Here is a 72089-nt window from a genome sequence, read left to right as displayed (position 1 = left end):
GCCGGTAGGAGAATATTACAAGAGCTCGGCTACCCACCATCTGCAGAGGCACCAAGAAAATGCCAGTTACCACGGGACATACAAGATTTCATCTCCGTATCGCCGATACCAAGAAATGTACATCCTGAATATAACAAGGATAGAAGGAAAGCAAGAGCTTCCACCATACTCAAACAGATCCAGGCAGAGGGGCGTAGAGCCTGCTTTGTTGACGCGGCTGCATATTGGAAGGGGTGCTCCTTTTCTGCGGTAGTGGTGGATTCCAAACAGCGACTCACGAACTGTGCATCTGTACGAACCGGAGATCCGGCGATAGCCAAGCAGGTGGCCATTGCCTTGGCGATGCTTGATGACAGCAGCGACGTCATCTACAGTGACTCACGGTTGGCCATTAGGGCATTTCAATGTGGAGTGATCTCAGAACAGGCCTTTGGGCTGCTTCGTAAGGCAGGTCCGGATAGAATCAAGCATCACTTGCTTACTTGGTTCCCAGCCCACGTTGGGCACATGGTGGGTGTCCCCACGAACCTCAATGAGACGGCCCACGCTGCCGCGCGCGCACTGACTGACCGCGCTGGCGCTGTAACGGCCGAGGAGAGAGTTACGGATGGTAGGGACGCGCCCGCCACTTATAATGAACTTATTAAACACTTCTATCTTTCGCGGCGACAATACCCTCCTCCTCACCCCAAGCTCACCAGGCCTCAGGCACTGACATTCAGACTTTTGCAGACAGAGACCTATCCTAATCTGTTCACGTTACATGCGATATATCCGGAGATTCACACTGATAATGCGTGCCCTGCTTGCGGGAATAGATCAACACTTTCGCACATGCTCTGGGGATGTATCTTCATAGCAAGCCCTGACCTCAGCTCAGCTAGGTGGGAGGCGGCTTTCCGCAGCCCACTCCTGGCTGAGCAACGTTGGGCTGTCCAGCAGGCCCACGATGCGGCCGGCAGGCTAGGCCTGTCGGTCCCGACGTGGGAGCGGCCCGCGACGTGCTAATACGCGTTCTGCAGGACTGAAACAATAAAAGTTATTCAATCAATCAATCCAAGCAATGGCAAACAACATTACCTTCGTTCTGTCCAGCTACGTGGCATTTGCGTATTTTTAAATGTTGGTGCATGATAGTTGGGGACACCCTGCATACAGGATGTGCTGGCCCTTTGTCGCAAAGCGGAAGATGTCATGACGAAGTCGGACAAAGTGGGACGTCATTTAAAAGGGATAGCAGATGATGCATTCAACCTGGTCGTTTGCAAGAACTGCAATACGGTCGACTCCATCATACGGTAGTGCAAGCGTTTTGAGAATGCCAAAAGCCGGCACATCGCCCATCAGTTCGTGCCTGCCCAACACGACAACGACATCGTAGTGTGAAGACGTACCTGCACCACATGCAGGTGCCGCTACCGCGGAGCACATGACAAAGATTATCCGACGCGAAAATGAGGCCATGTCTCCTGCTTCCACGTGCTCCCGCGCTTTTGAGTCTACGTCCTCGATGATACCACTTGTCCAAACCATCATTCGTCAGGATCTGTCCAGTGTTGGCCTGAACTCTGTGTATCCCATCGCTTCCTTACGCCCGACTGACCGTCTCCAAGTCTCCTACATATGCTCGAGGCCCGAGGTCTCCGCTACGTCGTCGCAATTCGGCCAAATGGAGAACTGCCGATAACCGGCCTATTTGCGTTAGCTGCCATCGTATAGGTCACGTCGCCCGCTAATGCAACAGCCGTTGGTCCTGGCCTCCTCATGCGCCATATGCCTATAACCGTCGCCATGAGAGCAATCCTGACTATTTTGAACTTCACTTCGCACAATCGCATGCCACCAGCAAAGACGCTTCCACCATGTCATATCGACGCTCACCATCTCCGCGTGGACACCAGTCCCGTTCGTCGCTCTCTAGTCCGTCATCTCGCTCGCCGCAATTCCGCCGCCCGTCGTCGCCGATAGGACGTCTGCCTTCGGAAACTAGACGATGCAACACCCAGAGCTGACGCTGCATTGACGACCTGTCCGCAGAATCATCTGACCACACTGCCGACTAGGTGTAACCTAATAGACAAAGTGGACGGTGTACGCGTCGCTGCTCTCGTTGACACGGGCGCACAGATATCTGTGATGTGTTCAGAGCTTCGGCATTGCTTGAAGAAGGTCCTCACACCGCCCACGTTATCAACCATCCGCGTCGCCGATGGTGGAAAACTTCCTGTCCTTGGGATGTGCTCCGTACGCATAAGTGTCGCCGAGCACTCCACGACTGTAATACTTGCTGTGCTCAAGCAGTGCTCCCATGAACTCGTCTTTGGCATGGACTTCCTATCAGCACATTCCGTCCTATTTGATTGTGGAAGTGGTGTGCTCCAGCTCGACGTGCCTTTTCACTCTGACACTCCGCCTAACGTTGTTGCGAAGTCCGAGGCTCCGAGCGGCCACGAAGGTTCCATGAATGGTGCCGAGCCAGGTACCGGGAGAAGGAGAGGTCCAGAGACATCAGAAAAGGGATTTTTATATACAACTGTACATGGTATTTTACACAAAGGGCTCCATGATTCTTCGAGCCATCTACATGCTAACGTCTTCGCACGTCCTAGCGTTTGCATCTCCGAGCATTCCACAACTCAAGCTGCGCTTTTTATCAGTTCATTTCCCCCTTTCACTTGTCGAGGGATTTCACTGTGGTTCTTCTCGGCCATTCACAGTCGTCGACCGTTCGCAATATCCCGCACATCATATGGCGCTGTTCCACCGGGCTACGTCTCCAATGTTGCTCGATCGCCCCCGCATACCAGGCAACGGGTGGCACCTTGGGAACCAAACGTCGAAGCTGTTCCCACGGAAATGCTTGACGTTGGCACCTTGGAAGAATTAGTGACCGCTTAGCCCCGTCATAGTCCGGGCGGGTGCTGGTGCTTCGCGGAAACACACCAAGAGCGACGTTGCCGTTTTAGCGACTCGCAAGGCCTATTTCTTATTGCAGCCTGGGGTCTAATTGCTCGTGCGACGCTCCCTGGCCTCGAGAAACGATGAAGCGTGAGCAGCACTCCACAGCTGCACGCCTGTCGTTGAGGCATCCTTTGTCCCGAAGTACCGCCAGGCACAATGTCAACCGCGTTTGTGCTCCATCGATCACGTTCGCCTGCCACCCAAAGTCATTATTGTACATGAAATTGACGTCCCTGCCTTCCATTTCCGATGGTGATTACTTAATTGCTGACTCCAATATCCAATTTTCCCCACACCCTCGTTACCATCACTAATAACAGTGTCACTGCCCATCTTGAACTTTAGCTGGTGCACACAAATTTAGGTATGGCTCTGGCCACCGTCTCTTTTGTCGATGAGCATGCCATTTCTGCATTCGCTGTTGAAGATTCTTCGTCTTCCGCTATGGCCATCACCTCGTCTAGTTTAACCGATGTCAATTATGACAAAATGATAGCGACTGACCTTGTCCCAGCACAAGCTGCCGATCTCCGGCATCTGTTGATGTCCTATCGCGACATCTTTTACTTTGATGACCGCCCATTGGGCCAGACATCCGTTGTAAATATCGGATTCATATTGGGGACGCCAGCCCCGTCCGACGACGTCCTTATCGCGTGTCCCATGCTGAGCGGCAAGTGGTTCAGCGCGAGGTCGACAAGATGTTCACCAAAAACGTCACTGAACGTTCCAGTAGTCCCTGGAAATCACCTGTCGTCCTAGTAAAGGATGGCAGCTGGCGCTTCTGCGTAGACTACCGTCACTTGAACAAAGTCACACGTAAGGTCGTCTACCCACTGCCGTGGATTGATTGCGCCCTCGACTGTCCTTCACGGGTCTACCTACTTCCCATCCACCGACCTCCGCTCAGTATATTGGCAGATTTCTATCGAAGACGTGGACTGCGAAAAGACCGCATTTGTTATATCCGGCGGTCTTTTCCAATTTAATGTCGTTTGGCTTATGTAATGCCCCCGCCACGTTTCAAAGGCTGATGGACTCTCTGCTACAAATGGTCGACATGTCTTTGTTATCTAGAAGACATGTCTTCAATTACATCTAGAAGATGTAATCGTTTTTTTCACCTAGAGTTACTGTATAGGCTCCCTTTCTTTTAAAGGGAGCCTATGCAGTAACTCTATTTTCACCGACATTTGAGAGCCACCTAACTCGCCTATCGGCAGTGCTTGGCGTTTTCCGACGAGCTGGCCTTCAGTTGAACTCTTCGAAATGCAGCTTCGGCCGTCATGAATTACTAGTCCTAGGCCACCGTGCGAGTTCTCGTGGCGTCCAAACTGATCCCGACAAAATTTGTGTCGTGAAACATTTCCCTGTGCCGCGTTCGGCCAAAGACGTCCCAAGCTTTGTTGGCTTGTGTTATTTCCGACGTTTTGTCAAGAACTTTGCCGACATTGCGCGCTGTTACGATTCACTTTGCGCGGCCATGGACTGAACGAATGCCAAACGCATGGGATACGGCGTGCGGAACTGTCACGCTCGTGAACATGAACAGACAAGTCCGTGGCGTGTGTGCGAGGGGAGTATGCGCGGAATATGCAAAACCAGCTGATCCCCGCTTGGGACGTTCGCCCCGCTGCGGCAGCCCACCCTCACTACTTCGTCTAGTTTGCCCTGACGTGTCCTAACAAGGCCCTCTGCAGTGGGGGCACCAGATAAGAATACCCGGATAGTGGAGGGTATAAGAAAGCCAGCAAGCCGCCACGTGAACACTTTTGCTTTGCCCTCGCGTGCAGGAGCACGCATGCTGAACGTTTCTTGTATGTTTCCTTTGGAGCACACGACTCACCCGTAATTGTAAAAATAAATAACAGAAGTTTAATACGTCGCCTCGTCTTCCTTGCCGGACCCTCTCCGATGGTCAACCTGGGTCGAGCTCCAAGCAGATGCTGTTGAAGGTTCACAAAACCCTACCCGTAACACCATCCGCTAAATCACATTTTTGTAGGGTCCGGAACAAGCCGATGCATTCCGCACGCTCACAAGATTGCTTACTACTCCTTCCATCTTGGCGCATTTTGACCCCACAGCGCCTACAGAAATTCGAACCGACGCTAGTGGACACGCGTACCGCATTACGTATCAACCTGGGCCAGCGTATAACTTGTGCGTTCCCCACAAGGCAGCCCGTTTCGTCACCGTCGCTCAGACGGCGACAGTGCTCGACAGCGACGGTGGCGGGCAGACAAGCATCCCAAATCTGGAGTGGGCATCCTTTGGTATTGCCCCGAGGCAGCCCTCATAAGCGTCGCCCAGACGGCGACAGCGCCCGACACCGGCCATGGCGAGTTGACCGGATTGAGGCGAGAGGCCAACTTCGAGGAATTACTACCATGGGAGTTGACCCCACCGTGGCAGAAAATGCGAGGGCAAGGATGCAACAGTAGAGGCGGAGTTCAGTGAACCATGCAGCCCCTCTGATTGGCCGCACCAAGGTCAGCAGATTCCCCAGTCGAGTCTCCTAGGGAAGACGGGATTAAAAGCGGAGACCGGTGGTGCAGTGGGGGAGGTGTTGACGGGACCCGATACGAACTGAGACGTGGAATATGCTCCTGATGGAGTGGGCTTGCGTACCAGGGGCCAGTGTACATAATGTAAATTAAACCATTTTCCTATTTCCTACTACTGGATGTATTGATCGATGGGCTTGATGGATTCCTGGCCCAAATGCCACCTCGAGCCGCAACACGGCTAAGACCGTGCCATCGCCTATGCCAGTCGTCTCCTCTCCCCTTAAGGGCGCAAGTTCTCGCTGAACTGAACGCGAATGCCTTTCTCTAGTTTGGGCAGTCGCAAAATTTCGTCAGCACTTGTTTGGCCCCACCTTTTCGGTCATCACAGACTACCATGCGCTGTGCTGGCTCTCACCCCTCAAAGACCCGACTGTACTTGATTGCTGGGTGCTAAAGCTTCAATACGGCTTTGATGTCCTTTACAAGTCCGGCGCCATGCACCAGGACGCCGATTGCCTATCACGTCATCCCGTGGACCCTCCCGACGCCACCGCCCATGATTCCGACACGTGTCCTCGCCATCTCCGACTTGAGTGATATAAGCAATCAACAGCTCAGCAGTGCGAACTTGTGGTCCATCATCGAGCGTCTATACTCTAATCACTCCGACCCGTCTCTCCACCTAGACCCCGGGGTATTCTGTAAGGGTCCACCTAATGGACTTTCCATTTCGGCTGTCGGCGACTGGCTCCAGCTACACGAGCAGGGAGACAAACTCCAGCTGCACGATCGAGGAGCCAATCGGCGACAGCCGAAATGGACAGTCCACTAGGTGGACTCTTGCAGAATAACCCCCTCCTGTTTATGCTCCGTGACAATATTCTCTACCGTCGTAATACCAACTCCGACGGTCCCGAGCTTCTGCTCGTAGTACCTACGACCCTCCGTTCTATTCTCCACCAGCTCCACAATGGCCCAACAGCCGGCAACGGCCACCTCGGAGTATCCAATACATACGACCGTGTGCGGCGTCGGTTCTTCTGGCCAGGCCTTTACCGTTCTGTGCACCGGTACGTTGCCGATTGTGAATCCTGCCAACGCAGCAATAAGCGTTCGTCCTTGCAGCCTGCCGGCCCACTTCAGCCTATAGACATTCCATTTTACTGCATCGGCCTTGACCTCGTTGGACCATTTCCGAATTCCCTTTTGGGAAACAAGTGAATCGCCGTAGCTACCGACTACGTGACAAGATACGCCATCACACGGGCACTGCCGACCAGTGAGTGAGTGAGTGAGTGAAAACTTTATTATTCCACCGAGCTGGGGTGCCCGCCTCTTAACCTACACGTAGGTAGGGGGGGGGGGGGGGGGGGAGGACGAAGCAGTCCCCGCGCGTTGAGGACGGTGAGTCTTCACGGCCTCAACGGCCAGGCGGATTGCTCGACTCTGGTCGTCTTCAGCCTCGCTCTGGAGCAAGGCCTCCCAGGCTTCTCTACTGTCAATGTTTTCTTTGGCCCCTGGGGAACCAGCACACTCCCATATTACATGGTCTAACGTACCTTTCTCCTTACAAATTTTGCAGAGGGCGTCGTTATAGTCCCTCGTCTGAGTTAAGTAGATCCAATATGGTGATGTATAATTGTTTCCCTGGAGGCGCCGCCAAATGCGAGCGTCCTCCAGAGAGAGAGACCGATGCGGAGGCGGAAAGATTTTTCTTTCGGCTTTGTAATGATCGACAATTTCCCTGTACGTGATGATGCTATCTTTGATCCCTGGAACTGGCTGCTCTAGAGTTGCCCGGTGGTAGAGTGCTCGGGCGAGCTCGTGAGCGGCTTCGTTACCTGCGACTTCTTCATGGGCCGGAACCCAAACAAAAGTTATGTCCCTACTAGGAGGGTTTTTGAGTAGAATTTTGAGGGCCTCTTCCGAGATTCGCCCTTTGCTAAAATTTCGGATAGCCAATTTGCTATCGCATAATATGACTCCCGCTTTTGTACCCGCACAAGCGAGCGCTACTGCAACCTCCTCGGCTGTACAGGCGTCCCTCGTACACGTGGAGCACGCTATCTTAACGCACCCGTCGCCATCTACCACCGTCGATACCGCAGCCCCGTCTCTGCCGCAAGCGGCGTCCACGTACGCTACTTTATGCGCCGGCGTGTTTTTAAGTTTATTTACTAGAGCTTTAGCCCTGTGAGCTCTCCTCTCTTTGTTGTAGATAGGGTGCATATTTTTAGGTAGGGGGGCAATTCGGAAGCGTTTACGCACGTCCAACGGTATGTCCTTCTTACCAGTCGGGGCACCCCTGGTAAGAAGATTCCTACCCATTCCATGATTTTTCTCCCTGTTTTGGACTGGCCTAATCTTTCCAACTGAGATACTCGTACTGCCTCAATGAGTTCAACTAGCGTGTTGTGAACCCCCATTTTGAGAAGAAGGTCTGTCGAGGTTGAGTCTGGGAGTCCTAGGGCTCTCTTAACGCTCTTCCTAATAATCGCGTCTATTTTGTCTTTTTCTTCTTGTTTAAAAACAAGATACGGTGTGGCGTACGCTATTCGACTAGTAATAAAGGCTTGCATGAGCCTGAGGAGGCTGTTCTCTTTGAGGCCCCTGCCTTTGAGTGCAACTCTCCTAAAGATCCCCGTGACTTGCGCCGCGTATCCTTCTAACTTTTTGATTGTCGTGAGGTTGTATCCATTTCTCTGGATATACATGCCCAGAATTCTGATTTCCTCCACCTTGGGAACCTCCTTTCCGTTTATGAATACATTGATTGGTATGCTGCCCCCAGCGTGTCTCCTTTGATGTTTTGGCTCAATGATTAATAGCTCCGATTTCTGTGGCGAGCACGACAAGCCTCTGCGGGCCGCATACTCTTCCACCATATTTGCCGCTATCTGTAGTTTAAGTTCGATGGCTGCGTCGCTCCCACTGTTAACCCAGATGTTGATATCATCCGCGTACATGCTAAATTTTATCGATTTAATCTTATTGAGTTCCGCTGGGAGACTCCTCATCACTATGTTGAATAGGAAGGGTGATAGCACCGACCCTTGGGGAGTCCCCTTGCTCCCAAGTGTGATGGGAGGGGACTTTACATCCAGAAATTTTATATTCGCCTCCCTCTGTGACAGAAAGTCTTTGACGTATGTATATGCCCTATGACCCACACCTACCTCTTCGAGGCCTGCCAAGATAGCCTCGTGGCTAACGTTGTCAAATGCCTTGGTGAGGTCGAGGCCTAGGATCGCCCTGGTGTCAGTTGAGTCATATCGGTCTAGGATATCATGCTTTAGTCTGAGCATGACATCTTGTGTACTGAGCTCCGGCCTGAATCCAACCATTTCATGTGGCCAGAGATCGTTCTCCTCCATGTACCTGGTCAGTCTCGTCTGAACAACATGCTCCATCAATTTTCCTACACACGAGGTGAGGGAAATTGGTCGCATGTTGTTCAAGCTGGGTACTTTGCCTGGCTTTGGAATAAAGACTACGTCCGCCTGTTTCCATGTCTTTGGGAGTTCTCCTGTCTCCCACACCTGGTTCATGTACTTGGTTAGTGCGATGATAGACTCATCGTCTAGATTCCTGAGAGCTGTGTTCGTTATCCCGTCCGGACCCGGGGCCGATCTCTTTCTGAGGTTATTAATCTCTGCTCTAACCTCTGTCGAGGTGATGGGGGCATCGAGATCTGGGTTGGGAGGTCCCTCGTAGTCCTTAAACACCTCGCTCTCTGTTTTTCCAAGATATGTCTCTTGGAGCTCGCTAATGAGCTCGTCATCTGTACCAACGAAGCCGTGCCTCGCTTTCACCTGGTTTGTACTAGCCTGCATTTTTGATTTACTAGGGTCGATGAGATGTCTGAGAAGGCTCCAGGTTTTGGAGAGACTCATATTGGCTTGCATCTCATCGCACTTGCTGTGCCAATTTTGCTCGTTGAGCTTAATCGCATATGTTTCGATTTCTTTATTGAGTCTGGCTAATTCGCGCCTGATATTCCTGTTCCATCTTTGTGCCTTGAGTCTTTTCTCCAGGTTACTCTTTCTGCTCCACATGTTCAGCAGTTTGCTGTCTAGCGCTGGGGGTGCGTCCTCATCCTCTATAGTTGTAGTCGCTTGCCCTATGTGCGTTTTAAGGAGGTGTGTCCACTCGTCGATATTGTAGATATCGTCCGGCAGTGAGGCCTCCTTTCTTATTTCTCTGAATTTGTCCCACTCCGTTAATTTCGGCTGTTTGATGAGGCGAGTCTTGACGCCTTTTCCTAGCGTGAGCGAAATAATAAAGTGGTCGCTGCCTAGATTTTGTCCTGTGCTTTTCCACGTTACTGTTCCCGCCATATGGGTTATCGTGAGGTCGGGTGCAGTGTCCCTGGTTATACTGTTGCCTGTGCGCGTAGGGACGCATGGGTCAGTATGTAGAGTAAGCCCTAGCGTTTGTAGATCCTCCCAAATTCGTCTACCTTTGGGGTCTCTGTAGGTATATCCCCATTCCTCGTGAGCCGCGTTGAAGTCTCCCATAATGATGAGCGGTCTCCCAGCTGCGGCTTTGAGTGCTTTGCGGAATAAAGTAATGAATTTAATTTTCTTCTGCCTCGGTGTGCTGTACACGTTCAGCAGGAATATACTATCTCTATTTTTCTTTCCTGTGATGATCTCAACGAGAACAGCCTCTGCCTCGCTTGGGGAGACATCATGGACTATGGTTGCAATGTTTCGCTTTACGAAGGTGGTGACTCGGCTTTTATCCCCATTGCCGCTGTCAGAGCTTTGGTAACCCGATAACCTAACAGGGGCCTTACCCGTTTCCTGCAAGACTATGGCTACGGGTGCTTCCTGTTGTACCTCGAGGTATTGTTGCAGCAACGCTCTCTTCCTTTGGTACCCCCTACAATTCCACTGCCAGAATGTGGAGACATTTTTCTTATCCAAACGTTTATCCATTTCTATTAAGAATCGCTTCTATTGCCCCGATTTTCTCGCACAGCCTAGCTATTGTCGTGCCTAAAGTATCCATCGACGCACTCAGGGCGTCTATCTTGCAAGACTGTTGGTTGACTTGTGCCTGTAATAGCGCAATTGCTCCTCCATTCTGTAGCTGTCCTGTTTTCATAGTTTCGTTCTCCTTGTCCATTTTTGTACTGCCGACCAGTTGCACCACTGACGTTGCAGACTTCCTGCTTGACGACGTCATCCTCCACCACGGCGCTCCACGGCTAACAGATCGCAGTCGGTCTTTTCTTTCACAAGTTGTTGACGATATTATCATGTTCCACACATCACAAGCTAACCACCGCCTACCCTCCCACATTCGTCTTCTGCCACAGCTGGCGCCGTTGCCGCTCATCATTCCAGTGTTCACTTCTCCTCTGCCGTCGTAATGGGGGGGCCGCGTTTACAGGGGTACGAGCCATTCATTGTCTTACCCGTGACGAACAGAATTTTGAACCAATTTAATTTCGAAAAATCGCAAGCGGCAAATGGCGGGCGAATGCTGCTAACCACGCCGCCGAGCAAACTCGAGACATCTAACGCAAGCGACAACAGCGACGAGCAGAGAATCGTACAACGCAACGGAAGGAAAAATTGCACGAAAGGGAAGGAAAAGTAGTAGGTCAGGTACACACGAAAAGCTTCGCTTACCCCCATTTTCTCCAGAGGAAGGGCTGGCGATTTTTAACATTCTAACTTTATGTATACATCTCCTTAATCTTTTTCAAGCGAAGCTTGTATACGCTAACCTGCGCCGGCGATGCAACGCTAAAAAACCAGCTGCTCTCGGAGCAGCACAGGTGGCTCGTGCTCGGCACGCGCCACTGCTCCCGCGCTCGTCTGCTTCCACAGCTGCCTGCGTTGCCACTAATCATTCCAGCGTAGAATTTCACTTCTCTTCTGTGGTCGTAATGGGGAGGCCGCGTTTTCGGGGATATGAGCCATTCATTGTCTTACATAACGGACAGATTTAATTTTGAAGAAATTTCGTGGAAATTCATCCAGAATGAACGCGCTCAGGAAAGGGCTCGTCGTCGTGTTGATTCTAGCATGGGAGTTTCCGAAGCCCAGACGAAACATCAGCGAAGAGCCGCGGACCCTGAGCGGAGGAAGCGCGATGTTGAGGCCAAACGTCAGCGAAGAGCCGCCGACCACGAGTTGCGAGAGCGCGATGTTGAGGCCAAACGTGAGCGTCGTCTAGCCCTCCAGGAACCCGACAACGGTGGCGCAAGCCTCGGCAACGCTAGCACCAACTTCCCCGGTGCGACGGCCAGGTTTCAACGCGAGTTTCTCAACCGGAACTTCGGAGCCAGCTACAGTGCGTGTGAGCGGTTGTGGTATGAGCACAAAGTGGTACTCGTCAGTGCAACTCGTTCGGAGGAACACCGAAGAAACACACAAGCTCCGCTTGTACAGCCGCCGCACGGCTGTATCCCGAGAGCCATTTACGGCGGTCGCTTCAGCACGGTTCAACACCCAGCTGCTGTACAGCAGCTGTGCCACACCACCAATAAGCCGTTTATTTCATGCCGTGAGGAAAGCTACCCCTTTTAAAGCGAACAGCTTTCACGCTGTGGAGTCGTCTCTCTCTCTCCTCCGTGCATACTCGCGTCACAACAAGCTCTTTCGCCTTTAAAAAAAAAAAAAAAAAAAAAAAAAAAAAGGTACTTTCGCTGTTGCCAGGGGAAGCACTGCCTAGTGGAAATGGCCGTTTCCAGTCACGAAACCAGCAGAGTTCCTCAAAACAAGGGACAAAGTTTGCATTTTATATGGTCTACTAAGCTAGCACATGAAGTGTTTCAAAACTCTATATTGCGACTCAATGCTAGGCTGCACACTGCACTTTGCTTTTATCAAGGTGTGCACGTCGGGCTCCTGTGCAAACTGCTCAGAAAATTGTCACAAATGTTTCGAAGTTCCCTTACCACACTTTTTTCCTGTCCCGTATGCGGTACTGCAGATGCTAAAACAGTGATTAGCTTTGAAGATTAGCAATTGAAAAGAACAGTCAATGTCTTTATATTGTCTCAATCATGAGGAAGAGCCCTGTGTAAAAGGCATGTAAATGGCAATTTTATTTGAAGGTTCACACTCCACAAATGCAAGTAAGTGCTCATTTAGAACTGTAAAAGGTATTAGCATGCAACTCGTCAAGTGAGCAGTTTGTATCCCACCAAGACAGCTCCCCTCCCGTGCAATTCATATATCAATTGTCTCAACATTCACTCCTTGCTCTGCAGAGAGAGATGCACCCGAGGTCTTACAATTTTTAAGCATATGCCCAACGAACTTAGTATAGCAGCCTGTAGCTTCTCCTCATTAAAACTTGGCAAACAGTGAAGGCTACAGGCCCAGGAAGCCTACAATGCCAGTTCACCTGCTATAGGTCCTAAAGGCAGAATACTGCAACTCTGTTGACACACTTATTAAATAGCAAGATGAAATTAACACACAATTAAGCATATGCGGGCACCATAGCATGTGAATACTTACAGTGTACACATCAATTCTGAAATACAAGTGCCAAAGAAAAGTTTATACATGTATATGCCAGGTGCTTCTGGAAGCTCCGCTGCAGCACTTTCTGGTCTGCAATTTACACCATTGTCAGCGCACAAATTAAATCTGATACATACACCACTTGCAGTCTCCAACTTTGGGAACCTACCATCAGTCCAGAAAAAATAAGGAAAAGAAGCCTCTTGCAAACCTTCAAAACTTACTTCAACAAACTACAAGCATACATAATTTCACAACAATCGTATGCAGACTCCACTGCACTTGTGTCATTATTGCTAGTGTGACTGAAGGTAAGCTGCCAGGGGAATGCACAGCAGTGGCTAGCAAATGCAGTTGCACTTTTTGTTTGAATGTGGTATTTACGTAACCAAGAAGAAAATTAATCAAGTCATGGTACAAGTGTACCATCATGACAGTATGGCAATTGAAGCTGACCTGAAGCTGTGGTTGAATTCAATCAATACATAGCTGGGTGCTGTCAAACTTTCATTAGCCACACACCTTGTACGTTCAACAAATCAAACCTGCTGAAACATGTTTGCCGATACTTTTCCTTTGGGAAATAACCTACAGCCTGCAGGCCCGACTACCAAAAACAACGTTCATTCACCCACCCCAAGTACAAGTTAGAACCCACGTAATGAAGGACAGGGTTCAAGCTAAATTAAGTTTGTATTCAGTTTACAAAACATTAAGGAAGCAACACAAGCTTGTGGTTCACAAGCCTTAATAGAAGTAAGGGTTTTTGAGTGGAAATGGAGAAGAAAACACACGCACACAATGCATCAAGCAACAAGGTCCAAGGTGACACCTTGCTTCATCTTTTTATTCATCATCTTTTTGCACTAGATGGGCCTTTCTTAAGTTACGGCTATGGGTTAATGATTTCACCATTATATAAAAACAGCAAATGACGATGATTGCAAGGAGGGGAAAAAAAAAAAAAAAAACTGACTGTAGCAGCAAAGAATTGGTTGGTCAGGCAGTAACAGTGATCAAGACATATTGAACTGCAACAGAGGGGGCAAACAAATAAAAAATAGAGGCTGGTAGTTGCAAACAAAACCAGACTGTGTACACATGGCAGTCCACGAAGCATACCCCAAAATATTTACATCGTTGCGGAAGGGTGGCATGCAGTTACACACCTTCAGCATTGGCCAAATGAGGCCAAATTAAGGGGAAAAAAAATCAATTGGGGACACTTCCACCCAAGTAAAAATTAACACAGTCACAAGTTCAGTGTTCAGAAGACCGAAAGTGACCTCGCTGTGCAGGGGGAGCTTTTGACTATGCAGAGGGAACCTCACTATGCTGAGGGGGTCTCAAGGTTCATTTCCACAAAAGCTGCTAAGAAACAGTGTCAATCTGAACACCACTCCTCCACCTCTAATTCCTTTAAAATTGTAAAAGAAAGCAAAGTGGGGGGCCTATAGGTTCTCAACCATTCATTTATATACAGGAGGCCACAAAATTAAATAAGTTCCTAAAGGAAAGAGGGAGGGAGAAAAAAAGGGGGAGAGATGTGGAACAAGAGGAGGAGGTGTAGGCTGACCACTCTTTACTCACCAACACTTTTTTTTTCTTTTTTTTTCTTTCACTCTTTTTTTTGGTATTTCTCCTTTTCCTTACAAAAGGACATCGTACATTAGCCACATACATACATACAAAAACCTAACAAAAAATAACAGCAGTATATTGTATAAATGAATTATGACCGGCAAAAAAAGCTTCCATTTCCAAAGTTCGCCCTTCCTTGGCTGTGAATCGGTGGCACAGCCTGGTATGCATAATTTGCATGGTCATGCAGCCTGTGTTTCACAATTCTTCCTTGGCTCAGCCAAGTAAGATGCAGGGTTTGAGTTTCATCATGATCTGCGTGTTTTGTGTCTACATGGGCAAGGAGTAATGCTTCCATTTGCATTTGGAGCTCCCTTTTCCCAGCACCGTCCTGCAGCAGCTAGGCTTGTCCCTGGCTTCTCTTCCCTTCCACTGGTACTCCCACCCCAACCCTTCACCTTGAAATAAACACCCTATGAAGTGCAGCAGCCAATCGACAGACGAAGAAATGGCTACATTTTTGGTCTTGGAGGCAGAATGTAGATGAATAATGTGAAATGACAGGCAACAAAAATACAATAAGTCAAGAGGGAAAGAGGCCAAAGTGCTTGAGGGTCTGTCACAAAGAGGAGACTTGTTGCAGTAAGAGCAAGTGTCACTTGTCTTCTGCATGGTGTAGAGCTAACCACCTTTTTTTGTGAGGACTACCTCAAAAAAATAAAAATAAATAAAATAAAATAAAGAAGGGGAGGGGGGGAAAGAGAGAGAGAAAAAGAATTGAACACGAAATAAATGCTGACAATGAAAGTGGCAAAACAGTAACAAAAAATAAAATAAAGGGACCCGGGGTGTCTAGTGGGGGTGAGGAGTAACAAGGTGACAGGCCGTGGAGTGAAGAGTGCAGATGCAGAGTCGTTCACGGGACAGTCCAGCGAGAGCAGGAGGGTGCCACGGGTACAGGGACTGCTGCTCGGTGGGGCCAGCACATAAGCTGCAGTAGGTCTAGTTGTGCCTGATGCCAACGCCACCACCAGGAGGGTTACGGCTGCCACCTCTCGAGAAGGCGCCGCCACGCCCACCAGCCCCATTAGCACGCCCTCCAGGGGGTCCTCTCTGCATCAGCCCTCCCGCTCCTCCACTGCGGGGGCTGCCTGATGTAAAGCTGCCCCCTCGTCCTTCTGTGGCAAGCTTCTGCTTGGTCTTCTTCTCTTCAACATTCACACGAGTGTCGTTAATGAAGATGGGCTGCGAAGCAGTACGATAAAAATTAGTAATTTTACACCACAAAATACCACTACAGCTACAGATGACCTTTTAGTCGACCTTCAAGCTACTGAACCTTTATCTGGGGTTCAGCCCCCAAGATTCCTACTAAAATTGGTGCCCCACTTGGTATACTTTCCTAGCAAGAAAAGTATTCCGGCTCACTTTATCTGAAATATGGGTTTAGCTTCCTTCAGCTCTATGGCTCTTGCTGTGCTCAAAAATACATTAACTATAAACCTAACATTCCAAAAGAAGGTGCAGTACATTTTTTAATGTCATTCACATGAAAGCTAATATATTTGGTACAGCATATTATCAACACTGTATGTTCTTGCTTAATTTTCTGAACATATCCACACATGATGTCACAAAACATGGTGGCCATGAAATGAGTTGGTGCCATTCAAGTTGTCACCCAGCACCATCACCTTTGTTGGCAAGCTGGCTTCTTGCTTTTTCAACTGTAATTCAGCTACTGTAGAGATATTTGTTTGCTACGCACCAAACCTTAACTTTTAGTTATGTAACGAGAGAATGCACACGAGCTAGGCTGACAGTAAAAGTAGTAATTGGGTGTCCGGGCATCCAGCCAGCAACTACTGCAAGTGCTGACCAGGTGTTCACTTGCGCGCTTGTTGCACTAACTATCAAAAACTCATTGAGTAGGAGAAGAAACTGAGCATGGAAATTGCCAACTTTCAGCCTTGCATGTCCGCACCTCGTAGTATGTCCACACTTCACTATGGGCAATGCACATCGCAGGCTGCATGATGAATGAATCCAAAACACCCCTGTGGACTCTATCATCACAATATCTGATATTACTAAACTGAAATCATACTCAGCAAAACTAGAAGTTTCCTGTACTGCTGGAACTCTTTCTTCAAAACTGCCTAACTAATAGAAAGTTCTTGCTCCCCTTGGTTTCTGAAAAATCAGTCAATAACTTATTCCTTCAAAATACCATTTTCTGTTAAAGCAGAATTTCAGAACGTAAATTTTGCATACTTCTTTCAGTGCCCAATTTTTTTTTTGACAGAAAATGCCAACACTACCTATATTTGGCTATGTTATTTTCACAAGTTTCCAAATAATGACCTTCATATTCAAGACTAGCTGTGTGTGCAAAAATGTTAATATCGGCCAGCAGCAAGGCTTTTTCAGGCAAATGTCGTCAACAGTGGTCAAGCAGACGTCTGGACAGCAGGCATCTGTCCATCTTCAAGACCTCAGACGCAAATTACCTCATCATCAAAGGCCAAGTGCTGCCAGTACAAAATGGCTGGAAAGCAAGCTAACCCTATGGCCATTAAATAACATGCCTGAAATACCAGCAATTGAGCAAAGCCAAAACAGCTAACACTATAATGAAGTTGCATAGGGATCTAAATATTACTCTACATGAGCGACATTTGGAAGTGCAAGAAACAAAATGAGACCACTAGATCATGCCACTCTACAATATCAACATTGTCTGCCAGTTAACAACATAAACCACACACTAGTGGGAGCTTGGAAACCGTGTGCATGTCAGCAAGTAACAATCAATAGGAGTGCTAGGCTTACCAGAGTGTTTACAAGACTACAACATGATCAAAAATAATGGTGACAAAAAGTCAGTGCAGCTGACAATATGATTATGCTGGAACTGCATGGCGTACAGTGAACGTGAAATGCATGACCATCACAATGCTTGTAATAGTTGCTGACCAATTTTTCAGACCTTTCAAAGGCACCAACCATCATGCAACCTCATTCAACTTAAGCACAACCGTCACTAATATTTAACTGGTATTTGAAGCCTTGATTAATTTCTCAGACAATCTGCACGCATGATCGCAAAAAATTTGCAGCCACGAACAATCCTGCCACTAAGATTACTGTCTGCACCCTTGCCTTTATTTACAAGCCAATCCTCATCTTGCAAAGTGCTATTTGGCTGGTAAGATTAACAGCGAAGAAAGAGTTCTAGGCTTGCTTGGCACTTAACTCCTGATCCATGACTTCCCACATGGGACATCAAATCTCTCAACATAAGAGGGCTGTTAAAATAACAAAGTCAAGAAGAAAGTTGAAGTAGCCACTTCTGCAAAGTACCTGTAATTTGTGAGGGCTAGCACACCAGCTATCACCATGCTGCACGTTTGTCACTGCAGTGGTCATAACCAACAATCGCAATAGAGACAGCACAGATGGGTGTTGTCTGCAGGGTGCAAAGTGCCAGCAACCAGTATGAGTGAATAGCTTTATGTTTCTCTGCACACGCAATGGAGGAAGTGTGCCCATAGTACTCAACAGACTTAATGCTGGCAATTACACATGTCTACTTGATGGCATTGTAACATAAGTCACACACTAGACTGTGCAAGTGGTACACAAAACGCACAAATATCACAAAGTAAATAAAGAAATGCCTCGCTCACATGAATTCACATGTTTTGAAATTCACCTTTTTCACATAACACCAACTGCCACAGGGACCATGTGTTGACCTCTTATATCACCAAAATTTCTCTAGCACATGGGCAGACTGAAAATGGCCACTATCTACAAGCAACTTCAGCTCTGTCTGAACGTATAAGGGCCCCCTAAACCGATCTGAGCTCGATTCTTTCTTATGTAGTGAAAGCTGTGTATCAGTCCATGACAAACATAATGCCGTAATAGCTAAGTTGCAGATATTTGAAAAGTGACTGTACACGGCTGCCACTGTTTCTTGCGCCCCTTTACTACCCTCCCCACAGGCACTCTCCTCCTCGCTCAGCAACTGTGCAGTACAGCAAAGGATAGTGCCAGAGAACCAGAAGGGCTCCAGTGCCTGCCTCTGAACACCCATCGAGCGACACCGACTGAATGGAAGCAGCACAAAAGGACTAGTGGCGCACAATGGGCGAGCCCCGATCCCTTTCAGAATACACAACTGGCTCTTTCCTGATTGGCTCATGAACAGCTTTTTACCCTGGTGATATCGCTCAAGTGACCTTAAAATAAATTTAATCCTTGGGAAGTGCAGAAACCACGACATTATGAGGCACACCGAAGTGAGGGACACCGGATTAATTTTTGATCACCTGGGATTCTTTAAGGAGAGATGCTACTAAAATTTTTTTATTATTTGTACTAGAGGTTAGAAAACAGAGCCGATTAGAGAGTTCTTCAGGCAGATTTCGAATGTGTCAGTTTTTGTCTAGCTGCTACATTTGAGTTATGTCCTATACAACAGCAAAATATAGTCATCTTTGCAGGGAATTTTTTTTGTGTATACAAGTTTCACAAAAAGCATCGTGCTGTAGCTTATTTAGGTCGTTGTAGACTGCAAAGTGCCGATATCTATCCAAACAGCATGCACAATTACTGGAACTATGAAAAAAAAAAACAAAAAAGAAACTAAGATTTTCACAATCTGCACTATTTTTACTGTAAGCTGCGATAAATTTATTAGTACTAATGACCCACAGGAAGTTAAATTTATGAAATCCAAAGTAGGGTCTTGAAAATTTTCAAAACATTGGTTTTTAACATTGGTTTTTAGCTAACGTGAGCCGTAGCATTGTTGTTAGGCCTCGCTGCTTCGAAGTTCGCTATCAAGCTTCCTGCTGTTCAGTGCAGTACTTTTCATTTAAAGAATTCACCGTAGTTAGCAATGGCGCCAACTCTGCCTTCATCCTCGCCGATGGCAGCGAAGCACGGAAAAAGCACAGAAAGGGTCTAAAGCATTGCACAATGCCGGTTCCCGAAAGTCAGCTTTGCCAGAATACATTGGTGTTACGTGGTCAAGCATACGGAATGTATTGCAATGAAGCTTACCAGGAGTGCAAAGGAGCCACTGTCAAGGGACATAAAATGCGTTCCTTGATTATTCACGTGCGCACCCGTCGTCTCCTGCTACAGTACAAGCACCGAGATGCCTAATATTTTTGTACTGGCAGGCCTTCAAAGCTATTTCGAACATGGCTGCTTTGAGCCCTTGCAGGCAGTTAAAGGCATACAATCATTTTTTTTTTCAAACTGGCCCATTTTTTAAGCCAGTTTTGCCCTCCCTAGGGAGCCCGAAACATTGCACGTCGACTAGATTGACCGCTACCAATAAACACCTTCATGTCAGTACTTCTTAAGGCATTAAGACCCCAGCTGGGTCCAAATAATTCCAAAATGTGGTGGCGCTGTCGTCCGAATTTAGTTTCGCATGGTAGGCACTCCGCCGCCGTGCTGCCGCTTGTGTCGCACCTACCACAGTAGTCGCTGGGTTTCGCGGTTCCATGTGTGAGGTCTTTATTCTATGATCTTACAACGAAGGAAATGCAGGATGTCGACGTGCCGAGTTGCGTCAAAATACGCAAGAGGCTAAAGTTTTCATCGGCTTCCTGTTGATGAAAACCATTGCAAGCAATCGGCCGCTGCGGTAAAAAGCTAAAGTTGGATTCTCATACCAGATCATCTATTGCGCACAAAACATTTCTTAACTGTTAAGCTCTTTTATTTTGAGTGGCGTACATGAGCCAACCTATGATCTTAGGATCATTACTAACGCGTCATTACAATTTCTTGCCGCACTGTGGGAAAGCTAGATTAGGATTAGCCTTGAATGTAGGTCGAGGGAGTAGATGCCCCACAAAGCACGTCACATTCAAATTTATTTTCATCTCAAAGAATTGCGCCACTTGCAGTGTAGATATCCTATCAAACGTTCACATACGCAGGCAGCACAGTCACATTACTTGCAGTGCGGATGTCATAAACGCGCCTAAACGTGTCAATTAAATTTCGAGCGCGAAATAAAATTTACAGGGTTAGTGCAGAGTTGGAACGATCGGACGGCCGCGGCCTACAGGTCAGACTGAGCAGTCCTACACAGCTGGCGTCGCCGTCGGGGCGGTATCTCGCCGGTCCCATCACAGAGGCAAAAGCTTCTGTCGCCGCTCACGGCGACGTAGAAATCGACTACAGTTTGTTTTTATTATGAAACAGTTCTTAATAGAAAAAAATATCTCGAATTTGCGCGTGGTTTGTAAAGAAGCGCCCAGTACTAAACCACTGGCGCGTTCGGGAGCAACGATCCGACGGCATTTCGTCTCGCGAACGAAAACCCAAGAACCGGCCGTCTCAGCGAGGCGGCACAGCTAGCTTGCAAGTATACGTTTCGCTTGTTAATCGCACCAAAGAAACCGTTCGCCATTCGCACGAATTCATTTAAGCCCACGTTAATCGTGTTGTCAAACATAAGCGCACTATGATGAGCTGCAGGCAAGATCGCAAGCGCTGTTGGCTGTCACTGCGGCGGTCAGCGAGCTAGGCCTACCGTCTCGTTTGGTCATATTCCGAGGGGGGGAAATGCTATAACGTTTCTCTGGGTGCCCCACTACCGTGTGCCTCATAATGAAATCGTGGTTTTAGCACCTTCCACTCCCATCCCATTAAAAAACTCCATCCTCGCGTGCAAGCGGGGGCCGGCGGACATCACTATAGGGGCTAAAATATAATGACGGTGCCTACCGCTGTTTACAGACATGGTGTAGGTCTATACGGTAGAACCTAGTTGATATGCTCCCATTTAGTTTACACAGAGGTCATGCGAATTAGCTTCCTGTTATGCCCAACTGAGATGGTGCACCACAGACGTGGCATTGTCATTTTGAATAGTTTGTTAGCTACTTTTTCAAATTCAAATAAAGTTTTGTGTGAAAGTACTGTTTCGTCTCATCAGTATTGCTTCCGCAAATGTTACTGGCCGTAACATTTCTTCAGATTTTATTTTATTTTTCCGTGGGTCCCTAAAAGGCAGCCAAACGGATTCCACTGCATATGCAAGCCCCTCAATGAAGGTATTCTTTTCAAACCCTCTAGACTCTAGAGCTCTTATTTCGGACAGTGCATACTTCAAATACAACATACCTTTACTCTTGAATTATGAGGGTTAACAGGCTTCAGCTACCCTTCCCAGGTTTCATGACTTCAAGTTCACGTGGATCGACTATGTATTACAATTACACTCATATGAAAAATACGGGAAGTCTATTAATGAGCTTGATTCAGTTTCTTTTCCAGATTAGCTACTTAATTTTTCTAGTCCCATCCATGCCCAAGAAATCACTGCGGCTATTATGTACTAAACTGATCTAAAGGATCTAAAGAGAATTAATGTTCTTGCCAAGCACCACCAGGGGAAGGGGAGATCCAATAACATACCTGCCAACTCTCCCGAATTTACCAGGAGCCTCCTGAATTCTGGCCACATCTCGCGATTGTACGGACGCAACCTCAAATCTCGCGAAAAGTAGTCCCCACAGCACAGTGTTTTTTTTATTTTTTACACCCTATCACTATAATTACATTACGCCATGTAATATAACCATGCAAGAAAGCAGCGCAGGAGCAGTTAGTCACCAGCATGCACCTTGAATCGTGATAGCGGCCGCTGGCACTACCACGACGCGAGCAACCGATGGGCACTGCCATATTGGATTTTCCGACTTGGCTTGTCTCTCGGTGGCTCACGCGTTTTTAGCAATCCAGTCGTTACATGATCGTGAATGCGCTACGCTTTTGGCTTTGTCAGGTTGCCGAGTGAAGTGCAGAATGCTAAACTACTTTTTGTTTCCCCGAGTTTAGTTAGAGCGATAGATGGCAACTTTGTGATATCATACATGACTGAGTGTCCGTGCTTTGTCACTTCGCAGAGAGGTGACAAGTGTGGACTCTGTACCATGTGAGCCATTTCACATGAGGGGAAATTTTTTTTGAACCTCCTCCCCCCCTCGCACGGCGGTCTCCAAAATTTTTATGTTGCTAGGTAGGCAGGTTTGCAATCAAATTACTTCTTGCCTCCGGATTTGTTTCGGCTACACAACCACCAATCACACTCTTAGTGCTTTTCAGTTTTAAATGAAAATGCTAGTACCACATCATAGCCAATGCATGTGCAGCTGGCACCTGGCAGAGCCACAATTGCAGCAGAATACTGGCATCATGCCAAAAAATGTTCAAGTGCGGCAATTCATTACTCGCTTGGATTGGGCTAGGCAATTTCTAGGTAATTTTTTTTTAAAGTGCTGCTTAGTGCACAGTGTTCTCACAGTTGCGATTAGTAAAAAAAATCACGCCGAAGCTTTTTGCTAAGGCCAATGTCAAGAGAGAAAGGAAAAGTGCACTTGCACTCACCACATTCCGTAGTACTGTTTGGACAGCCTCAAAGCTCTCAAAGATCACAAATCCGCAGTTCTGAAAAATAAACATTTTAACAAGCAAGTTAGCGCTCACATTTCTTGCATATGGACACCTCTACAGCAGCAGATTCAAATACCCAAAGCTTTGCTTACACTTGAAGGCCTTGAAATGCTGGACGCAGTGCGTGAATGTGTACAACAGAGCATGATGCATAAGGTGACTTATTAATCTTATGGGAGAGACATTACAGAGTTTTAGAATAGGGGCCCTAAAGAGCTTTGCGGGTGTTTGCATTGGGACATGCAGGAGGGAAGAGTTTTAGAATAGGGGTTTGCGAATAGAGTCTAGCGCTTGCAGCGCCACTACGGTGTCAAAGAAAAACTATCTAGTATAAATATTAAAATAAACTATGCCATTTTATAATAATTTTGACTTTCTCGTGTTTTCGTGTTTAATTACAATTTAGATGTTATTCTATTAGCAGCAAGCAATTTGTTGCACTTAATATTGAGTAACCAACATTCACCAGCCAAGCTAATCCATGTTAGGCCTACGAGCCATGATAACAATCGAATTCGGAATCAGCGGCGTCTAATGAATCAATCTTCATTGCACACGTTAGTTGAGAAAAAGTGATAACCGTGGTCACTTCTCCTAGCTTACGAACTTCACGCGTTACCATGAATCGAGCCCAGTTTGGTGCTCGTCTAGAGTAGTCGCTTCGATGAGCGCCGCCGTGTTTGTTGACGCAAAGCTTTTGGGGCTCCCGCTAAATCGGTGAAATAGTGTGCCCGACGCTAAACCCAAACGCAGTTTGCGTCTCACACATGCGCAGTGGCTTCAACGTTATTTCTTCGGGGTCCCAAAGTATTTGGGGCCCCTATTCTAAAACTCTCTATTTAGAGGTGCTTGGCAGTTGTGCAGATGCAATAGCTCTATGCCTGCCACTGCAATGTCTGGCTAAAATGTCGGTGCAGTTGCACAAACTAGGTGCAAGGAGGAAGGATTTGCCATGACCACCTAATGTGCACTAAGATTACATGTACAGGCCCTACACTTCAGCTCCATGAATTGTCCTGGTGCTCTTTAGCCATACCGGCTCTTGTGGCACAAAAATACATAAATCATTGGCTTTAACTCATGCCGCCTTTTATTTTGAAGCAGTAAGTTTCAGCCACTAAATTGAATTCTAGAGTTTTAGATGCCAAAACCCTAATTTGATTAGGAGGGAACCCGCAGTGGGGGACTCCGGATTAATTTTGACCATCAGGGGGATCTGACGTAATAGGACGGCGGAAATCCGCTAGGTGGAGATAAGTAATTAAAGGGAAACTGAGACATCCACCCAAATGTAGCAATTTGCTACAATGGAAACCCAACCGGGTTCCTCGAAAGAAAGCCTCGTAGTTGAAGAAAAATTCGTCCTGGTCCAGGACTCGAACCCGGGACCACCGCCTTTCCGGGGCAGCCGCTCTACCATCTGAGCTAACCAGGCGGCTAGCAGATGGCAGGGCGAAGTCGAATTTGTCGACAACTCGAAGCAAAGGCAAGTGTATGACGTAATAGTTCTGCGGAAATCCGCTAGGTGGAGATAGTAAGGGAAACTGAGACATCCGCCCAAATGTAGCAATTTGCTACAATGGAAACCCAACCGGGTTCCTCGAAAGAAAGCCTCGTAGTTCAACCCTGCCATCTGCTAGCCGCCTGGTTAGCTCAGATGGTAGAGCGGCTGCCTCGGAAAGGCGGTGGGGTCCCGGGTTCGAGTCCTGGATCAGGACGAATTTTTCTTTAACTACGAGGCTTTCTTTCGAGGAACCCGGTTGGGTTTCCATTGTAGCAAATTGCTACATTTGGGTGGATGTCTCAGTTTCCCTTTAATCAGGGGGATCTGTACCGTGGCCCCAATGCATGGGGACACGGGCATTTTTTGCATTTCACCCCCATCGAAATGCGGCCGCCGTAGCCAGGATTTGATCCCGCGACCTCGTGCTTATCAGCGCAAAGCCATTGCCACTAAGCCACTGTCGCTTATTTCGTAATAAAGCGCATTCCCATACGCGGCTGCTATTGGTAGCTGGGTGGGCTACGCAGCGTAGATACCGCGGCCGCCGCGGGGTGCTACCACGAGTCCACTGGCTAAGCGCACTGTGGCTTGCTGAGGACAACCGCATTTAGCTGACGTGCCACGGTGACAGTGGAAGGCAAAGCATGGGTACGCCCCACTCTGCCATATCTTTCGCAGTGCAAGGCATTGAAGAAAGAATGGGAGCACAGCAGAGGCAGTGTTTGATTGCCAATAACTCCGCTTCAGCTGAACACACTGAAGTACTTTTTGCAAGCATTTCTGAAAAAGCCTATTTTCACTTCAAATGCCCTTTCTCCACTTAGATAAAAAGTGGTTCAGGGCCCCTTTAATTTTAGTAATAGGTCACTGACTAACATTTGGAAAGGAAAATAACTGGTCATGGTAATTAATCAATCACATTTTTGAATGTTGTACTTTCTTCCCCCGTAACTGTACAAGTGTGAACGGGATTGCTGCGCTAGCTGATACCCACGGTGTAATAGTAAAATGCGAGTTTCGTGCAAAAATTGGGAGAATACACAATATACATAAACTAACCAAAAAATGCATTACAAACACATAGCCACAATAAAATTGTACATTGGTGGCATAATGATGCTGCACTGACTGCACCACGAACATGTACAGGTCTTTTGATATCCAACATTGCACTCTGTGACCAGCTACTACTTTACTGCAACATTTCTACAGGTTGCACATCACAGTGAAAGCAGAACACAAGTACTTTTTTTTTTTTTTTTTTTCACATATCAGGTGTCTACCAAGTTGACATTTTCAGATTCCCTGAGTTCTCCAGGTTTTCCCCGAGTGATTGTGCTAAATTCCCTGAGTGAAACGGAACTTTCTTCTACATCAAGATGGGCTGACACAATGTTGCCTGATGCTGTCACTCTTTAGTAAGCATGTTAAAAAAAATGTCGCAATTTCACCCGAAAGGCGAAGCATCAATTGCGATAGCAAATTAGTAGCGAGCTATACGGAGTAAGGATAGTAGTTTTATCAGCTGTATAAACTTGGACATGCAGCAGCACCAGCAATGCGCAGAACTGTTGTCGACGCCGTCGGCGTTTTGCCCGCGTTCGCACCGAACGCGCACGGCGTTGGGGACTGTTGCCTGTGCCTCTGGGGGCGGCTCGGAAGTTTTCGACGAGATCAGAATGGGACACTAGTCGAGCAGTGTCCAAAGTCTTTACCACCTTCTCGCCTCACCACATTTTTATATAAATACGTATTTGCTGCCGCAGCTAAACGTCGCCTCCCCTCCGTCCCTCCATTACTGCAACTTTCGTTCTCTTTCAATAAAATTACAGCAAATTTTTAGGGATGGGCGAATAATGAATTTGAGGTTTGAAGCAAATAGTGATTTGGTCAAATAATTTCGAATCGAATAGTTCGAATAGTATATATCACATATTACAGTAAAACCTAGTTCATTCGAATTTCACGGGATTGAGAAAAAAAAAATGTCCGAATTATCAGGGTATCCAGAAAATAAGCAAATGCTTACTATGTCAGCACGATTTTATTAATGTAATGGATGAGCAAATCCTTTTGCAGGTGACGAGCAGTGCGGAAGCTGCAATTTTCGCCATCTCGTGACTGATTAGCTCTCGCAGCGGCGATCGAGGCCTCGCAACTTCCTTCGCAGCACGGCCGCGCCGCGCACCATCATTTGCGACACGCTTTGCACTACCACGCGCACATCCCGATCATTTTTTCGCCAGTAAGCTGACCGCCAACAGATCGAACGTCCATCGCGATGTAGCCGGTGCGCTTCATCCTCGACAGATTTGCACCGAGTCAAACCGAAACAACTGTTTGTTGCAACCGCGGCCGCTATCGACGTGATTATGAACGGCGACTTTGCGGTGCTTAAAGGGACAGGCAACCGCTCAGAACTTGAATTGAGATAACCTCGCGGATGGAAAGATCGTCCATCGTATTGGCTAGAACAGGCCCTGTTTTTCTCCTTAAACGTGGATTTATATTTTTAATTCTTCACTAAAAGTCGTGAAAAATGACCTTTGGCGCCCCATGCGGCAAAAACATGAACCTATTTAAGAGGTCTACCACGTGACCTACCAGTGTATGCTGTTCCTGGTCTTTTTATTAATATAATAGAAAGAATGTTACTGCATTTCAATAAGTTTTTTTTAACGTACAATGTGCAGATAAGCCTTCGTTTGTAGTGAGTAGAAAAGTGGCGCTGCCTTCGCCTTTGATGAGTTGGCTTGGCTCGTCTATCGACTGAATTAACGACGACGGGGGCCAGCCAGCCATGACGTAGGCGAGTACTTGGGAAAAGAACGCGGTGCAGCTGTAAGAAAAGTCTGTACAGCAACGCAAACTTATTCTACCAGTCTATTTACCTTTAAAAGTGGCTGGAAAGGTGACAATATAGGTGGTTAACCACAGTTGCACGTCTTCCAGTGAAAGCAGGACGATGGGCGGCTTTCACAATTTGCGAGGCAGGCTATCGGCATTGCTATCACTTGTTGCTGGAGGAGGGACTATTTTTTTTAAGGCTGCTCAGATCGAAAAATTCTGCTTACAAAATATCCACGCACTTTTGTAAGTAACCGCTGCAGGTGTAAACACTACCGAAGGTGAACTTTTCATTGCGCCATAGAAAACTGGGCCCATAAACGTCGGATGTCAGTCCCTTTAAGGGTACGGCCAAGCTAGCGGCAGAAACGCGCGTGTCATGCTGCGAGCGGCAAAAGCGGCAGGAATCGGGGGTTTTACGGCTTGCCGTGGGTGCCGAGAGCGACGAGGGTGACGTCACGGAGCCAATGGCAACCGGACCTCCACCGCTCCGCGCCGGGTTATCAATCGACGATCGTCGTCTCTCGTGGTTCTATGGAGGGATTTTTGGACGCTGTCGTATCGCACCCTTTTCGCTCATGGTGATTCCGCATTCCGAGAGCGCGCGAGATCATATCGCGCTGCCACGCGGCGAGACGCGATTTCCACGGTGGACCTCGCGGCAACTTGCCGCTAGCGTGGCCGTATCCGGCCGACGCACGCACCGAGTCAGAACGAAACTACCGTTCGCTGCAACAACTTCAGACGAAATCGCGGTCGCTATGTAAGGCACAAATAGGCACGAAGCGTTCCATCGTTGCTGTCATTCACGTACGATTTCCGCTGCTGCCTATGGCCATGCGGACTACGCCGCTTCGTTTCGGTTGTGCGCTAGCGCCGTTTCTGCTCTTCTGCGTCGCACATTTCAGGCTCTTTAATGCAAAAACGCATAGCCCTCGAGATTTATGGTTGATGTATGGCAGCCACGACGCGAAGCATAGCCTCCAAGATGTGTACCAGCCGTGCGTGGCTTTTGACTGCCTATTCGGGAGTGCCGAATAATTCGAAAATATGAATACCTGAATTCGAATCGAATAACGAATATAGAATGATTTGATTGAATATTCGACAATACGGTATATTCGCCGATCCCTACCATAATTTTTCCCTGATAGAGGCACAAATTCCTTGAGTTTTCCCTGAGTTTTTCCATAATATTCAAAATCCCTGAGAATTCCCTGTTTTCCCGGTTGGTAGACACCCTGCATATAATATGCTGCATGCATGTCAGCAGCTTTTACTGTACCGAATACAAATTAGAAGCCCCCCCACTTTAATCACTAATCCTCAACTCAAATACCTGGAGAACCACGCCTACTGCTTACCCACTCCACCTCTCCGACACAGCAACACAGCAGCTTTTTCAGAGCACATTTATCATCAGTGGTCAGGCAGATATAATGGACAACAGGCTTCTGTCCATCTGCAAGGCCTAAGACGCAAATTACCTCATCATCAAAAGCTGCAATGGTGTTGCTGGTGTAGTTACACAAGAGTATTGCAGCTGCTACAGTGCACCTAAGTAAAAGAAAGCACGCAGTATACAGAAGTGGAAAACTGGAAAATATGGTTTAGGATACTTATGGCACAAGTAAGATAGGCTTTTGAAGGTGACAGGGCCACCCAGCAACTCTTGGTTATACGCTGGAAGTTGTAATGTGCCCTCTATCGAGCGTTCTACCGCAATAATTTTTCAAAATAGTTCATTAATAGTCAAGATAGGATTTCAGTGCTGTGAATGAATGACTTTAATTCCTTTCCTGCGCTCTGCCATATTGAAGATGGAGGATCACGTGACGCATACGTACCAGGCCCCGCCTATTTTTTTTTCTCTCTCTCACTTTTTTGCCGCGCAGAGCACTTGTGGTGACAGTCTCTGGTGCAAACTGTTGTGTGTGTCTTGTTTCGCACAGTGCACAATTTTGTGTGCTGTGCACGAGAACACCTTACTAGCGGTACAAGTCAGTGCTACACGAACACTCAGGCAGACGCAAGTGGATCACAGAGCATGATCGCGCGCTGGAACATGGTAGAAAATGACAGTTTCGTTCTCTGCGCGAACGACTGCACGACATGGAAACAAGCAGACGAAACGAAAGTGCATGTCTCTTGAGTGAAACAAAGACACGCAGACATGCGGTTTGCAGGTTTTATTATTTCTCTAAACTTTAAGTGATCAATTGAAGCAACAGATCAAACTGCTGTTTCCTCGAATAATTCTCAAAGTCACGTGTCACTGTGATCGCTTGCGAGCACTGCGAACAACGTAGGTGTATTTGTGCGATTGACAACTCCACAGCTGGAAGCACAGTGCCAGCGAGAAGGGTGCAAGGTGCCTGGCTTGAAATTTCAGCTCTTTTCGCGGCGGCGCATAGCAGTGTAATATTTTGCAGGCACAATCACAATCGTGCATTGTATGCACTACGCTTGTTAGTTCGAAATGGCCAGACGAAAGGGCCCTTTAAACGAAACATGTGTGTACTCTCAACATGTAGCTGTGCTTGAGGAGACTACAAATTCAGTCAGAAATAATTTTCAACACTTGGAAGACAAAAATATCCTCTGCATTGAAAGCATCTACTTTGTGTCCCACTTCCTGTGAGTGCTTTAATCTTCTTACTGCCTTTTTACTTTGACAGCAATATTTCCCCAAGAAATGAAAAATGCTGCCAGCCACTTCAATTATGTGAGGAAAACAGTGCCGTTTGGTCCTTTGAGATGCTTTCTGCCATTTCTTGCTTTACTTAAATTAGTTTCATACGTAAATGGGGGGACAGCTGTTGTCAGTTTCATGCAGATGTAGCGACCTTACAGTTGCAGACAAATTTTGTTGGACACCAAAAATTTTGAATTGCCCAATTAGTCAAGACAACATCGTCACCATGGCCCTGCCACTCATCCTACAAGACATAATGTACACTGATGATCCCAATTTCGACTCTACCTACACAATGGCATGCTAACATGGCCACTGTGACAAAGAGCAGCAAGAGCAATGTTTCGGTTCTGAAACCTCACCAATGCCTCCTCCTCTAAACTGAAACCAGCAAAGTCACTACAGCAGTTCTGGGCAATCTAGTAGCTACTGCCCAACCATGCAGCAAGCCAAGTCAACCTGACAACCTTGTATAATGTTTACCATGCACGTTTGTGCATTAAACATGTCAGCATTCAATATGCTTAAGCACACTTCAGCGTTCTTTAAAGGTATAATTTGCTATCTACAATTCTGTCACACTGCTGAGCAATCTATTCTGCCCTGTGAACTTTCAAAAGTGTTCTGTGGCCAGGCCATTCTGAAATTTTAGGCCAAGCATTACAAAGATGAAGTGTACCTTTTTCTAGACCAATGTGAGCAATAAGTGGTTGCGACTCCACATTAAAAGCAAGTTTCTTCCTGCGATGTAATTTGCCACCAGAAACCCTCTTCACCGCTAGGTGCGACATGCTTTAACTGCACCTTACACTACACCGATGAAAGCTGGTGGCATTTCTTACCACAGCATGCCAAAACGTTCTGTAGGGTTCTATATAGAGAAATTTATTACAGAGATGCATTATCTTTAAAATGTTCTTAGCTTTGGAAGTTTTTATGAATTAGCTAAACCGTAAAATTCCGAGCAAGTGCCCCCACCCTTTCTTTTTCCATAAGCGCATGGGATCTGTCTAGTTTACAAGAGTAGACAGATCTTGTCTGCAATTCAACGCAGGTATATCAAGTGAACGCAATACGTCAAGAGCAAGAGGTTTCCAATTTTCAGCCAGTAGCCTTTTCTTGAAGTGCTTGTGTGCACAATAGTTTGCTGCCGTCGACTGCAAGGGCAAAAACACAGCACTTCAGGCTTTCTACTATTGCACCTTACGCCTCTGTAGCCATTTCACCGGCAATGGCAGTTGTCTTAGTTCTGCCACATCCGTAGCGCTTTCTTTGGGAACATCTGGCGCAAAAGTGGCCTAATGTGAACACTCACACTCAGCGGCAAATTGCACTCCCGAGAAATCCAGTGAAAAGGCAGTGCCCACACGTACACTTCATTGCTGTTGCCGAAGATGTTGCTCATGGGCCTCTACTTCTCAGCAGCACGTAGGAAGCTTTGGTGCTTAGTAGTTGCCAAATGCAGTTTTATGTCACCTTCACCGCCGTAAGCCACGCTCACGTCGCATGCGCAAGTCGTGCAAAATCCGAACTGCTCGCCTTTCCTGGACGGCACGAAACAGAAAAATTTTGAGGACGCTTAACCTTCACCTGAGAGTGGAACGCGATAGCATTCAAAGATCCGTGACTGCTTCTCATGCTTCCCGGCAACTGCAGCTTATGTAACCGTAATGTTTACCAGGAAACGCTGGCGGTGAACGCTACGCACAAAGGCGAGCTTTCTGGTAGAAATGCAACCTCTTGCGTGGGCTGGGTCTTTTATTGTTTCGCACTTTTAATAGTTCAGTCTGAGAAGTTTTAACATAAAAGGCATGCGCTGTACGTGTTTTGTTTCATGACGTTTGTGGGCTGTCATCCTCAAACTTCCGAGGAATAAGTTTGTAAAGAACGTAAGACAAAATGTGAGCAACTTTAGTGGCATATAGAATATTTTTCGCTCGCGTGATGCTCATGATATCAAGAGTTGTGAAAAGCAAGATGTTATTACGCACACTCCTCAACACATCCTTCCGATCAGAGGAGAACTTAGTTCTGCACTCAAACAGCTTGGATTCCAATCTGACTTTGGCTAGCTACCTAGCTTGTAATGAATCACGATGTGGCTGTGCAGCATGACGAGTTTTTTTTTTCTCTTTTTTTCTGCAGTCTGCAGTGAATGCTAGGGTTGCCTGGACCTACACAGCTGTCAGTGGCTAATACAAATGCAATTGGCTCTGCTCTAAAGCTTTCACAGTAGGCAACTTTCAAAGCATAAAACAAGATGGTGTCCCCAGCTTCCTATCCACTATTACTTTATTCAGTGTGCCTGAATTACCAGACAGGTGAAATGCATCCATTAGTAAAATGGCTTTTAAGTTATGTTTTGTCTGCCAGTAATCAGTCCCCCTTCATTAAAACCTAATTTGTTGATACCTCATGCTTGTAAGAAGCAAGTGCAACAACTACACAAATTGAAAATTTGTGCAGATATGAGCAACGGAAGAGTTCATGTAGCTGTTACCAGCTTTTACAAGAGAGTGTGAAGCGGAGAGGACAGCTCAGTGAGCCATACAGTATACTTCTTGTGCAAGGGCTGCAATTTTAAATTTGAGCCTGAGCCTATCTCAAAAAAACAACACCTTGCGCAGAACCCATAATATGATTTGCCAGAAACAGCCATGTGTGAATGACATGCATCACACACACACTGCACCGAATGAATGCACAGGCAGCTACAGGAATTCCACTGCATCCAAGCAGTGCTGGCACAAGTAAACATCACCATGCCATAAGTGGAAGAGCTGCGGGAGATTCAGGTGGCGTGATTCGCAAGTGATGCATGCGCTGATGGAGCTCCAACTGACACTATTGTTTCTCACTGCTTCGCAACTCCCCTATTACATCACAGTGCCAATCGCAAGAGGAGCACCTCGCTGCTACACTGGTACATTGCTAGTGCGCGAGGAGGAAGCGCAGAAACATGCACGCTTGCAGTTGCGGAGGGACGCGCATGCATTGGTCTTGACAACATTGGTGAGCCGTTTTGCCACGCGCTCGCATGCCCCGCAATATTTTGTGGCCGAGTGTACAGCGAATGTGAAATCTACTACAGTACAGTTTTTTTTTTTTTTTTTTTGGGGGGGGGGGGGGGGGGGGTAATTCGATCCCAACCAAATGTTCTGGCCAGGCTTCCACACATTTACTGTATTTTTCCGCATGTAACCTTCGCCCCTAATTACAACATCCCGGAAAAAAAAAAAAAAAAAATCTGTGACCATAACCCCCGGAAATACCTGCATGCACCAACGCTCAAATCTTCGCAAGAACTGTCTCCATTTGCAGATGTATGACTCGTCCACATCCTATCACATCCTTCAGAGGGAAGCAAAGTCCGAGGCACCGATGTTCAAAAGGATTATCCACATGTCCGTAGATTCCGCACGCAAAGTCCGTGTCGCCGATGCTTGGAATGCTTAGCCTTGGGTCCGAGAAGTCCAGTAACGGAGGGGTCAGCCGCGCTTCTGTCCATGCCGCATCCTTTCCAAACCACGTCGAGATCATGGTGGTTGAGGTGCGAAGAGCAGACGACGCCACTACGGAGCGAGCACCGGACCAATAACGAACCACGCTGGAGTCACGTGGCAGGCACGGCCAATCGGAGACTCCGGAACCATCTTTAATCATTTGCTTTTAGTTCACTTGTTTCTGGATGGAAGACATAGCTAAAGCGATAGGCAAATTTGAAGACTGAGAAATGCACTTTCCGACAAGACCAAGATGGCGGCGTGCGGTTACACCGTTCCGGAGATATCGTGGCTTGTTCTTTCGTGGTCTCCGCAAACTTTTTCGCCACCTTGGCTCATACAACTACAGTATAGACCACTTATAACGTAACCACTTATAGTGCAGGACCAGATATAGTACGGTCTTTTCAGACTCCCGTTAATTTTCCCATAGCACTCCATGTATACGCATACCGCTTACAGTGCAGCCGCGTGAGACGAAATACCGGTTATAATGCGGCTTCCGCGGGAAAATTGTGCCGATAAGGGCAGTAGCGAGCACGCTTCTCAACGAGGTGCACCCACCGATAGGAGAGAAAATCAACGAGGGCGATGCGGAGGAGGAGAATGAGACGTGGAGCACGAGTCCAAGGGAAATAAAATCGTCGCCGTGCGCCATATGAGCTAGTGAAAGCGTGCGGGGGATGCGCACCTTCACGGATAGCAAACGTGACGCATCGCGCGAAAGGCCGTGGGGGTATGGGAGGGAGGGAGGGAGGGGGGGGGATACGCTGTGCTGCGGCACCAAATGCGTATCTTGCAACCGGGTGCAAGGGGAACTGGCAACACAATCTCCCACACGAAAGGAGCAAAGCGGGAAGACAGCACGGGAGGGATGGAGGGGCGGCTTCTACTCTGCCAGCAAATGCGTTCGTGCCTGTGCCGGCTGTTGGTGTTGTCGCGCGCACCGTATCTTGAAAGCGATCTCCCCACGGCTCTGACCTTTGTATGCGCTGTGCTTACGCCGCTCAGTTAGCGGGAAGACAGCACGGGAGGGATGGAGGGGCGGCTTCTACTCTGCCAGCAAATGCGTTCGTGCCTGTGCCGGCTGTCGGTGTTGTCGCGCGCACCGTATCTTGAAAGCGATCTCCCCACGGCTCTGACCTTTGTATGCGCTGTGCTTACGCCGCTCAGTTTCCGTTGAAGCGATAGATCGCACGAACCTTCGCTCGCTGCGGCGGCCGCGTTTTGACAGTGGTTGTCTGCAGTCATCGAGTCTATTCATGTTTGCTTGTGCGCGTCGACACCACACTTGTTAATTCAGTTAGTAAGCGAATGTGTCGTCAAGTTTATGCAGCTGATAAAACTACTATCCCTCCTTCTTATAGCTCTCTACTAATTTGCTATCGCAATTGATGCTTCACCTTTCGGGCGAAACTGAGACATGTAAAAAAATTATTACTTTGTCTACTTCCTGGGAAGATCGTGGTTACTTGGACATTAACCTTTCAACGTTCCTAAATTTAAATGGATGCAAAACTCCCAGTCGCACGCTTTGATTCTCGATTACGCGTGGCTGCTTGGTCTACGATTTGCATACGTGCAGGGCTTGCAAATCGTTTTGGTTATGGTGCGGTACCACTTATAGTGCAGATATTCCCGACTCCGGCGACTTGCGTTATGAGCGGTCTACACTGTAGTAAGTTTTTAGAGCACTTTGACGTGTTTTCCTGTGATATTTCGGAATCAGATAGAAAAAGGGTTATAGAAACTCAAAATGTGATTATCATGAAATCAATTTTTTTTTGTTATTTCTCCCTATGCAAAAGTCGTGTCCCCCCTTAAGTGAGAACTTGTTCTGTCATCATCTTGTGATACAGTGGTGATGACATTGGCTCGGGTGGTAGGTTGTTGCCAACGCCACAAAATTGGTTGCGAATTCATACAGCACTGTATTTTGATATGCCTGCAGTGATGCTACTGCGAACTTCTGATTTGGAGCAATTTTTGGAGCATCAGAAATTTCATTTTGGAGCACTTTGGAGCAGGCAATTTGGCAATTGAGAGCAGCTGATTTTTCACATCCTGAAGTATTGCGAAAAAGTGAGTTGCAATTTACATTCAAAGACCTTAATAATTTGTACGTTCTTATGAGAAGCTTGGTGAACATTTCCATCCATTGCAGATCTCGTGGAGAAAAAAAATGCTTTTCTGTGCATGCGACACACACACACACAAATTGATATCGTTTCATATATTGCTAGTTTTCCCAAGTGTCATTCAGTATATCCAGAAACAGACATGATTGACACATTGGCAGCATGCAGTTATTATAATCACGTGTCATGCTGCGCTTCAAACAAGCTACAGTAGAACCCCGCTGTTATGTTCCCGGGTGCTGCATTTTCCCGGCTGTTACGTCGTTTTCGGCCGGTCTGGGCATAGCTCCCATAGGACCCAATGCATTGGTAACCCCGCTGTTGCGTCGCAAATGTGGGGCCGCTCCCGCATCATGCGTTGCTAACTGCCGGCCCGAGTGGCCATTTTGACTTTTCATGTCGCTTGGCTTGTTGGCTTGATTGGATTTGCTGCCCAAAGTGCCGGGGGCGACACCTATGACGTATTCTCGGTTTCCGCCAGCAAAAGCATGGCCTTTGAGATCCGTATTTGCTATCTCAAGATGGGGTCTATGATGCGTTCGGACCCTAAAATTGGTTTTGGCGCATAGATGTTCCATATAAAGTCCAAGGGCGATAACGCCATCGCCGCGCGCCGTATGCTGTATGTGTGAGTGAAAGCGTGCGAGGGGAGCCGACGACCGCGACCAAATCTTGTGCGCGCAAGAAAGAAAAGCAGGGAGGAATCGCGCCTTCTTCCGCCCCGCTCGAGGCACCGGCGAGGGAGCGAGGGGGAGCTGGCAGCGTTGTACTCTGGCATCAAATGCGTACTGTGCGGTGGCGCGTGGTCGCGCGGGTGCCTCCTACTCTCCATCTCCCCTAAGACACTGCGCCGTGCTCCCTGATGGGCTGCAGAATTAAGCGTCTCTTCCTTATTCATAATAAACACCTTGTTTTAACGCGCGGGCCGTATCTTGAAGGCGATCTGCGTTTCGGGCAGAGTAGGCCACGGTGGTCTAGGCAGTGTAGGTGCGTCGGCGGCTCGTAGCTTTGTGCGTGCTGTGTGTTCTCGGCGATCACTTTGCGTGGAAGCGATAGACACGAGTAGGAAGGTCACTTCATTCGCTGCTGCTGCGGCGCATCCTCACGCCAGCGTTCGACAGCGCGTGTCCGCGCTGACACCATGCTTGCTAATACAGTTAATAAGCGAATGTTTACAAGTTTCTACGGACAATAAAACTACTATACCACTTACTTTGTATAGCTGCCTACTAATTTGCAATCGCAATCGATGCTTCGGCTACGACTTTATTTCACACGTAAGAATTAAAATAATATCGTGTGCAGTTCAACACTACTCTCATTTCTCAATTTTTCCTGTTTCTCGGCTCTTAAGCGTTGGAAAGCGTCCACACGCGCTTGGGCGCGTATGGCGTCAAGCGCAGGGACTGCGTTGCGTGTACACGCGGCGTGGACACCTACCACTGCTAGAATTTTTACGCCAGCGCGACGCGGTCCCAACTACAGCCGCTGGACGTGTGCATTAACAAGCCCACTAAAGAGTGCGTTTGTGAACCCTATAGCAAGTGGCTAGCTAATAAATGGCCGACACACTTTTACACCAAGCAATAACCTAAAGCGCACATCACTGGATGAATTGGCCAAGCGGTTAGTCGAGGTGTGGGCCACCATCCTGTCTGCAAGGGTTGTGAAATCACTCAAGAAAAGTAGAATTTCGAAGGCAGTGGATGGCACAGAAGATAAATATCCCAACAGTGGTGACGATGGGCATTGCAAATAAATTTTCATAGTGTGAACATAAGTTCTGCACACATTTTTCAGATCACGAACTTTTATTATGATAGCATTTGCAAGTTCCAGTTTCTTAACTGGAACTTGCAAATATTGGGTGCACATTAGAATCGGGTAAGTACGGTAATTCAATTCATGAATAGAAAATCAGCTATCTAATTTTTCAAATATTCAGTATACTCAAAAGACTCATCCGTGCCTGGCACCTTGATGCATAAACGCACGCAGCCTTTCCACAATGCAATGGTTTCTTTTCGTACAAGGTTTGTCCAAGCCGACAGGATCAATTAAACCAATTCCCTTGAGTAATGCAGGCAGGAGCAACAGTGCAAAAGCATGTGCTAAGACTACTTTTAAGCATAAATCATCATGAGTCATCATCACACCCTGCAACCCACATGAAATTAGGAAAGGGCAAGGCATCCGAAGCCCTTGCATGAAAGTTTGCTTTCAGCACTAAGAATTTGTGCTGCACAACATACGAATGCAAATGAGTGCCACCATAAAACTAATTGACAAATATGTAGGCTTGTGCGAATATTTGATATTTATGAATATTCAATCAAATATATGCTATTTAATATTTGCTTCGACTTGAATATCAAAATTTTCTAAACAAATGAACACACATTAAAATAATCCATCAGCGATAATGATACTCCCTAATGCGAAATTTCAGCACAGCTCCATACCGTGTTTTCATTTCACGATATATTGGCTGGCGCGGCCAATCTGTCTTGTGCGGCACGTTGCAAACGTGCACAAAGAGTGGCATGACTTCCTGGCTAATCTGGAGATCGCGAGAGCCAACACGTGGGTGACGCATGGGCGTGATTCAGAGCAGCCGCCGCACACAGCAGTGATCGGGCCTTGGCAAGAACACTTGTCAGCCGTATACTTAAACGCATATGGTATCGAGTACCACACAAAATCTTGCCTCTCCAAAAGTGATCACCCAAAAATACTGCCCCCAAGTTTGTGCAACACAGCCTAAACTGCTAGCATCGTGCAATCAAGGTGACACTACGCACCATTCCTGCACTGCGATGGGCTAACGCAAAACGCTCCTGTGGCCTCGATTATCGCGTAACTTTAAGCAGACGGATAGTACTGAACTAAAGCATGTAAACAAATGTTCTATGGTGTTGGGTTGTAAAAGTGTTGACTTGCACTAATCCATAAAGATATCTGAATAGCAGTACTTTAAATCTACACTGATTCCAGGGATGAAACTGTTTCATTCATTGCAAGTGAAATGCCATTCTTATTTTTTTTTTTAGATCAGTCAACATGTGGCACTTCTATCAAGATTTTATGCAAATTCTGCTATTCAAACTGTTTACTTTGAAATTATTCAACATTTATTGATATTCGCTTAGACTTCGCTTTGAACCAAAAAATTGATATTTGCACAAGCCTAGAAATATGTATTTCAACACTGATATACAGTCGAATCCCCGTAAAACAACTGCTAAAACGAAGATTTTCCTATTCCCCGTCAGCTGCCCATAGAAAGTAACAAAAAAAAAAAAAGTCCCTTCAAACGAAGGCGTTCTATTCGGTATTTCCGCTTCAACGAACTTTTCGAGAACAAAACTGGGACTGAATTGAAATTGGAACTGCCTAGTACATACATTGGACTCTCAAACGAAACTCGGTTAAACGGAAATTACCGATAAACGGAACTAAATAATATTACTTGGGTGGTTAAACGGCACAAAAGTTAAACACTGCACAGGCGACTTTTTGGTTGCAACTGCTAAACTAGTCTCGCAACCATGAAATACGTAATTTTCACAGCCAATAGCGTAGCCGGGACAAGCCAATCCAGTAGCCAGGTCTCGTTTGTTGCGCCAGTGGCTGTAGTGTGTTAGGCCTACGAGTGTGCCGACGTGCAGCACGATGGAGAACACGAAGAAACGGCCGTATCAAGCACTGCCGCTTGAAACGAAAGCTTCAAATTCTCCAGGAGCTCAATGGAAGCGGCCTGTCCAAGACAGAGGTGGCAAAGAAGTTCGGTATCCCCAAGTCGATGCTCTCGCGGATCTCTAAGAACAAAGAAGCGATTGAAGTGCCGTCAAGAATGGAACCTTTACGTCAAAACGAATGCGGACGACACCTTATGAAGAACTGGAAAGGTTCTTTTTTTGTGGTTTAAGCGTGCGAGGAGTGCGAATTTCCCCATAAGCGGACCCGTTTTTGGAACAGAAGGGACGAGAAATAGCGCTGCAAATGGGCATTGAAATTTTGCCGTAAGCGACGGATGGCTAAGCGGAGTGCGAATTTCCCCATAAGCTGACCCGTTTTGGAACAGAAGGGACGAGAAATAGCGCTGCAAATGGGCATTGAAAATTTTGCCGTAAGCGACGGATGGCTAAGCAGATTTAAGAAGCACCATGGCCTCGTCTTTAAAACTACAGTAGCCGACGGACTTTTCGGACTCCAAAAATTCGGACTTGTTGGATATTCCGGACTTCGTAGATGTACCGGCAGGATTCCCATAGAGCTAATGCATTTTCGCGACGGATTTTTCGGACGAATCTAGGTGCCAATGTTCGATTTTTCGGACTAAATCGCTCGCTCCGAGCCACGCTATTTTTCGCACTATTTTGCAGTCCCCGCGAAGTCCGGAAAATCAGTCGGCTACTGTATCTCGGGTGAGAGTGCCACTGTCAACAGAGAAGTTTGCACCTACTGGCAACAAGGGCGGCTGCAGGAAATTTTGCGAAAACTATGAGCCGCGGGACGTTTTCAACACCGACAAGATGGGCCTTTTTTACAAGGTGCTTCCATCAAGACTATCACCTTCAAAGGTGAAGCTGTACAGGAGGACAACGCAGTAAGGATCGAATTACTGTACTGGTGGGCGCTAACATAGCAGGGGACGAGAAATTAACGCTGTTAGTAGTGGGAAAGTCGAAGCACCCACGTTTCAAGGGTGTTCCGAGACCTTCCCGTTACGTACCATGCTAACGGAAGAGCATGGACGACTATGGCAATTTTTGAAAATGGCTACGAGAGGAAGATGCAAGATTTTCCAAGGAAGGCAAGAACGTTGTCTTTATTGTGGATAATTGCCCTGCTTATGGCAAGGTGGAAGGTTTGAAGTCGATCACTCTTGAGTTCTTGCCAGCCAATGGATCAAGGCGTAATACAGAACATAAAAGTTCTTAAAAGTCGCCAGCTGCTTCGCCGAATGCTACTTTGCACAGACAATGGAAAGAGCTACAAAACGGATTGTTGTCGGCAATCCACATTCTGGCCCATGCCTGGGAACAAGTGCAGAAAAACCGCACTACAGAGGTGCTTCCACCATGCAGGCTTTGAAGCACAAGAACAAATGCTTCATGAAGAGGAAATCCCTGCCGACGCCGATGCCATATTCACTCAGGTAGTGCCCCTCTGCCCATTTTACGCGGCCGGAGTATGAGGCAATTGATGAGAATTTGAGCATCTGTCGCGAGGAGAGCCGCGAGGAACTGATTGCTGAAGCACAAGGCGAAGATCAACCTTCCTCCTGTGATGAGTGCGATGACCTTATTCCGAGTGCAGTGGTCCCAGACAGTGCAGCTAAAGGAGCAGTCAAACTTTTGCAGCGCTATTTGAGCGTAAAGAGTGTCCAGAATTTCTGGCAAGCCTGTCAAGCATGGGCACTTACTTCGTGAAAAAGCAGCTCAAGCATGCCAAGCAAATCACAACTGATTGCTTTTTCCTTCTCCATGTAGATAAGTAGGGGTTAGTACTACTTAAATAAAGTTGTGCTTCATGAAACATGTACTTCGCTTAAATGAAACTTCTCATAAATGGAACACTTTTATGGATCCCCTCCAAGTTCCATTTAAGAGGAGTGCACTGTAGTTACCTTCAAGAGCTGTGACGATTGTATGCCCGCTTGAACGAAATCAATCCATAGCCACGTGTGGCCATCACGTGCCTGCGCGAGACTGCAGGGGATCACCGCATCGCTGCCGTTTTCTATGGTCTGTGTCCGGTCAAAATGGCTACGCCAATGAAGAAGCGTAAATTTATCTCTCGAGGAGAAGTCACATATGATCGCCAAGGCAGAAAGCTGAAGGAAAAAAAATCTCGCAGTTTCGACCCAAAGGCGAAGCATCGATTGCGATAGCAGATTAGTAGTAGACAGCTATACGAACTAAGGATAGTAGTTTTATTGACTGTATTAACTTGTAAACATTCGCTAACTAAATTACCGAGCACGGTGTCGCCCCGCGCACAGGTAAACATGAACACATCTCGCTCAATGACCGTGGAAACTCAGTGTCAACACGCTGAAGTGAGAAGGCGCGGCAATAGCAGTGAGCAAATTGACCTCCGTGCCGTCTCTCGCTTCACTGCGAACTAACGTCGAAAGCACAGCGCACACGACTGTACCGGCTCTAGTGCACTTTGCCCACATCACAGATCGCTTTGAAGATGAAGCCCGCGTGGGCGCTCACTTAGTGCACGTCGCAGATTGCTTTCAAGATAGCGCCCGAGCCGCAGTTGTCAACAAGATGCTAACGCCTCATCGTCTGGGGAAAATGACAATCCGCTAGACACACCGACTCCGGCGGACTGCTTTGAAAGTAATTGACCTTTTCACCTCATCAGAAAAGTTACCAGAACCCACGACAATGACATTGCGATGGCTCTTTTAACGGAATGAGACTCGCGTTACCGCCTTTGCTTACGGTGAAGCATAAGAAATCCAGGCTAACTGACTTCTGGAAATAAACACTTCTGGTAAGCGCAAGCTTCCCAGGCTTCTCGACTGTCATAAATATGCAGTAACATTGTGACAATCTCAGCCGCTTCATTACAACGGTGCATGTGTCGCAAAATGAGTGCTTCGCAATCGGTCGGGGCACGCACGTTGGGTTAGGTCGTCGGCTGCAATGTACGAGAAGTGCTGTAACAGCGGCACGAAATGCATTCTTTCGTGAAGTTGACATATGAACTGCCTTCGGTACGTCTCAAACCTTTGCCCCTACGCCATCACAAAGATTTCCCAGACGATGGTTCTGGTTTCGTTCGCGGCTTTGCCATTTAGCATACGTATATACATACCCATTTCGCGTCAACCGAGGTTTCGCCACAACCAAATTTTTCGCAGTGTCCCGTGAATTTAGTTTGTAGCGGGACTCCTGACAGTAAAACTAGTGTCAAACTCAAAAATGTTATCGACCAGACTGGGAAAAAATTTAATGTACTCACAGGTACAGCTTTCCCACCAGCTGTCATCTTGCCCGTTGGCTTGGAGTTGATCCGGAACTCAAGCACATGGCCAAACTCCTCAAAGCGTTTTCGCACTTGCTCCTCAGTGATAGTGTGTGGCAGATTTCCCACAAACACTGTTGGTTGCGGGATACTGCGGTTTGGCACCAGAGCGGAGAGGTGGTGGCGCTAGTGCCATCATCGCTGCCGAGTACAGTTTCATTTCGGCTACCTCTGCCCGCTTAGGGTGGTGGTGGCATGAGGAACGTGGTGGCGGTGTCTGCTGCTGAGATCGTGGACCCTGCCGTTGGCTTGCCTTGGTGGCAGGCCCCCAGGCAGGGGCTCACCTCCAAATCGCCCTCCAGGGTGCCCTGTTGATGCAGGACCATGTCCTGCCCCACTGGTGGTAGCACCACCAAAGGTGCCGCAGGACTTAGGGATGTAAATCCAGTGACGAGAGGGTGTGCGGAGTTCTTGCTCACCATGTTGGCATAATCTTTGTCTCGGGGAGTGCTGCATGGCCAAAAGAACATATGAAAACGGTACATAAACATTCATGTTTAGAGCCAAATGAATTAAATGCAAGACTATATGAGGATGGAATGTGGCCGGACCTAAGTGCACCAGGAAGACACAACTGGGGCTGGTCTGCAAAGGATGAATTTTGCACACCTGCCATTTTAATGATGTAGGGTCTAATAGGGATACAGCAGCAGTGGCTTGTGTTCGTCCTCTTACTAACCCTTCCATTACACATATATATATTTTTATGTCCAGACTTCAGTGCCACAAAAGTCCCCACCATGAACGTAGACCAACTCGCCTAAATAACTATTCTTATCCATTATTCGAACGAATTCGGCCCCGAAGTTCGATTTTCGAGTTCGATTCTCGTTCCGAGCCAAGCTACCCGGTCTTGAAGCCCACTATGTTGGATTTTCTGCTGGCTTGGCTTCCAGTGGCCCGCTCTGTAGCCTTCAGATTGGGAGGTGCACTTTATCAATAAAAAGCGTGCTCCATCTAGTCTGAGGCCATGCCAGCTCTTCCTTAGCTGTCAAAAACGCTCCAGGGGGACGGCACTTTTTTCTTTTTTAAGGTCAGCACTATCGTCATGAAGTTTGGTTGCAATTTTGCACGTGGGGTGTCCACAGAGCAGGGTGTCTCAGAGACATCCACTTTGTGTGTGTGAGGCTTCACATTTGTGTGATCAGCGCCAGTCATGTGCCTTCGTAGAGCAAAGTAATGGGGCTCGTTTCTTCGATCTCCATGGCTATCTCCACCACGGAGGTTGCCAATGCAGTGACGCTTTTGTCGACTGTACACGGAGACGACGTCAGCCTTGTGCAAATCCAAGCAAATCTGATTGCCTCCAAGCACAGTATGAGGCAGGGCATGATTAGAATTTTTTTTTATGCTACTCCAAGCCAAATAAATTAATTTTTGGGGGGTGAACGAGTTTTCCAGACTGTTCAATTTCTCAGACTATTTTCCGTCCACACGAGGTCCAGAAAATCGGTCGGCGAGTGTATTCCTTTCTAAGACACACACAACAACAAAACAAATGCAGGTCATCTTGTCCGTGTGGCACTCAATTTGTGCACACAGCATGCAACTACTTGTTAATTTTAAATGAACTGTTTCTGGTGCATGGACACAAATATCACAGGACTGGAACGTTGTCAACCCACGCTGTGAACGTGCCCGATTTCACGGAGCCACAGTGCCTATAATTCGTGAAGCATTTCTATCACTGGAGCCACCATTCACTCAACATTGCTGAATACAGTAGAACCTCGTTGATACGGAACGTTCCCCCTCAATACGATTTCCCGCTCCTAACATATCATGAACCAAGCGAAACCGGAACTCTCTAACCATGGGTCTCAAAGGGGTTCCGCGGAACCCGGGGGTTCCGCAGGCCCCTGCTCGGGGTTCCGCGCAGCCACTGATAAATTTTTCCGTGGTCCCGCGCTCGCCAAGTGGCGAAAACGGCGAACACGAGGTGCGCTTGATCCACAGAACCTCAATTTACCTATGCCCGAGTGTCAAAAGCACATTACAGTGCGTAACGGCAACGCGCGAACTGCGCAATAAATCCGCAAGCAGCTTGTAGCCACCCAATCTCCGAAAACGGGCAGCCATAGAAAGGGCAGCGCGCCTAAATCTCGGAGGCTCTAACTTACCACCGTGCGCATTTCTCCCGTTTGTAGATAGGGTAGGTGCCGATAGCGTGCGCACTGATGTTATACTTCGGAGGAATAAAAAAAAAAAAAACTGATGCGCGGAGCACCACAAGTGCGCGCCGCAAAAGAGCTAAAACGGCGTTAGCGTCCAAAAACGAAGCGATGCAGTCCTCATTGGTATGGTCCTCAGCGGCAATCGTACGCTATACGCGACTGACAGCAACGCCGGAACTCTTCGTGCCTAATTGTGTCCTCAAAGCCTTTATTCTTGCGTTAATCGCCGCGCGTAACACCGCGTTGGCGGCTAGCCGCGTGCCTTCATAAGTGCGTAATCGCGATCTATGATCGCGTCGATAACCAGCACAGTTTCGTCCGCAGCAGCGGTTGCGGGAAATAGTAGTTTCGTTTTGACGGTGCGCGCGTCGGCTGCGTGCCTTTCGCAGCGGCGTAGTCGCCATCCATGATCGCGTCGATAGCGACCGCGGTTTCGTGCGCACTTGTTGCAGCAAAGGGTAGTTTCGTTTTGACTTGGTGAGTGCGTCGGCTATGGCGTCGGCCGCCTGCCTTCTGAACCGCAAGGTCGCCGACCATGATCTCGTCGATAACGGCCGCGGTTTTCTCCGCAGCGGTTGCGGTAAGCAGTAGTTTCGCTTTGACTCAGTGCAAAGCTGTCGAAGATGAAGAGCACCGGCTACATCGCGATGGGCGGGCAATTTGTTGGCGACCAGCTCACTAGCGAAAAAATAATCGGGATGTGCGCGCGGTAGTGAAAAGCGGATGAAGACGCGCGCCGCGGCCGCGCTGCGAAGGATGTCGCGAGGCCTTCGCCGCTGCTAGCTCAAATAAGTCATGAGATGACGAGAACTTCAGCTTCCGCACTGCTCTTCTTCTTTCTAGGGTTTTACGTGCCAAAACCAGTTCTGACTGTGAGGTACGCCGTAGTGGAGGGCTCCGGATTAATTTTGACCACCTGCGGTTCTTTAACATGCACTACAACGCAAGCGCGTACACGGGCAAAAGTTTTTGCATTTCGCCTCCATCGAAATGCGGCCGCCGCGGCCGGGATTCGATCCCGTGACCTCGTGCTCAGCCACGAAACGCCTTTGCTAACTGAGCCACCGCGGCGGGTGCCGCACTGCTCTTGTGCAAAATAGAAACAAGATTTGCTAATTCATTCAGTAAATAAAAGCCTGTTGACGTAGTAAGCATTCATTTATTGTTTTCTTGATACCTTGGGTAATTCGACATTCGGTTAATTAGGACATTTTAATTCGGTTAAATGAAGGGGGGGGGGTTCCTTGGCGCTTCATGGAGCTTAGCAGGGTTCCCTGGAACGAACATGCTTGAGAACCCCTGCTCTAACCCCTCCATTAACCAGACAGTTACGCCTGAAACTCTATTCCACTGTGTAAGGATATTACCTCTGAATGCCTCGTACCTTCGGCAGTGCTGCAAACGACTTGTGAGATTGAGTGTTGTGAGCATATTTCGTTGTGAACAAAAATCGTTGTGAACATATTTCACAACGATTTTTAAGGTACCATCGAAAGTGCAGCCCTCAGGCTGAATGATTTGCCAAGGTGCAGTTTCTACGAAATGTTAACGCTGACAGTAAGAGGTCTATTTGTGAGCACCCTTTACTGTCAGTTAGTTGTGGTAAAATTAACGATAACCTAAGAGTTGACTGATTTATGCGGTTGAAATACAGGTATTTTAAAGAAAGGGCACCATGGAGCAATTTTCTAACAAGGTGTAGTAGAAGTACGCGCTTGTTTCTCAATAAACATAAGTTCTAATGACAACTTGTTTACATGTACCTTTCCTGATTTTTTGGTTTTGTTTCCATCGAAAGTATATTTGTGACTTGTGCAGCCAACTGCATGAAAGAACTGAAGCATATATTAGAGAACCTTAAGCTCGTTTTATGCAGCATTAGTAAAGCATTTTTCGAATTACACTTGTTCATCATTTTGATGCTCGAGTCGTGAAAATATAGAGATGTGAATTGTAAAGCTGCACTCATTTTCATGAAAGTGTCTCCTCCCCTCTGTACACATTACACTGTGAAAAATAGTCTGTTCAATTTCTGGATTTGCCGTACAATTGATGTTGTACCTGTCTAGAACATGTTGTTGGGCTAGTTGGTGCATCTCCCAGAGCAAGAGCCACTGTGCAAATAAACATGACACGAACAGCCATGGCCATTCTCCTCTTGATGTGATTGGTTCCCATCGGTTCTTGCACACCTTCTGCTTTTGCCTTTCTCAAAATCGTATGGAACAGGTTTATGGGATGAAAGTTACGGACCAAAACACTGATTGATGTGTTAAACCACTCACATGCAAGACTTTGTTTCTTACCATGGCAACTTTGCTGTTCATGTTTCGATGACCAAACTGACCGATCGCTAAATACAAAAATGTTTTTTTGTTGTAGCTAACTTAAAGTTAAGCCTAACCTAATAAGATCCACAAAGCTGTTTTGCACGGGAATCCATCTCTACAGTCTTTTCTTGAGTTACGGGACCCATTCTGTGTAATGTACGCAATGAATATCACTTATGTAATGACAAAGAACATCCAGACTTGGTCCTCAAAAAATGTGGCTTTTCCTTGCAGGCAGCACAGTAAGCTAGCAAACTGTAGTATGTTCCTTTGGGTTCTGTTCATTTGCACATTGGTTATTACTACTGATATGCAAAGCTGTATTCAAGTTTTGCAAGCTGTGATGCAGCTCATTGCTGCTTGTTGCTTGTGTTCTTGAAGATACGCACAGTGCATTTCTGTGGTGTGCTGAAGTTGCTACTTGTACCGTACTCTCTGAGCTGGATATCGTCGTCCCTTTGTAATGTGTTGTTCAAAAGAGCTTGTGGACAGTGTTGCTGCCTTGCTCATGTTGCTCTGTGCTTAGGAATACTTCTAATGTGAAGAAAGCTGTCTTTCAAAGCTCTAGAAATGTAGACCTAGCAAAGAACAATTTGTTGGCGGTATTTGCTGTTGTACTGTATTCTAGCATTGCATAGTTGTTGGTTCGAGAATAGAAATTATTCAGGGAGTAGGATTTGTACTGCTAGACCACATTTGAATGAAGGCACCAGAACTGCAGCAGAAGTATAGGAGGTAAATGGATTCAAGAACAGAATTGGGAAATAAGTAAAAGTGTCCACGACTGGCCTTAGTCATAGAAATTGGCGTTAATGTATGTAGTCATTAATCATTTTTGTCTTTGCAAGAAGCACTCAATTATTCTTTGAAAGAATGTTGGCTTGGCATGTTTGTATTTCATTGTAGTAGACCAGTGTACAACACTGTTCCTGTGTTGTGTGCTGGTCTTCTACAGTGCAATATAGACAATCTTGACTGTCAGGCAGACTATTCTTGCCTGCAAATATGAAGGCGTCTGCAACCTTGACACAATATTGACTTCTCTGAAAGTGAGCTCAGCGAGTGAATACGTGTGTACATGTGAACCCAGCAACCTGAACGCATTGTGTTACACAGTATTGTTCCACAACAACTGTGCTTCATTTTATAGTGGAAAAAGTATGTTTTGGCATACCTATGCATGGGAGCACTGCTGTCCTGTCACTTAACTACTTCATACTGGTAGCTAGTATTTATGGTGCACCGTGAGATCTCACCAGACAATAGGGAAAAGCAGCACATTCTGGACATGGCGTGATTCACCTAGGCAATGAAAAAGATAATGCCATGTTGTTTAACAGAAATTAAGAGCATGCAAGGCTGTCTCACAGCACTGAGAACTAGTAAAAGCATCAACTGTTACGAGAATTAGGCATGTGGATATAAACGGTGGCAGAATTTTCCATTTCCGTACGTGTGTACATGTAAACCCATTTACTTGCTCCTCAAATTAATGGCTCGAGCTTGAGTAATGTATCTCTGAGGTGGTGCTAGCCATCTAGTCGATGGACTTAAGTTCCAATGCCATGGTGCACATTCCTAGAGTATTTAAAAGCATGTCATAACTCGGCTTCGGTGCATCTGATTTATGTTGAGCAATTACTACATTGCAGTTCCGGAAGTAAAGCATTCCTATAGAATCTAATAATAGTGAGTACACCATGGCATTCATTTTGACCATGATAATTGCATGGCGATTGGGCAGCATCAAATAGACATGCCGTTTCTGTATGTGTTTTAATCGGAAGTATAATGGAAATGTGCTTCATGTGGTTGTTGTTTCACCCTTGCTTGTGGTTCTATGAGGCGTTCTGCAAGGTATTCTGGGAAAGCGTTACCACAATTGCTTCTGCTATTTTGAGTGCAGTGTTGTTATCCCTATCATACCTGCCAAGTCTGCCGGATTACCTGGGAGACTCCCGGATTTGGACTGTTTCTTCCGGTTGTACGGTTGACAGGAAAGTCTTCTGGAAAGTGCAGTTGTGTTCCGTTTCTATCCGCGTCCAGCGCTTTGTCAGGCCAAATTGGCAAAAAGAATCCAATCCAGTTGGAAGTTCATTGCGCAAAAAATTTTAAAGAAAGTAGTAGGGAAACCCTACCTATACATGTGCTATTTTGCGCGGGATCGAATCCTGGCCACGGCGGCCGCATTTCGATGGGGGCAAAATGCGAAAACACCCGTGTACTTAGATTTAGGTGCACGTTAAAGAACCCCAGGTGGTCTAAATTTCCGGAGTTCCCCACTACGGCGTGCCTCATAATCAGAACTGGTTTTGGCACGTAAAACCCCATAATTTAATTTAATTTTAACTTGTGCTATTTTGTTAACTGCAGAGCCATTCCTTACGCTGATGGGGTTGTTGGGTGCCCTAGTAGCCCTAGCCTCATTAAGCTAGTGAGCGAATGCCGCGTTCCGCCACTAACAACAATAGACTCTCCATCATTCTCCTCGGCATGAGCTTTTCGGCATTGCGTAGGCCCACGGCAGTCATGGCTTTAAAAGCAAGGAGTGCTAGCGCAAAAAGTGTCAAGTATTTTAATGTAGTGCTCAGCCGAAGTGACGCTGGGTATTTTGTTGATACCACAGAGTAATGCAGAGTGCAAGTGGCAATTTAACATCGGGAAAAATACGAGGACGCAGTGCCGCTCGTCCATGTGTCGCTCATCTAAGACGCTGGGAAACGTTATCCTCGAGTATGTGAAAGAAATGAAATTCTTACAATCAATCATTATCTGAAGAATTTTTGAACACCCGCTGTGATTGCTTAGTGGCTTTGGAATTGCGCTGCTAAGCACGACTTCGCGGGATAAAATCTCGGCCACGGCGGCCGCATTTAGTTGGGGCCGAAATGCAAAAACGCCCTTGTGCCGTGCATTGGGTGCACGTTAGAGAAGCCCACGTGGTAGAAATTAATCCGGAGTTCCCTACTACGGCGTGCCTCATAATCAGATGGTGGTTGTGGGACGTAAGACCTGAGAATTTAAATGAAATTTGAAAGAATTTTGATGGCAGAATGAGCAACAACGAAATGCTTGCAAAAGTGAGACATTGATGTTCACGTGGTCAGTTGTATATCTGTAAATAAAATTGTAAGGAAGTTCTCCTGTCAGTACTTGAAAATATAGACGTCAGGGGGGGGGGTGTAAACGATTGACTCCCCCCTCCCCGGTCGGAAGATCTCCCGGATTGAGTTTCTTCGAACTTGGCAGGTATGCCCTGTGGTCACCAGTATGCATTCATACTTTGATGTTTCTCTGTGGGCATGTGAGCACTGCACCACTTTTCAGAATTGCATCAAATAAAGGACATAGTATATGTTGTTTTGCCATGAAACCTGCTCCTTTGGAGGTGCATTTTCAGTTTCAAAAAGGAGAGATAAAACTTGGGTATCAATACAGTGCATATTTCTCTGTGGTTTTGCTTGTGTGTGTACTACCAGTTGAGCATTGTGAAATGACAAACATTAATATATTTTTGTAACACTATTCTTTCTCTCGTTAAAAGGAGACTAAGAAAATTTTATTTTTCTCTCTTGTTTGGGTTGCTCTAATGCGCATTGGGGTGGGACATATAAGGCACAAAATCAGCGCTTGCATAAGTGTATTTTTGTACAGTGTTGCCCGGTTATGGAATAATAAATGTTGTGGTGGTCTTAAGTGCTCTTGTGTGTTTCACATAATGTTTTCATAATTGCATCTAAATGTGCCCCCATCAGTGAGAGTCAGTTAGTCTGATGGTCTGTTTTAGTGCTGCCATGTAAATAATTCGTTCCCGTTTTAGGCAAACTTTTGCTCCAACCAATGCCAAAACAATACCCATACTTTTCGGCAGTGCCTTACAAACTTTCTTGCTCTAACACTGCAGTCCAGAAATTATTCATATCATCCGAGATTATTAATTAAGTTATGCCTTCAGTTGCCTTTGTTGTCTTCAGATAGATTGGCTTCCAACGGCAGCTGCTTCAAAGGCAGACAGTTATTTTGTGAGCAAGAGTGCAGTTTTGAGAATGTTTAATGTAAAAAGAAGTTAACACCTTTGGAAGTGCGCAGTTGTTGCATAATAATATTCATTAATTAATATAGAAAACACATTTTTTTCATCTAACTTTTAAACATGTTCTGTATTCTTTAATATGACCTTTTAGTTGGTAAAAACACAGCCCCAAAGTTTAAAATAAGGTAGTTAATGCCATTGCACTGTTAACGCCCGTGTGCGGGCGAGAATGCAAGGGCAAGGCATGAAGGATGTTTGCTTGGTGCGCACCCAATGGTTTGGAGGTCACGTGATCGAGACCGCGCTGGTCCACGGCCGTGCAGGATAGGCAAGGTGAGAGTGCGCAAGGGGTGAGTGCTTGTCTCCTCCCTAACAGTGTTTGCTATCATGTCTATTACGTCCACAGCTCACGCTGTGTGAGAGATGCAACGGGCAGAGCACCCACGCACCAAGAACGGATACATTGCGCGCACACATTGCACGCGGGAGTGGAAGTGCAGTATATCATTCTTCTCGACCTGCCACGCAAGTGGCTTATTAAGCTACCTAATATTTTCAAAGTAAATTGCGCCATATCGTTTGCAAAGTACGACGTACGCAGGAGCTGCAATCATGATAGCTTCGAATTGTAATTCGAACATACCAGGAAGACATAATTCTCTTACGATGAAACTCAAAGACAAAGCTTCTTGGAGGACAAATATCCATCTGTATGCCAAAAAAGAAAAGGTCCATGTGTAATATTCTTGGGATATTTGTGATAGGATATCTGAAACATGTCGATCACATGCTTGTCAGTTATGTCACGATTAACAATAATAAATTCACGTGTGGCGCATACCCGCATTCGATATGCGGGTATGAGCTAGGTATGTGCGAGTGTGAGCCAGGGACAAGAAAGAAGTGTGGAACCACCAAATACAGTTAAGAACACTGGGGCTGTATTTAATTAATTATTAAATTCATATTGATACTCCTATCTAGGTAAGGCTGACAAACTTGGTATAGACTACTTAATTCTTTTATTATCGGTTCGTATCACACCTTCAATTATTTATTTATGTTCCTTTAATTTTTATTACTTATTTATTTCTAAACTAATTTATTTTAAATTTCTATCCTAATACTACCCGGTTCGTGGCCTATCCCCCACAGTGGGTTGTGCCATTGATTGAGGCATCATCATCATCATCATCACACTGGGGCTTTAGTTGTACATCCCCTCAATACAAGATATTATGCACGTCTCACCGATTCCCAGGAATCTCCAAAGAAAGGACTTTCACTCCGGAACGTCGGCACTTGGGAGTGAGTACCGCTAGTTACAAAATGAAGTAGTGCCACTTACTGGCATAGTAAGTTTCCCGCACGCTATCTACACACATCCACCCTTACTCGCATGAAAACTTATGGCCCACCCTATCGCCAACGTGTGAGTGAATAGGCGCACACTTGAATCAATGTGCCGAAGCATGAGTGACGGCGACTACACCGACAAGACACGAATGTTGGAAGCTGAATGTTTCGTGACGGTCCACAGAGCAAAGCGAGGCACTAGCGATAATATGTCTTTGCTACGAGCTACCGCAAAGTACCGAACATTTAAATTCCAAGCTTTGTGCACAACAGGAACAAATTTATCGCAGCAGAGCACACCCGCGAGTGATTACGCTGAAATAACATTCAGATAGTGGCCGCACCGAGGAACTTTACTGAGTCAGAAATATGACAAGCCGCTGGTTCAAAATGTTTGCCAAATAAAGAACGCAGAGCACACTGATCCCAATCTAATTCATAAGCGGAAAGTTTGGACAGCTTGGAATACATTTCTAGCCCCGCCTTTAGTACAAGCACCGTACCAGTTTCGAGATATTAATTCCCGAACTTTGCGGAGAAATGCATTGGCGTTCCAGTTAGGTTCTTAACAAAACGTCGCTTTATCCATTGAAGCACAAAATTAACTGGAACGCCAATGTATTTCTCCGCAAAGTTCGGGAATTAATACGCTGCTCACGCCGTTTGGACAAGGCGTAATAAGCTCTGAAAGCACTTACATGTCTTCTGAAGCTGTGGCCAAAGTTTATTGTCGTGCACGCAGTCACCGTCTACGATACGCGTCGAAACAGCGGTTTGCTGCGCCGCGCCGGCGTCACGTGCTTGCATTATAAACGCGGAGGCAACGGAGGCGGCTGAGGCAAGCAATGGACGCGTCACCACGTGATCAAACATGGCAGCGCCCACGGGAGCGCCGCGAAAAGGGTCAATAGCGCTAGCATTAGCCATCACGACCGCACCGCACTGGGAGTGCGTCATAGTTCTTACGGACTCTCGGACGGCATGAAGAAATTTTTTCTGGGCCAAAATTTCCCTCGGCCGCACATCGCATTCTGAATGGAGCGCACGAGCTCCCACCATACTTACAAATTGTGTGGACTCCGGGGCATTTGTCCTTACGCGGCCATCAGTAGGCACACGCTACGCCCGAGCGCAAGCACACCGGGAGCCGCGAGAAGGCCGCGCCGAGCAGTTCCATTTAGGGAGCCTACATGCAACGCCGTTAAAACGCCGTTAAAACGGCGTTGTATGTAGGCTCCCTAGTTCCATCCCGAGCCTATACCATTAACCTATACGCACATCCTACAACACTATCGCCTTTCACGAAGATCTCTACCGCCGCCTCACAATGCTCTGACGCGAGAAGAAGCCGTAATATGGCGAAAACTACTAACACATATCCACATTTGAGTCTCTACCCCGCCATACACCCTGCGCTGTATTCCTATATAAATGCCAACCCTTCAGTAGCGCACCCAGGATCTCTGCCAGGTTGACAGTTTGCCAATACCATCTAAACAGCACTAATTTCGATTATTTCACGGGAAATTGTCAAAAAATGCGCTCTTTGCGAGTGTGTAGTCGATTGCGCGTCTTACATCTTAGTTGCAGTACTCAAATGCGTAAGGAAAGCCCGGTTAAACAAAAGGGGGGGGTTAAGTCGGCCTCAGGGGGGGGGGTTACAACCCCCCCCCCCCCTGTCGGTGCGCCACTGCAACACTTTGATCAATGCGCTACGGTTTAACACATGGTATGGACTTGCGCAAAAACACCACAGCTCACACCCATAACACACCCGACCAAACGGCAATCAGAGGCAGCGCTGTCCAGCTCCGACGCGACAGACCAGCTCAACCTGGTCAACCGAGCGAGAAGGGCAGCTAAGGCCACTCGACTCCTGGACTGAGGCACCACCCACTGCCGAGGGGAGGAGCTACCTGTGCTCTTTTGCTTGAAGTTTATTCTCTTTCTTTGCCCTCACGGCCCGTGGTGCACGGAAATACCCGCACTAAAACACATCACATGGGTGCATAGGTCGGCGCACTCACTGATGAGTGCACTCACTCACTCGCACTCATTCAGTGCGAGAGTGCGAGTGAGTGCGAGTGTGCAGGTGAGTGTGCGAGTGTGAGTGGTGAGTGCGAGTGAGTGCAGTGAGTGAGTGAGTGCCGTGAGTGAGTGAGTGCAGGTGAGTGGCGAGTGAGTGCCAGTGCGAGTGTGAGTGCAGGTGAGTGCGAGTGTGAGTGAGTGAGTGCGAGTGAGTGCCAGTGAGTGCGTGTGAGTGAGTGCGAGTGAGTGCAGTGAGTGAGTGAGTGCCAGTGTGAGTGAGTGAGTGCCAGAGTGAGTGTGAGAGTGAGTGCGAGTGCCAGTGAGTGTGAGTGCAGGTGAGTGCGTGAGTGTGAGTGCGAGTGAGTGTGAGTGAAGTGAGTGAGTGCGCGAGGTGAGTGCGGCAGTGAGTGCCAGTGAGTGTGAGTGCAGGTGAGTGCGAGTGAGTGTGAGTGAAAGTGAGTGCGAGTGCGAGTGAGTGCCAGTGAGTGTGAGTGAAGGTGAGTGCGAGTGCGAGTGAGTGCCAGTGAGTGCGTGTGGAAGTGAGTGCGAGTGAGTCCCAGTGACTGAGTGGAAGTGAGTGTGAGTGAGTGCCAGTGAGTGTGAGTGAGAGTGAGTGCCAGTGAGTGTGAGTGCGGGTGAGTGCCGGTGAGTGTGAGTGGAGGTGAGTGCCATTGAGTGTGAGTGCCAGTGAGCGTGAGTGGAGGTGAGTGCCAGTGAGTATGAGTGGTGGTGACAGCCAGTGAGTGGACGTGAATGCCAGTGAGCGTGAGTAGAGGTGAGAGCCCGTTAGCATGAGTGGAAGTGAGTATGAACGTGGTGAGTGCCTGTGAGTGTGAGTGGAGATGAGTGTGAACGTGATCGACTGAGTGCTGTGTGAGTGGAGCTGAGTGTGAGCGTGACTGAGTGCTGTGAGTGTGAACGTGGTGAGTGCTTCTGGGTGTATAGAGGTGATTGTGAACGTGAGTGTGAGTGCAGGTGAGTGTGAACAAGAGTGAGTGCTTGTCAGTGGAAGTGAGTGTGAACGTGGTGAGTTCTTGAACGATAAGCAGAGGTGATATCGGTTCACCTTGCTTGCGGAAAAATGGAGGCACGTTGGGTGTACAAGCTCACTCGCGGTGATGACTTATCGCGCTAGCAGATTGTTCATGCCAAGATAGAAACCACTCACTAAGGTCGTATAATAATCCAAGGTTAAGGCATGAGTGAGACAATGTATAATGTATAATGAAATGAAATGTATAATGAAATGTGATAATTGTGATCATGATGCTAACTGCTAGAATAAACGGCGAAAATGTCTGCGGTTTTAAAAGCTAATGAGCGGTCATACGTTTTCATAATTAAGAACTTATCGACCGGAAGAAACAGTGCTTTTTACTTGCATTGATTTTTGCTGCTTCGCTATCTAAAGGACAAACTTCTCTTGGCGGGAAAGTTGAGCGAAGCGGTCACGTTGATGCCGATGTCTCTGTGGGTGTATAGAAGCGCCAGCCTAACCATGCGTTCCACAGACATTGTAGAGCGCAAGTAGTTTTTTAATAAACTCTTGTTAAAAATATTCTCTCTGCGCTGGCAGTGGTCACTGGAAGGGTGACTAGAAGCTGCAGCAGTATTTACACATTTACATAGAACCTGCTGTCGCAGTGAGAGATGGGCATCTATTCTGGTGCTAAAACCTAAAACACTCCCTTGATGTCGTTGGCATACTTGTTTAGGTACCTTGCAGAAACAGTAGGCTGTTCGATTCCAGCGATGTCCGTCGTTTCGTCAGGAAGTATGGAGAAGCAGCCTGCTTTTGAATCTAAGCTTTCTTTGATAATGTCACCACAAATTTCTATAATTTGGTTTTGTGCGTCTGGGCTTAAATACGAGGCAATACTGGGGCAACTTTCCAAATGGTTCTTCAGATATGTATCTCCACAATCAGCTCGCATGCGAAGAAGCACTCTGAAAATTCCTGCATTTTCAGCAGGGGCATTGCTTAAATCCATAGGGCCCCTGTCCCTGTGGCCACGGAGAGCCAGACCTTGTCGCCCGCAAAAAAAAAAAAAAAAAAATCCTCAATAATAGGCTGTTCACTTTCTTCTGTTTTCTCATATTTTACTTTGCCTGCCCTGGTCCAGCTGATCAATCACATTGGGCACGCTTCCTGAAAATGTTTGGAGAAAATTATCAACTGCTAGCTGACATTCACGGTGATATTTAGTATTTTCGTGTGTGTGGGAGATTGCGAGCGCGCGCTTCCATTTATGGAACGGCTTGGACACGAGCGTTCCAGTGCGCGCATGTTGGCCCAAGTTTATAACAGCATTAACCCCATAAAGTTCCAGAATTGAAAATCTTTTAAAGCATGCCTTTGGAAATTTCAGCGCACCTTTCGCGTCAAAAGTTTATGAGAACTTTATACCCATAAAGTTTCGTAATTGAAATCCATGCGCTCCGTATATTCCGCGGCCGCTGCGAGATGCCGCAACGCGCACGCTCGCTATCGAAAAGCCGTTGAAAGTTTGTGCTCGGATGGGGCTCCTTGCGTTACGTGACTCCAGGTGCAAGGGCGTTGTCACGAAATCCAGCCCGAGTTCGCAATGTTCGCGCCGAAATCTCTTTTCGAACGTGAAAAGGACATTGTCGACAAAATCCAGAATGATTGCCGGCGTCGGTGGTAGTTTTGGTCGGCGGTGCATGCCAGCACGAAAACATTTCGGGGGGGGGGGGGGGGGGCTGAAGCCCCATCAGCCCCCCCCCCCCCCTCCCCCTGGCTACGCGCCTGCTTGGCGCACTCCCGATGCAACAAGTGCTAAATTGGAAGCTTCGTTATGAATATACAGGAATTGTGAGCGGTATAGATCGGCACAGGGACTCATGAGTGCACTCACACTCGCACTCATTTCAAAGGGGTGAGTGCGAGACTGTGATTGAGTGTGAGTGGAGGTGAGTGCGAGTGAGTGCCAGTGAATGTGAGTGAAAGTGAGTGCAGTGTGCGAGTGAGTGCCAGTGAGTGAGTGCAGTGCGAGTGTGAGTGAGTTGAGTGTGAGTGGCAGGTGAGTGCGCCAGTGAGTGTGAGTGCAGGTGAGTGCGAGTGCGAGTGCGAGTCGAGTGCGAGTGCGAGGAGTGCTGTGAGTGTGGAGGTGAAGTGCGGGCCTGGAGTGTGATGTATAGAACACAGTGAAAGTCACAGAAGTAGTGTAATGTTATTGTGTCTATTGGTGTTTTGTGGCTAAGCGCCCTTAGGCGTTGATGCACCCACGCTGACGCCTGGTGGGAGTGATGTGAGAGTGAGCTGTGCTGTGACGTAACTGACACACTAATACAACGCGCAAGACAAAGCACGTAACTGAATCGTCACCGAGTCAAATCAGCGCGTACAGCGCGTCGTAATTGCAGCCTCCGCGATCAACTTCAGAAACATTTTCAGAGCTAATTGCGGAGGCCACGCTCCGCTGTGCTGAGTACGGTGAACGCCACTACCAACGCCCCCTAGGTGGCGTTGGTAGTGCTTCTTGATGCCAGCGTCCCTTCGAAGTCGAGGCGTCGTAGTGCTGTTCAGTTAGTGTCATAATGTAGTGAGCAAGAGCGCGGGTACACGGAGGAGTGTTAGATATATAAGGCGCGTCTGTGTGGCTCTCTCTGAGTGCAATGGTTAAACGCTCGGCGATCTATCGTCGCGGACCGAGAGGTCGTGGGTTCGAGCATGTTTGTGGAATTTCTTCTGGTTTCTTTCTTTGTATTATGTTCTATGACGTATTTCCGTGACGGAAATACGTCAGTGTCTTGGGGGCTGGCATAAAACACTTTCGTGTTAAAAATTATGGTGAGTGAGTGTGAGTGAGTATTCTCCCACACTGCCGACCTATGCATTGGTGTGTCCCAAGAGGCCTCCGCACATAGACAGCCCAATATTACTAAAATATCCTCTCATGAGGAATAGGCAGTGGGAGGCATGGCTTACAGACGAGGGCCGAGAGAGCCAATTTGCTCTACTAGACCAAGCCCAGCGAGCCGCTCGTGCCAGGAATAGGGGCCCCAACCAGCGTGCCTTCTTTTATTTATTTATTTTCAATAGAGTTTTTACTCACTCACTCCCTTCACTTGATCAGAGTGAGTGAGTACGAACTTTAGTGAGGTTCTGAGGAGAAAATTTAAAGCGGGGCTGGAGGCCGCGCCAATCAATCCGGTGGCTCCACCCAGGTCGGGGTCAGTAGACGGAGTCCTTCGGCGACGGCCCGGGCCCTCTGGACAGACGATCTACTCCATCGTTTCACCTCCTCTCTTTCACAATTCACTTAGTCGTCCCCCACTACTCGCTCATGTCTGAACCGGCGACGCGCCAGAAGAAAAGTTTGTCACAGGTGGGCCTCCCCCTGCTGACAAAAGTGGCCATGATCACTTGGAGAGGTGGTGAAACGGATCAAACGGAGGTTTTGATAGTGGTAGTCGGTTTTATCCTTTATATAGTGACTGTGTCTTCAGGCCAATTGCGCAGGATTGTGAACTGGTGTTGAGAACGTTTGATGACTGGGGAAAGGTCGTCATAGTGGGGCTGAAGAGAACGACAAGGCGTGTCAACACGGACAAAAACGTTTGAGGATGTTTGAGCCTAGGAAAACGTCGTGGTTATCCGTGTGAGCAGACGTTGGCGATGGACGAAAGTTTTGCATGAAAATCCGTAGACGTTGGCCGAAAGAAGATGGATCCGAAATATTCGGCATAGATACTGGGTTGACGAGGTCACCCGGCAAGCGGAGGCTGCAGCCGTAAACCATCTCAGCTGCAGAGCAGGCGATCAACACTCCGCAGGCGAGCGGAGTGTTGATCGAAGGCCGAGCAGCACAATTGGAAGGTGCGATACCAAATCCTCAGCGTGAGGCTGAGCGGCGAGTGCTGCTTTCATGTGACGATGTAGTCTCTCAACGATGCCGTTGGATGCAGAATGGTAAGTGTTATATACTGACGCTGCATGCCCATTTTATCGTTTATCACCCACGCAAGTAGCAGTGGCCTTATCACAGGTTTTTCATATTATAAAAGGACTGTGCGTCAGTGAACATGTAAACACATGTTCATTCGCATCCGGGCGTCCGACTGATTTACAACATTGGCGTAGAGGCAGACCGGCCCGGCGAGGCCACCGTCGAAGGCGGGATGGCTGTCGGCAAGATCAGCGAGTATCGTCTCGGCCCGGACGCGTCTTGGGATGAGTACATCGAGTGGTTGGAAATGTTCTGCGTCGCGAACAAGATGACAACGGGTGAGCAGAAGAGAGCAGGGGTGCGATCTTGTACGCGTTCCAAAATGGAACGGAGGCGGTCCGTTCCATCGAGCCGCACACGATTGGTCAATTTGATCGTCACGGTTCAAATTGACCAATCATGTGCGGCTCACGGTTAAAATTGACCAATCGTGTGCGGCTCGATGGAACGGACCGCCTCCGTTCCATTTTGGAACGCGTACAAGATCGCACCCCAGTTCTGCTGAGTTGTTGCGGCGAAGCAGCGTACGGGCTCATCGTAACCCTGGTGAAGCCAGTAAGACCGACCACAGCAAGCTACGACGAAATAAAGATGGCGGTTCGCAAGCACCTGCATCCGAGGCCTTCGGAGCTGTACGCAAGGATTTTGTTCTACAGAAGAAACAGGCGGCTGAAGAATCGGTAGCAGATTACGTTACTGCTCTGCGAAAGCTAGCCGAAAACTGCCGTATTGGTGACAAGCAGTTACTGCTGGAAGTCATGATGCGGGATCGTTTTGTAAGCGGCATCAAGAACGAAGCAGTCCAGCAGCGGCTTCTCGCAGAGCACATCCTTACGTTCCAGGTGGCGTACGACATGGCCCTCACAGCAGAAGGTATACAGCAAAACAGCAGCGAGCCATACGCAGCCAGGGACGAGTCGAGACAAACGACAGCCAGGGGCTAATACAAGCGACTCGCACGAAACAAGACACCGCGGCGGAAGATTCCAGTTGCTACGGCTGCAACGGTAAGCACGCTCCGAATTTATGCAGTTTTAGAAAGGCGGCATGTTTCAAGTGCAAAAAAAGTTGGACAAACAGTAAAAGCCTGTCGTTCAAAAGACGAGGGTAGAACTTCTAAAAAGAAGACGCTACATGAACAGAAGAGGAAATGAAGTAAGAGCAAGGGCGCCTACCAAATGAGCGAATTATTTTCTCTCTGTGAAGTGAATGAGCAAGAACAAAAGCTCATGGTATAAGTACAGATTCTAGGGCAAGATGTCCCGATGGAGATCGATTTCGGAGTATCGTGCTCAACTGTGAGTGAAGAAACGTTTCGATCAATCGAGGGAAAATGCTCAACTGTAGTGAAGAAACGTTTCGATCAATCGAGGGAATTAAAAAAAGTCGCAGTTTCGCCCGAAAGGCGAAGCATAAATTGCGATAGTAAACTTGTAGATAACTTACGGATTAAGTATAGTAGATTTAAAGGCTGTATAAACTTGGGCACATTCGCTTACTAACTGAATTAACAAGCATGGTGTCAGCGCGCACGCAAACATGAATAGATCAGTCTCGATGACCGCACACAACCGCTGTCAAAACTCACGCCAGCAGCAGCGATCGAAGGTTCGTGCGGTCTATCGCTTCAATGGAAATTGAGCGGCGAAAGCACAGCGCATACAAAGGTAGGAGCCGTACGGCAGATCGCTTTCGAGATACGGTGGGCGCAACAGCCCGTAACTGCGCAAAGTACACGTACGCAGTTGCTCGCAGAGCAGAAGCCGCAACCCCTCCCTCCCACGCTGCCTTCTCGTTTTCCTCCTCTCGCCGGTGAGATTCCAGTTCCCCGTGCGCCCAGTCGCAAGATACGCATTTGGTGCAGCAGCACTACGTCCCCCCCCCCCCCCCCTTGTTGCTAGCTATCTGTGTTTTTAAGATGTAAATAGTTAATATGTGGAACCTATCGAAACATCCTGGCGGCAAAGAATATCAGTACATGTTGCAAAATGTCGTAGCACTATGAAGCGCCATGGTGTAAGTTACCTTGCACTCACCTCCTTGCACTCACCGAAGCTACACAGCGAGTTATGAGGGACTATAGTGGAAGTCTTTGCATTGATTCGAACCACGTGGGTTTCTTTAACGTGCATCCACTAAGTACACGAGCGTTTTTGCATTGTGTCCCCATGGGAATGCTGCCACCGTGGGCGCGAATCGGACCAGCGGAGTGAGCAGCATAGCATTCAATTTTGGTGAAGCGTTTTCTCAGCTCTCTGGCAGACAAGACCTCAACAAACTGCGCATTCCCTTTGTGTCATCGCTCGTGCTCTCCATTTGATTCACAACTCGGGTGCCCATATTCAAGATTCATGCTCTTGACATTATTTGCATTCAATACAGGGTAATTATACTGGGTAGGAAAAAATAAATACCTAGATAAGGAACAGATTAATTTCTTAATATAAAACCATTGTTACTTGTAACTTTGGAAGTACTCGGGTCGCTTGAAACACGTGGTGAAATGTCAGCGCAATACCACATGTAGACTACATTTCAACACACAAGTGCTGGATGTAGCAGTGAAGTTCGAAATCGAATACGAATATTTGAGAAAAACCGCCATTGCCTATTCAATTGAACATACAATATTTTTTAATTTGGAAACAATAGGAGATATGAAGATTGCGTGCAGTTCGTTCGAAAAAGAAAATATCTCGCCTATTAGTATATTTTCAACACACGCATGCAATACCGATCGTATTTAGACATCTGGACAAAAATGAGGAGCTTTCAATTGAGAAACAATAGCTTTCAGTTATCTGTGGAACCATTACAATGACAACGATGAAATAAGGAAACAGCACGTCACTAGATGCATGTACAGTACATGTTGTGTTCGTCGAAAGAGAGAAGTGTGATATTCCAACAGCGCACATTCTTTTTAAGAGATGCGAACATGGTGAGAGTGGTCATTCTTAATGAATGAATTCATTTTCGGTCTTAATCAATGACAGGAAACCAATGAGAAAAAGTTATTTGCCCCGTCTGTTTGCTCAAGGACATGTTGGCCCTGCACAACAGCAGCTATCCTGCAGCAGAATCATTCGGAAAGACCTTCAACATTTACAGGTCTCTTCCTCGAGACTCCAATAAATGTTGTTATCTGGCATGTACTAAAAAACGAATATTCGACAACTTTCAATAGTGAGTTATCGAATACGAATCGAATAGCAGGTGTCATTCGATGTACATTCGCAATTACGCATACTCACACGCCCATACTTATGCCCTATTATACACCTGTCATGCAGTGGCGTATCCAAATGGGAGTGCCTACCCCCCCCCCCCCAAAAAAAAAAAAAAAAACTTTTCTTTATAATCTAATTCCTATCAAAGAGCAGTACCGGTCGTGAACTTGAAACCCACTTAAGCATTTATTCGTGTGTTGCACTATAACCAAGCTTCCTAGAATAAGAGAGGACTCGGAGACATACTTCGATTTTTACTTAAGCAATATGACGACAAACCACTTGCAGTCTGCTTATACCCCTGTGCCGATTTCGTTGCCTCTTGAATAGAGTCATTGCGGGAAGGAAATTTAAAGCATTAGATTCTTCGGAGACGTCAGAGAAAATACACAGAACGGTACACTGTTTTAACGGAGAAGTGTCCTAATATAAATCATGGCAAGCTTGTAAATAAGGTATTTAGGATTTAAATTATTTGCTATAAAGGTTTGGGCGATCTCAAAAAAAGCAAGGGATACAGACAAGTTGCTAATCCGCAATAAAGAATGTGACCGGCTCTACAATGTGTCTATGCACACCAGGTATCTCAGCGTGTTGAAAACTTATCAGACGTATACAGGGTGTCCAAGCCAGCGTTAGCCAAGCTCTTCAATAAAAAAATCGATTGAAAAAACACGGTTCAAAATAAAATCTGAACTATCGCGCTTGGCTGTCAGACCTCCGATGACCAAACACGGTAGGTTTTAAGATTGTATCTTGCACCGTGTTTTTTTATCGATTTTTTTTTCGCTGAACGGCTTGGCTAACGTTGACTGGGACACACGGCACAAATAACTTCACGAAAGATATCCGAGCTGCCAACAAGCACTTCCATGCTGTTTAATTTACCAAATAGAATTTCGGAGCACGCATATGAAAGACATGAAATTAAAATTTTGGGAAGAGAACATGTGTAGTTATACTAAATCAGTCAAGGACGATGTTGAGTGCTAAAGGCAAGAACTGGCTGAAGCGTTCGATAACGTTTATTATTATAAGATATAGTTTCTGCCCAACTGCGATGACTAATTCCACATGAATTTTATCAGTGATTGCACTATTTCTCTCGATCTAATTTTGGAAAGTGAAACGGTATGCACCTTTACATGCCGGAATAATACCAAGTTTGGGGCGTAATACGCTTAGAAATTGTGCCAATAATGCACACTATCCATAAAATTTTTAAATGCTTGATGCATATTTTCAAGCTAAACAGATGGCTACTTGAAAAGGTATCCCAGTTTTCTGATTAAGTGAAAACTACCGGGACAAGGTTCGCCACACTGTGCTTCGTAAAGAGATGGTGCCCATGCGTGTAGCGCGCAGGTGGCATTTATTTATTTATTGTTTTAATTATTCATTTATTTAAAGTACTCTCAATGCCTGATGGCGTTACAGAGAGGAGTGGTTACACATTGTACAATGTTAGATACAGCAGTCTGAAAAGATGAATGATCCGGATTGCTGGCGACCGAGGCGGGGAGATGGTTCCATTCGGATGCTGTCTTAGGCAGGAATGAATTGAAGAAAAGGTTTTTACGGCAACTTGGTACTTGTATCTTGACGCTGTGGTAAATTCGCGGTGAAATGTAAGGGGGTGGTATTAATGACCTTCAGTTTCGCCTGCTGTTGTGCAGGAGAAGTTAATAGTGCTTGGTAGCGTCATCTGGTCTCAGAGAGATTCGAAGTGAGCAATAATGTTGCAGCAAATTGAACGAAGATATTACATAAAGTCCTCCGCTCAGCTTGGTGATAGCCGAGCAGAAGCAATTAGGATGATCATGTAAGTTCTGACGAAAACAATCTAATAAAGCTTGTTCTTTCTCCTTGAAGATGATCACATATCTGCAAGGTGATAATTGGCGTTGATGAAGCAGGAAGGCAGGTTGGAGGTACCAAAACTTGGAATATATTGCAGCGAAAATATTTACACAGTCAAATGCAGAGTTTGCAGAAGAACAGTGATGAAAAACACACAAGTAAACAGCGCTTTACTCTTCTACGTTTTCCTAAGTTAGAGCCTAGGACAAGTGTCCATACGACCTGCATACGACCAACCGAGTCTCACTATTCGACCACCAAGTGGTTACGGCCCAGACTAGCGTTGCATCGTACGGAGTCTTGTTGATCTATCAGTTTAGTGATTACATCCTTGGCTAAAAGGAATGGGTTCTAGCCCGTGTTTAAATACACTTAAGTAAACAATAAAAAGTGGAGTCGCAAATGCTGGCCCGCCTCAACATTTGCATAACCAATGCGGTTACAACTTAAATTAAACCACCTACTTGGTTGTGCCTAATCTGATAAGCAGAGTGGTTAGACTTTAGGCAAGCGTTTGGCACGCCTTCCCATTATGGCTCGCTCTCTCTCCTATTCCCACATTCTTAGCGATTCCTCGCTGCCTGGGTGCCTCTAATTTCTGTCGTCGGGTTTCTGCGCAACTTGTCCGCAGGCCTGCTCTCATAGAATGCCAAAGTGACACGCGCACCGGCAGTTAACAAGCACTCCGTCAAAGTAGCCTTTTTGTCGAATCCTACGCTGTCACTACGCTGGCTATGAGCTTTTAACGACTGGGTTATTCTCCCTTTGGGGAATTCTTCTCACCGTCTCCGCGCAGGGTCATAGACCGCGCGAAAAGTCCTTGCCATTTTGGGTCCTTTGCCGCAGACCTGACAAAAGGGCGTACGAAATGATAACCCAGAACCTTTGGTGACAGTGTCAACGCTCCCACATTCATGACCAGGGATCAGTAGGTAATTACCCCTGAATTCGAGTTCTTCACGCACAGTCAATTACCGTGCAGAGAGAGAGAGAGCTGAAAAATTGCTTGTATACTTAGTGCGTCACGCCTCCTATTCCGCACGTTTGAGAGATGAGCGGCTTAAGACGTTCCCCCTAAACAGCACACTGGGCTGATTCTCGCTCAGTCATACGATAATGCATTGCCGCGATTTCGTGAGTGAGAGGAATAACTTTATATAGGTCCAGAGAAGACGCAGGGGAGACCCCGCGCCACCCGGCTAGTCCCACGTAGGGACCGCCAAGCCGAGCTTGACGGCCCCATCGCGGGCACTCTGGACGGCCAGGGTTTGGTCCCCCTCTCGCCCTGCATAAGGCAGGGTGCGAGAGGATGAATACCCGTCTTGACAGATAGTAATGCTTGGCGATCTCATTATACGTGAGCAATGGTTCCCCGCGGGGTAGGGGGACTGCGGAGGCGGCGCAGTCAGGGAGTCCTCGCGCGGCCTCGTGCGCGCTCTCGTTAGGATTAGAGGGAGAGCCCTCAGTGGACCCCAAGTGAGCGCGAAACCAAATGAGAGAATGCAGAGAGATACTTTCCACGCTTTGGAGGATGTGAAGGACCTGAGGGGAGAACATCGCGGTTTTTAAGGCCTTAATGGCCTCCTTCGAATCGCTATATATTACCTCTCTGCGACCATCGAGCACAGCCAGCGCGATTGCAACCTGTTCGGCTACCAAGGACTTCGAAGTGCGTACCGTAGCGCAGCAAGTGATCCTGGTATTAGAGTTTATGATGGAGACGGTGAACGCCTCTTGTTGGGCATATGCCGCGGCATCCACGAAGCTTGCCTCAATGTGGTTGTTACGGACATGTTCGAGTAGAGCTCTATCCCTGGCCCGACGTCTGCCGACGTTGTGTGCAGGGTGCATATTGCGGGGAATGGGCGCGATGTGCAGTTGAGATCTGATGTCACTGGGAATCCGCACGGCGTCAGGGCACTGGTCGATAGGGTAGAGGACCATCTCGTCGAGTATCTTGCGGCCCGCCGGGGTGCCGGATAGCCTGAGCAGCTGTGAGCGCTCTTGCGCCTCGATTATTTCTTCGAGCGTGTTGTGCACTCAGAGCATCAACAGGTTTTCGGTGTGAGTGCTTACAGGTAAGCCGAGGGCGAGCTTGAAGACCTTTCTGATGAGGGGATTGAACTTGTTCCTCTCTGCGACATGCCAATTATGCATGGCTGCCGAGTATGAAAGGTGGCAGAGCACAAAAGCGTTTATAATGCGGATAAGATTGTCTGCCTTGATTCCCCGGTGACTGTTGGCGCTCCTCCGGATCAGGCCGAGAGCACTCTCCGTCTTGGCGATGATCCTTCTGAGTGCGGTGCCATTGGCACCGTTAGATTCGATATACATCCACAATATTTGGAGCGAGTCCACTCTGGGTACCGGGGACCCGTCACCAGTGAAAAGCCGTATTTCGCTTTCGGATGCCGGTTTCCAATCACGATGGCCATCACCTCTGGGTATTTTCTTGTAGAGAAGTAGCTCAGACTTGGATGGAGAACATCTGAGCCCAGTGGGGCGGAGGAAGCGCTCGGTCGCATCGATGGCGCTCTGCATGCGTCCTCAACTTGGCCGTCGCTCCTGCCAGCGCATCACATGGTGATGTCATCTGCGTAGATGGTATGGTTGATTCCTTGAATCTTGGCGAGCTCCTTGGAAAGCCAGATCATTGCGATGTTGAATAATGTTGGCGAGATGACTGAGCCCTGAGGCGTGCCGCGTGAACCGAGGGTGATCTGTTGCGAGAGGTATCCTTCGCTTTTGAGCTTGGCAGTTCTCTGGCTAAGGAATGATCAGACGAAGTCGTAGACCCTCTTCCCAAGCCCGAGGCCGGCAATAGACTGGAGAATGAATTCATGTGAGATATTGTCGAAAGCCTTCTCCAGGTCTATTACAAGGATGGCTTTGGTATCTCCCGTGCTCCGGTCGATGATCTGATGCTTTATCAGCTTCATGGCGTCCCGTGTCGAGAGGCCCGCTATAAAACCCGTCATATTGTCCGTGTACGAGGTGTGTTCAAAAACAAACCGAACTTTTGCTATAACACCTTTACTGCTTTTTTATCGACAATGGTACAAGATTATAAGTGCTGTCCCCTTCAAAGTAGTCCCCTCTACTGGCAATGCACTCTTCCCATCTTTCTTCCCTTTTCGGAAAGCCTCCTGGAACGCACTTTCTGGAATGGTGCGCAGGTCTCTTCTCGCATTGTCCTGGATCTCCTCTACGGTTTCGAAACGACGTCCTTTAAAGGTGGTTTTCAGCTTGGGGAATAGAAATATGTCTGCTGGGGCTAGGTCCGAAGAATATTGGTGGGTGGGGCACAACAGGAGTGTTGTGTTTCGCTAAGTAGCTGCGGACAAGGAGCAACGCGTGAGCCGGAGCATTGTCATGATGTAACATCCAAGCCTGATTTTGCCACAATTCAGGCCTCTTACTGCGCGCAGAATTTATCAAACGTGCTAGGATTCGCTGGTAAACTTCTTTGTTTACCGTCTGACCATGTGTTACACATTCTTGGTGGACAATTCCTTTGCAGTTCAACATCAACCAACATCCAACATCACCTTCATTTTTGACCGACTCATGCCTGCTTTTTTTGAACGAGGAGAACCTTTGGCCACCCACTGCGATGACTGCACTTTCGTTTCATAAACCCATGTCTCATCGCCTGTTATGATGTTCTTAAGAAAGTTTTGATCGTCATTGGCAGCGGCGAGCAGTTCCTGGTTGATTTCAACACGGGTCTGCTTCTGTTCTTCAGTCAACAAACGCGGCACGAATTTTGCACTGACACGACGCATCCAAAGTTTGTCACTCAAAATTTCATGACGTGATCCTACGCTGATACCCAATTCGTCAGCGACTTCTCGAACAGTCAAACGAAAATTTCCACGAATCACAGTCGAACTCTCTGGACGTGATCATCATCTGTGGATGTGGAAGGTCGTCGAGGCTTGGGATTGTCACCGACCGACATTCTTTCGTCTTCAAAACGCTTGAACCAATCATAGCACTGCGTGAGACACATACGGTCCTCCCCGTATGCTTGGCTAAGCAACTGAAATGTCTCTGTGAATGTTTTTCCAAGTTTGTAGCAGAACTTCACACACTCACGTTGTTCTTCCAATTCCTTCATTGTCACTTTGACACCAATCCGAAGAACAGCTTGTTCATGTGCTCACTTCAGCGGTTGTAGCTCGCGAACTGACGGTCAAAGCGAAACGCGGCAAATGGCAGTGTGTAGTCTAAACCTGCCACCACATGCGCTAAGTAGCCGCAGCGCACTCCCTCTGCCGGCTGGCGCACTATTTCAAAAGTTCGGTTTCTTTTTGAACACATCTCGTATATGTCATTGGTCTTGAGGTGCACCGTGAGCCGGCTGAGCAGGGCATGCTCTGCGACTTTACCTATACAGGACGTCAAGGAAACTGGTCTTAGATTGTCGATTCCTGGTGCTTTACCGGGTTTCGGGATGAATACCGGGCAGGCCGTCTTCCACTGTGAGGGGACATGTCCACTGCGCCAGACTTCATTAATCCTTTCGCTGAGGAAGTCGATCGACTCATCATCGAGATTCTTGGGCAATCTTGTTAGTGACGCCATCTGGGCCAGGGGCGGATTTACTGTTCAGGGAGAAGAGGACCTGTCGGATCTCAACCGCAGTGAAGTCCTGGTCCAACTCCGGTACCTCACACACCGCGTAGTCTGGGAACTGGGTGGGGGCAGAGCTATCCGCGACTGGTAGGTACTTGTTTATGAGCCTGTCGACAATCAACACGTCCAGGGTAGAGTCAGAAACGAGGTGGGTGGCTCGCGCGAGGGATCGTCTCTGGCTGGACCTGGTGCTGCCCTCACCGAGAAGGTGTTTGAGCAGACCCCAGCTCTTACCGGATCTGAGCTGGCCCTCGACGGATTCGCAGAGCTCCTCCCGTTGTTGTTTACACAGGTTCTTGCAGTGCTCTTCGATGTCTATGTTAACCTCGGAAACCTTCTAGCGGATCCTTCTGTTATGCTTCTGCCCCTTCCATCTCGTAAGGAGGGCTTGCTTGGCTTCCCGCAGGTGGGCCAACCTGTTATCCATCTTGTCAACGTCGAGGTCAGTGACCACCTCCTTGGTCACCGCCGCGGCATCATCCTTCATCCCTTTGCACTAACTTTCAAAATCTGTCTCGGCCGTCGGTGCGCGCTCCGCTCTGATCTTGCGAAAACTTCCCAGTCGATCATCTTGAATTTCCTCGTCCTACAGCGGGCAACTGTGAAGGAGACCTCGATGACGTAGTGGTCACTTCCGAGGTCTAGAGCCGTGTTTACCCACTTGACCTGCCCGACGTTCTTGACAAAAGAGAGGTCCGGGGTAGTGTGCCGGCATGTGGAGTTGCCTCTCCTAGTGGGGTAATCCTTATCGGTGATAAGTGTAAAGTCCACTTCCATCGCAGTCTGCCACAGCTCGCGTCCCTTGGGCGTGTCATAGGTGTACCCCCACACCCTGTGTGTTGCGTTGAAATCCCGACGACAACAAGGGGCTGCCCACCGACCAGGCTGACGGCCCTCTTGAGGAAAAACTTCCCGCTCGCTCTGCGGTAGCTGGTACTGAAGTATACGGTAAAGATAAAGAGGTTGTTTCTTCCGAGACCCATTCTGTGTGGGTCCATGAGGATTTTGGTCATGACATACTCGATGCCATCACTAACTGCGCCGAGGTCGCGCGAGAGGGAATTGTACCTTTTGTTGACGAGGATAGCAACTCCCCTACCTCGTGAATGTGATGATAATACCAAATAACCCGCGAGTTTGATGGCGGTACTAGATGCAACTTCCTGAATAGCGATGATTTGGGGTTTAGCTGCGAGGGTTCGTAAATTTTGCTGCAGAAGTGGTTTCTTGTTGGGAAAACCTCCGCAGTTCCATTTCCAGATGCTAAAGTTTTCGTCCGCACTATCTATGTCTAGGCTGAGGGGAGGGTTGAGCGGATAACGTGGCCCTCAGAATCGCGCCTTCCGTTGGTGGTTGTAGTACATTGCGTTGTGCTGCGACCTGTGAAGGAGCCGGCCTGGGCTCGCTCCTGGCATCGATCTCCTCCGATTTGCTGATGCGCTCATTGAGTGCACCTAATCCCATTTTGCGGTGCGTTATAGCTGCCTGGACCTTTACTAAGCTAGCCTGCATGCTGGCGACGGAATTCTTGAGTTCCGAGAGTAATTTTATAGTCTCGTCTTCCTGTCTGTTCTCTACTGCTCGACGCTTGGGCGCGCTAGACCCGTGGGATGCCTCGCATGTACCCATGGCGACCGGGACCGAGGCGGGTTGCGCCGGGGAGGGTGAAAGCGCGAGCTTCCTATTCTCAGCCATCTCTGCAGCCAGCCTGCTAATTTCTTGCTTAACCCATGCGTTTTCTTACCTCAACTGCTCGTTAACTCGGCGCAGCTCCTCGAGCGCGTTCGCATGGTGCAAATCGCTACGCAGGTCGTCGTCTCTGGGAGCCTCACGTCCCTCTCACGCCATGTCGGCCCAGGAGAGTGTCGGCTTCTTGCTTCTAAGGGCGGTGGACGTGCGGGAGCGGGACCTGATCCGCCCCGACGTGTCGTGCCCCGGCATGGAGCTGGAGCGAAGCCGAGAACCGGAGCGTCCCCGGGAACAGGCCCGTCCTCTGGACCAGGTGCGGGATCCGGAACGTCCTTCTGGAGGCTGAGCGGCCCCTAGATTCGGAACGGTCTCTCGAGCGGCTCCTGGAACGGGAGCGTCCTCTGCGCTGAGCACCCAGGGTGGACGAAGCCTGGAACTCGTCCGTGGTGTCGGCACCGGCCATCTTGGCGCGCTCATTTCGACGCCGACGCGCGATGTATGGGATCTTGAACCTTTGAGCACATTCCTTACTAGCCGTGAGATGTTGGCCACCACAGAGTTTACACTTGGGGGTACACTGATGCTGCTCATCGGGGCTAGGGCACCACAGCCACGGCAAATCACGTCACCGAGAGTGGGGCCCACGTCGGCGCGATGGCCGAGGCGGCCGCACGTATAGCGCACGTCGATTTGCTTGCGGTAGAGCGAGCACTGCATGAGGAACGGTCCATACCTGACAAAGTTCGGTACACGATGCCCGTCGAACGCGATGATGACCATGCTGGTTTGGGCTATTCTCTTGGCTGCTAAGATGAGTGGATTATTGGTGTTGATTATTGATTTTGATCGAACTTTCTAAGCACGCAATGGCGTAATCGCATCAACAACAAACATCAAACCAACCCGCCAAATAATAATAAAAAATGCTGGCTCTCCCGTAATCGAGAGTAGATGTAAGCATGAAATGGCTACGGGCAAAGCAGACTGGCTGTAGATGATACTAGTCACAATCTTTAAA

General features: G+C 47.6%; 1 protein-coding gene across 1 annotated transcript; it reads right to left on the bottom strand.

Annotated features, from left to right (window-relative positions):
• Positions 1 to 13764: 13764 nt before the first annotated feature.
• LOC119434848 (ras GTPase-activating protein-binding protein 1) lies at positions 13765 to 42907 on the bottom strand. Its single transcript, XM_037701900.2, has 3 exons — positions 42701 to 42907; positions 22964 to 23023; positions 13765 to 15784 (listed from the first exon to the last, which is right to left on the bottom strand). The coding sequence occupies exons 1-3, from the start codon at positions 42725 to 42727 to the stop codon at positions 15542 to 15544; spliced, it is 330 nt and encodes a 109-aa protein (XP_037557828.1). The 5' UTR covers positions 42728 to 42907; the 3' UTR covers positions 13765 to 15541.
• Positions 42908 to 72089: the final 29182 nt, after the last annotated feature.

Source organism: Dermacentor silvarum, unplaced genomic scaffold (assembly GCF_013339745.2).
Source record: "Dermacentor silvarum isolate Dsil-2018 unplaced genomic scaffold, BIME_Dsil_1.4 Seq276, whole genome shotgun sequence".
Lineage (NCBI taxonomy): Eukaryota > Metazoa > Arthropoda > Arachnida > Ixodida > Ixodidae > Dermacentor > Dermacentor silvarum.
Note: the sequence above shows the minus strand (reverse complement) of the source record. Positions and strands in the feature narration are given on the sequence as shown.

Bases quoted from the DNA above. Each gene is read 5' to 3' on its own strand.
- LOC119434848 (XM_037701900.2), bottom strand. From the start codon at position 42,727: ATGACAGCTGGTGGGAAAGCTGTACCT. The intron at 23,024-42,700 runs GTGAGTACATTA...TTTATTTTTCAG, and splicing joins CTGGTGGGAAAGCTGTACCT to AACTGCGGATTTGTGATCTT. The intron at 15,785-22,963 runs GTGAGTGCAAGT...ACTGCTTCGCAG, and splicing joins AAACAGTACTACGGAATGTG to CCCATCTTCATTAACGACAC.